At 46.4% G+C, this 72089-nt stretch overlaps 2 protein-coding genes across 3 annotated transcripts; both read left to right on the top strand.

The window, feature by feature from the left end:
- Positions 1-15450: 15450 nt before the first annotated feature.
- On the top strand, positions 15451-25531 carry SFR6 (sensitive to freezing 6). 2 transcript variants are annotated; one of them, XM_048719201.2, is made up of 16 exons: positions 15451-16086; positions 16871-16939; positions 17167-17255; positions 17410-17522; positions 17695-17796; positions 18249-18333; positions 18435-19028; positions 19276-19894; positions 19965-20044; positions 20602-20684; positions 21635-21871; positions 22194-22371; positions 22555-23081; positions 23762-23938; positions 24478-24861; positions 24969-25531. In XM_048719201.2, exons 1-16 carry the CDS (start codon positions 15665-15667, stop codon positions 25107-25109), a joined length of 3900 nt encoding a protein of 1299 aa, XP_048575158.1. In that variant the 5' UTR covers positions 15451-15664; the 3' UTR covers positions 25110-25531. The 2 variants fall into 2 exon arrangements, with proteins under 2 accessions (XP_048575158.1, XP_048575164.1); XM_048719207.2 differs by having other exon boundaries at positions 18438-19028.
- Positions 25532-26075: 544 nt separating this feature from the next.
- Positions 26076-32032, top strand: LOC125556487 (trafficking protein particle complex subunit-like protein). Its single transcript, XM_048719217.2, has 12 exons — positions 26076-26528; positions 26614-26698; positions 27355-27485; positions 27577-27679; positions 27771-27785; positions 28405-28550; positions 28644-28839; positions 28999-29073; positions 30068-30184; positions 30752-30796; positions 31597-31695; positions 31789-32032. The coding sequence occupies exons 1-12, from the start codon at positions 26170-26172 to the stop codon at positions 31807-31809; spliced, it is 1392 nt and encodes a 463-aa protein (XP_048575174.1). The 5' UTR covers positions 26076-26169; the 3' UTR covers positions 31810-32032.
- Positions 32033-72089: the final 40057 nt, after the last annotated feature.

Here is a 72089-nt window from a genome sequence, read left to right on the forward strand (position 1 = left end):
AGGAATATAAACTCGAGCGCCCCTCCAAGAGTTACCCAAGGCGCAGGTTACTACCCCGACTGGAGGAAGAAGCGTATGATACGGCTGATCGGCCACCTCGTGGCCGTGATAGAGAGGCATTCCAGCCAAAAGCTCAGCCTCCACCCCAACGCCATTCAAATAAAAAGGCATGGGGAGATACGCCAGACCTGCGAGACATATTGGACGACAAGGCAAAGCATTCAAGATCAATCTACGGATCACGAGGGTGCACCACTCTGCGAGACGACAAACGTCACGCCGGATACAGTAAAAGCAAATCCGGCCGGGCCGAACACAGCAGGCAAGACCCATTCGAGCTGCGTCGCGATATAGCCCAATACAGAGGCGCCGCACACCCCTTATGCTTCACAGACGAAGTAATGGAACATCAATTCCCAGAAGGTTTCAAAGCTGTAAATATTGAATCATATGATGGCACAACAGACCCCGCAGTATGGATTGAGGATTTCCTCCTCCACATCCACATGGCCCGCGGCGATGACTTACACGCCATCAAATACCTCCCACTAAAGCTCAAAGGACCAGCGCGGCATTGGCTTAATAGCTTGCCAGCGGACTCCATTAGCTGTTGGGAAGATCTGGAAGCCGCATTCCTCGACAACTTTCAGGGCACTTATGTGCGACCACCAGACGCCGATGATTTGAGCCACATAGTTCAGCAGCCAGAAGAGTCGGCCAGGCAATTCTGGACTCAGTTCCTTACAAAGAAAAATCAAATCGTTGATTCTCCGGATGCGGAGGCCTTAGCGGCTTTCAAGCACAACATCTGAGACGAGTGGCTAGCCCGGCACCTTGGTCAGGAAAAGCCGAATCTATGGCAGCTCTCACGATGCTCATGACCCGCTTTTGTGCGGGAGAAGACAGCTGGCTGGCTCGCAGTAATAACATATCAAAGAACCATGGTACCTCAGATACCAAGGACGGCAATAGCAGGTCACGTCGCAACAAGCATAAGCGCCGCATTAACAGCGAAAATACTGAGGATACGGCAGTCAATGCCGGATTCAAAGGCTCTAAACCCAGTCAGCGGAAAAAAGCCATTCAAACAAAGTACGCCGGGTCTGTCCAGCTTGGACCGTATACTCGATCGCTCGTGTCAAATACACGGCACCCCGGACAAGCCAGCCAATCACACCAACAGGGATTGTTGGGTGTTCAAGCAGGCCGGCAAGTTAATTGCCGAAAACAAGGACAAGGGGCCACATAGCGATGACGAGAAGGAGCCCCGATAGCCGCACACTGGAGGACAGAAGAGGTTTCCCCCGCAAGTGCGGACGGTGAACATGATATACGCAACCCACATCCCCAAGAGGGAGCGGAAGCGTGCGCTCAGGGACGTATATGCGTTGGAGCCAGTCGCCCCAAAGTTCAACCCTTGGTCCTCCTGTTCGATCACCTTCGATCGCAGGGACCACCCCACTAGTATCCGTCATGGCGGATTCGCCGCACTGGTCCTAGACCCAATCATCGATGGATTTCACCTCACTCGAGTCCTTATGGACGGCGGCAGCAGCCTGAACCTGCTTTATCAGGACACAGTGCGCAAAATGGGTATAGACCCCTCAAGGATCAAACCCACAAAAACGACCTTTAAGGGCGTCATTCCAGGTGTAGAGGCCCATTGCACGGGCTCAATTACACTGGAAGTGGTCTTCGGATCCCCGGATAACTTCCGAAGCGAAGAGTTAATCTTCGATATAGTCCCGTTCCGCAGTGGTTATCACGCGCTGCTCGGGCGAACCACATTTGCTAGATTCAATGTGGTACCGCATTATGCATACCTCAAGCTCAAGATGCCAGGACCTCGCGGAGTTATTACAGTCAATGGAAACACAGAGCGCTCTCTCCGAACAGAGGAACACACCGCAGCCCTCGCAGCAGAAACGCAAAGCAGCCTCTCAAGCCAATCAACCAGTTCGTCGCTTCACAGCCCGGACACCTTCAAGCGCGCTTGGGGCAATCCGCAAATAGACCACCTGGCGCGATCTGAGCTCGCGTAGCAATACGGCGGCCATCCCAATCCAAGCCCAGTGGCGAAACTCGTGCCGCGCGTACATAATTACGCATTAAAAATACCATGGGCATAGGTGGGGAGGGGGCACAACTGCGGCACGCCCCAAGACGCGGCCTAAACCGCACTAGGGGCTTCCCGTTTGGTTATTGTTTCTTTTTCTTTCAAGACCTTAATCTCTGGAAACACTGTCCGGCAGCACTATTGCCGAACACATGATGCAGCAACCAAGGAGGCAGACAACTACATTATACCACGGAATTCCCAGGTTGATTACAGTAACGAGTGAAATATTCAATTTAATATCATTCCTCAGCTTGCCCTTGGAAGGGACATAGTCCTACACTTTGCTTATCGCACTATCTGTATCACTCTGCTTTAACGCAATTTTTTAATAAACAATGCATGACATTACGACTATTATTGCATTCTTGTTTTATATATATATGTGTGTGTGTGTGTGTGTTCATTAATGACGCCTTGCAACCGTACACTATGGTACGGCTAATACACCAGGGGCTTACGTACCCCACAATGCGGTGTGAAAAGTCCGAATACTTTCACGAGTGCGGCACCCCGAACTTATAGCATTATATGCATCAGCTCCGAATCATGTCTTTGGTCAAATGTTGGGTTTGCCCGGCTCCTATGTTTTGGTACCTTATGTTCCGCTTTATCGGCTAAGGTAGTGCTAGGAGAACTACTGCGATTGTGCCCCTGTTCTGCTGGGTTCAGCACCTCAGTAGAGAAAGCTAAAACTGACTGTCATGATAAGGCGAGAGACTGGTCGCTGTTCGGCGAGGTTTTCAAGTCCCTAAAGACTTATGCCGCTTAGAGTGAGGGGCCGGCCCTGTCCATCTTAAAGGCGTGTATCGCGCCTCGAATTTGGCCTTCCGGATACCAGGGGCTTCGCCGAAATTTAAAATTATAGAATTCTATGGCTAAGTGAGAGTGATAAAGCATCATTAGTCCGGTTGCGTTGTTCGCTGTGCTGAGCACCTCCCTCGAAGGACCCAAACATGGGAACAAGAGTGCTCAGGTTTATCCCGAACACCCTAGCACTCGTGGCATGGGGGCAGAAGCCGAGGACTAGCCATCTCTTAGATTGGATAAACAGCCAAATAGAAGGTAATATTTTAAATTCCAACAAGCGTTGCATAGCGCATATGAAACAAGTTTCATACATACATGATAAAACGAGCAAGTCTCATTCAAATATTACATCTTTTGAACACTCGTCCGCGATGAGACGGGCACCCGGCAGAACACCCTCGTAGTACATCTCGGGGTGGCGGTGCTCCTTGCCCTCTGGCGGCCCCTCCTTGATCAGCTTCACGGCGTCTAGCTTGACCCACTGGAATTTCACACGGGCGAAAACCCGGCGTGCACCTTCAATGCAGACAGATCGCTTGACGACCTCCAGCCATGGGCAGGCATCCACAAGCCGCCTCACCAGGCCGAAGAAGCTGTTCGGAAGGGCGTCGCCAGGCCATAGCCGGACTATAAAGCTCTTCATGGCCTGATCGGCCGCCTTATGTAGCTCGACCATCTGCTTCAGCTGGTCGCTCATTGGCACTGGATGTTCGGTCTCAGCATACTGAGACCAGAACAGCTTCTCCGTCGAGCTTCCGTCCTCGGCCTGGTAAAATTGTGCAGCATCGGACACACTGCGGGGCAAATCTGCGAATGCTCCTGAAGAGCTCCGGATCCGGGTAAGTAATCGGTAATTTACTTTTACATGCTTGCTTTGCATATAGAAAGCCTTACCCGCCGCTATCTTCTTCACCGCATCGATCTCTTGGAGGGCCTTTTGGGCTTCGGCCTTGGCACTTTTTACACTCTCGAGGGCCACGGCAAGCTCAGACTCTCGCGTCTTGGAGTCAAGCTCCAATGCCTCGTGCTTCGCCACAAGAGCCTGGAGCTCTTGCTGCACCTCGCCCACCCGAGCCTCGTGTTTCTCTCGCTCGGTGCGCTCCTTGGCCGCTTTATCTTCGGCCTTGGTTAGCGCTTGCTTCAGGGTCGCCACCTCGGTCATGGCCCCTGGCATACATATGATGATCCTATCATTTTGCAATCACATCCTCTTTTATATATACATAAGACAGGGTATTACTTACCCTTGTTCTCCTCGAGCTGCCTCTTGGCAAGGCTGAGCTCTTTCCTGGACCCCTCGAGGTCCTGCTTTAGTACGGCGACCTCCATAGTTAGTGCGGCGGACGCCAGCAGCGAAGCCTGCATATGCATATTGACACACTTATATTAGACTCCTGCGGTATTATTTGATCCTCTGTTCGGCTTTTCTTTGTGAACACCGAACAAAGCATCAGGGGCTACTGTCTATGCGGTAATATTTCTACTACATTTTAAAACACTTATCTCGAAGCCTGTTAGAAGGCTGGCACAGGCTTCAGTCAATCCGCTCTTGGCGGACTGAACCTTCTAGATCACCGCACTCATGATAGTGCGGCGCTCCTCGTCGATGGAAGCGCTGCGAAGCGCTTCCAGCAGATTGTCCGGCGCCTCTGGATGGATAGAGGTCACCGGCACAGGCGTCTTGCCCCTCTTAGAAGGAGGCCGCCTGCCCGAGCCTGGAACCGCTGGAGGTTCCAGCATGGTGTTCAGCTGAGGGCCGAACTCGGAGCTCTCAGGGGCCCCGTCCCCTCGGCTCCCAGAGTCCGGAAGGTCGCCTTGAGGCGCCTCCGGGACTGTCTCCCCTCGATCCGGTGCCTCTTGAGACAACACCTCGGCGTCGTTGCAGGATGAGGGGAGGTGGCGGTCGGGACTGGATCGCTATCCATATCCGACAAGCCCAAGGAGCCGTCCGATGATACATCGATACTGGCTCGTGGCGGCCTGCATAATTGCGTTCGGCGTTAGGGAAAGTAGTGCGACAAAGGAATCCTATGAGTTACTCTGGTATCCGAATACTTATGATCTCCCCGGGGGCTTTGCCCTAGGCAACCACTCATCTTTGCCTTCATCGGCGGCGATGGGACTGTCCGGAAGGAGAGTCCTTCCCTTCTTGGACCCTCCGGCCTCCCCAGTTGGGGCCTTCCTTTTCTTGTCTCCCCCAGTCGGTGGGGGAGCATCTTCTTCTTCTTCTTCCTCGTCTTCGGGGGAAGAGTGTGCCACAGAGTCATCGGACGGTGAGTCCGACGACGCCTGGCGTCGGGAACTCTTTTGGGTTCCCTTGGCCTTCTTGGTCTTCTCCGGCACCGTATAAGGGGCCGGAGTCAACATCTTCGCCAGAAGAGCATCTGCGGGGCCTTCGGGCAAAGGAGCCGGACAGTCGATCTGTCCGGCCATCTTCTGCCAGTCCTGTCAAAGGTACGGGAGTTTAGATCCCGCATAGAGTCAATCTATATAAAAAATTAAGTATCCTGTGAAAGGTAAAGCAGCTTACCGCACTGGATTGGCGCTTCGCGCTGAATCCGCGATCCTTAGTAATAGGGGGGGACCTCGGCACTTTTGAACAGCACCCTCCAGGCGTCTTCATGAGTCGTGTCGAAGAGCCTGTTCAGAGTTCGGTGCTGCGCCGGATTGAACTCCCACAAGTTGGACTCCCGTTGTTGGCACGGGAGTATCCGGCGGATGAGCATAACTTGGACTATGTTGACAATCTTGAGCTTCTTGTTCACCATGTTTTGAATACATGTTTGGAGTCCGGTCAGCTCTTTTGAATTACCCCGGGACAGGCCCTTCTCTTTCCAGGAGGTGAGCCGTGTGGGGATGCCAGATCGGGACTCGGGGGCCGCTGCCCATGCAGGGTCGCGCGGCTCGGTGATATAGAACCACCCCGATTGCCACCACTTTATGGTTTCCACAAAGTATCCCTCGAGCCATGTTACGTTGGGCATCTTGCCCACCATGGCGCCTCCGCACTCCGCCTGGCGGCCGCCCACCACCTTCGGCTTGACGTTGAAGGTCTTCAGCCATAAGCCGAAGTGGGGCTTGATGCGGAGGAAGGCCTCGCACGCGACGATAAACGCCGAGATGTTGAGGATGAAGTTCGGGGCCAGATCGTGGAAATCTAGGCCGTAATAAAACATGAGCCCCGGACGAAGGGGTGGAGAGGGAATCCCAGTCCGCGGAGGAAATGGGTGAGGAATACTACCCTCTCATGGGGCCTGGGGGTGGGGATGAGCTGCCCCTCATCTGGGAGCCGGTGCGCGATGTCGTCGGGCAGGTATCCGGCTCTCCTCAGTTTCTTGATGTCTCCCTCCGTGACAGAGGAGACCATCCACCTGCCTCCCGCTCTGGACATGGTTGGAGAAGGTTGAGGTGGGAAGTGCGTACTTGGGCGCTAGAGCTCGAGTGTGCGAAAACGGATGAGTAAGGGAGGAAGAAGGCTTGGATAGAAAGGTGAATCCTTATGCCTTTATATGGGCGGACGAAACTAAGCGTCCCCACTTGCTTGGTAAAACTCGCTTATCCCCCAAGCGCCGCAATTGATGGCGCGGTTGGGTTACCCACGCCCGTATTGATGAGAATCCCGTAATAAGGGACACGATCTCTGCTTTGACAAGACGTGTCGAAAAACTGCCACGCGTTATGTGCGGGGCTGGTTAAAAGAAACGGTTTGAATAATCACCGGGCCATGACGTAACATCATGCTGCCAAAACAAGCCAGCAAATTAGATCTGCGAAAATATTATTCTCTCTACGGTGGAATGTGGAACTTATTTTGCAGGGTCGGACACTATCCTCGTATTCAAATTCTTTTGTGATGTATTCGGAGAAGGAACCCGCCTTGCAATGCCGAAGACAATACTGCGCGGCGGACTCATCATCATTGAAGCCTGGTTCAGGGGCTACTGAGGGAGTCCTGGATTAGGGGGTCTCCGGACAGCCGGACTATCTCCATTGGCCGGACTGTTAGACTATGAAGATATAAGATTGAAGACTTCGTCTCGTGTCCGGATGGGACTCTACTTGGCGTGGAAGGCAAGCTAGGCAATACGGATATGGATATCTCCTCCTTTGTAACCGACCTTGTGTAACCCTAACCCTCTCCGGTGTCTATATAAACCGAAGGGTTTTAGTCCGTAGTACAACAACCATAACATACAATCATACCATAGGCTAGCTTCTAGGGTTTAGCCTCTCTGATCTCGTGGTAGATCTACTCTTGTACTACCCATATCATCAATATCAATCAAGCAGGACGTAGGGTTTTACCTCCATCAAGAGGGCCTGAACCTGGGTAAAACATCGTGTCCCCTGCCTCCTGTTACCATCCGGCCTAGACGCACAGTTCGGGACCCCCTACCCGAGATCCGCCGGTTTTGACACCGACAACCCCGTTGCCATGGGAGGGTAGGATAAAAGATGTCATGCAAATTCTTTTCCATAAGCATGTATGACTATATTCGGAATACATGCCTACATTATATTAATGAATTGGAGCTAGTTCTGTGTCACCCTATGTTATAACCGTTGCATGATGAATGCAATCCGACATAATTATCCATCATGGATCCATTGCCTATGAGCTTTTCACATATTGATCTTTGTTAAGTTACTTTTCCGTTTCCACTGTTATGATTGCTACAATACTGCTATTGTTACTTTTGTCACCGTTATCGTTACTTTCATACTACTTTGCTACTAAATATTTTGCTGCAGATATTAAGTCTTTCAGGTGTGGTTGAATTGACAACTCAGCTGCTAATAGATGAGAATATTCTTTAGCTCCCCTTATATCGAATCAATAAATTTGGGTTGAATACTTTACCCTCGAAAACTGTTGCGATCCCCTATACTTGTGGGTTATCAAATAACAGCCCATAATGCAATAAATATCAACATAAAAGCATGATGCAAAATGGACGTATCAGTCACAGTAGTTGCCGCAGTAGTCGATGGCGGTCCCCTTGGACACCAGTAGGAGACGTGGGGAGGCCAGTGGCCATGGGATTGACACGGCGACTGCGACAGGTGTTCGGGTGCGAGCTCACGGGAAGGAGAACCGCACGAGGGGGGATAGCTAGGGTTTGGCCGAGGGGGTTGATGCCGTGAAGTAGGGTGCTAGAGGGCCTGGATGGTCGACATGCGACCAAGGTGTGGCCATGGCACCATGGATCCCCTGCCACGAGCCCCCTGCCTCCTGTAGCGAGGTGGGAGACACGTGGGGGGGGGGCTGGGCCTTCCAGCCCTACTTGGGCCTTTTTCTTCTTCTTCTTCTTCTTCTTCTTTTGTTTTATTTTCTATTCCCTTATTTTCTTCTATGCCTTTCACATAAATTAGGTACTAAATGATTTAAGTTAAATGTGATTGTCAATATTAGGGAACATATTGAAAAGGCCCACAAAGTTTGAGGTCAAATGGATTTGTATAAATATATTCGTTTATTTTAGAATGACCAAATTAAATGTTGTGGGACCACTAAAATAATTACCAGGGATAGTCTGGGCACCCAAATGGAGTTTGTGATATTTTTACACTGCTTGTGGATTTTATGACATATTCTGAATATTTTTGTTTCACTATTTGAAGAAATAATAATTTGACTCACATTTTTACATTTGAATTAGACTTTGATTTTTATAAAGTGGCAATTTGGTTTAGTAAAGCATGATGACATGGCACATTAGCATGTGGTCACTATAGCATGACACTGGGGGTGTTACACCCACGTTCCGCCTCGAGACGATGATGCTTCATCCCGAAAGTCTTCTTCTGATTTTTTAGGGCAAATGACATCATATATGAGAAGATGGGCCTTGGAGGCCTGCCAAGGGCTCCACAGGCTCGGGGGGCGTCCCCAGGCTTGTGGCTACCTGGTGGGTCCCCTTCTGGTAATTATTTTGCCAGTATTTTTTATATATTCTAAAATAATTCTCCTTAAATTTTCAGGTCATTTGGATTTGTGCAGAATAGTTATCTCTGTTGCACCCTTTTCCGGTCTAGAATTCCAGCTGCCGGCAATCTCCATCTTCATGTGAAACTTGGAAAACAAGAGAGAAAAGACATAAGAATACTATCATAAAGTGAAATAACAGTCCAAAATGCAATAAATATCAATAGGAAAGCATGATATAAAATGGACGTATCAGTCAGCACCATCTTGGCCGCAATCGTCTTGCCTTTGGATCTCGTTGGGATCTGTAGTGACCAGACCTCAAACGGTCCAATCTCTATGCTCCAGTGTCATCCCTGGATCAGTAATGCTGACACTACACAGTACTTGAAGGATTTATAACAGAGTAGCAACCACACACTTATTACATCGAGTGTCTCAAAGAGAACTTATTACAATAAATATGGCTTAAGGCCATCTAATAACGATAACAGCGGAAGGCTTGGAAGATAAGTGAGTCTATCAACTCCAACGACATCACTGAGTATAGAACCACGACCTAAAGGCACCTTAATCGTTGTTTGAAAAGTCTGCAACATTAACGTTGCAGCCTGAAACGGGTCAGCACATGGAATATGCTGGCAATGTAATACATAGAGAGTAATGAAAGATATAGGCTATACTATATGCATATTTGGCTGGTCGAAAGCTCTATGGTTACAGTTTTTGCGTAAAGCAAATTTTTCCCTACTGCAAAGGAATAAATTTTATTTAACTATCATGGTAGTTGTTAAACATTGAGAATGGCTGACAGCATTCTCAATCCTAATTAAGCATCATCATCAAACAAAACCCAACAAAATTAATTTTAGAGTAACATGATGAGATTCACATGATAATCCAGGTACTAGATACTCAAGATGTCCATAACCGGGGACACGGCTAACCATGATTAGTTTATACCATTTGCAGAGGTTTGCGCACTTTTCCCCACAAGACTCGATCTCCTCCGTTGGGATTCTTGCACTACATGGTGTTTGAGAAACGGATGACCGAGACATAATCTTTCAGAAGCGCTCACACCTTACGAACGGGTAGACCGTTACACCTACTTTCCCCTACATCTGCTAGTCCACCACTGTAAGAGTTCACACGACTTAGTAAACTATGCTAGAGCCCATAATAGCTTGTGGCTGCACATGGAAGTTTCTAGCATGAATAATCTCATGATCCCTTTGAGTCTGGGTGGCGGTCCAAAAGAAAACAGGCAATCACTGGAATACCCAGGTACCTCAATCCACCCAGATGTGTATTTAAGTTGCCACCTTAGATAAACCTTTAATTTAACAATCTCACATCTGTCATGGATTTCACTCACCCAATCCACGTCTACTAGCATAGCATGGCATAATAAGCAAACGTAGAAGTAACTTCCAAATGTTTGATAACAACAGGTAATAGGTACTACATCAACTACTTCCCAAACCCACAATTTAATTAGATCCTAATCATACAATGTGTGAGGATTGATCTAATGCAATAAAAACTGGGTAGTAGGAGGTATGATCAAAGTGTTACTTGCCTTACTGATGATCCGCGAAACCTAGCGATTCGAAGTAGCAAGCGGCGCACTCCGGGTATTCTATCGCAAACAAACAAGCATACAATAAGTACTCATCTAATACACAGGTAAAACTCAAATAAGAGATCTAACCAGAAAGTTCAACTTAAAACTCCGGTTGGCAAAAAGAATCAAATCGAACGAAGCAACGAAAGACAAACGGCAAAAGAAACAAGCTTCGTTTACTATTCTGGATTTAGGGCAATTTTTACAGTGGCAAAAACTTGTTTTAGTTGGTCAAACGGAAAGAGGGTTTCGAGACGAAACTCCAGGTGCTTGAATCGCCTGATTCCGATAAACGAGCGAAAAGTTATACTAGAACAAAAAACGGATCAGGAATCGCGATCCGAAAAATCGCGGATTTAATCCGAGAAAAAGAAAAACGACGAACAAATTAATGAACGGACGTTCGTTAACTAGATCTAAACGATGAACGTGTTCGTTAAAATGAACGAACGAGCGAACGCTCGCTAACTAAATAAACCAGAAAACCATCTATTTAAAAAACCGAACTAAAAAAACCAAACAAAACTGATGGAAAACCGATCGGTCTTTCGAAAAAAAAACGACGACGGCGAGGTCTACCTCCGGCGACTCCGGTGAACGGCGGCGGCGGCGGCTCCGGCGATCGTCGGCGGCGGCAGCGGGGTGGCGGGTGGCGGCGGCGTGGTGGCGGCGGGGTGCGGGGCGGCGCGGGTGGCGCGGCGGCGGCGGCGCTAGGGTTAGGGTTTGGGGCGGGGCGCGGCTTGGGCTGTCGGGCCTCGGGCGGCGGCTATTTAAAGGCCCGGCCAGGCGGAGTCCTGGCAGGTTACGGCCCAGAGTCGGTTCAGACTTTTTTTTAATAAATAATTACGCTCAGAAAAAAAACAAAAGGAATACTAAACGGACTCCAAAAATCCCAAAATGAAATTTCCCTGGCTTCTAAAATCAAGCCGCACAGGATGAGCATTTATTTGGGGCCTAAATGCAATTTTGAAAAACGCGCATTTTTCCTAAATTCAAATAAAATAGCAAATAAAACCCAAATAAAATCTTATTTGATTTTATTATTAAATCCCCAATATTTATTTATTTTGGGAAAGTCATTTTATTCCCTCTCGCATATTTTTGTAATAGAAATAATTGAAGATAAAATAAATAAAATCAAATGATCCCATTTTCAAAATTTGAGAAAACTTAAATATGAAAATAACGAAATCCCCAACTCTCTCCGAGGGTCCTTGAGTTGCGTAGAATTTCTAGGATCAATCCAAAATGAAATAAAAAATGATGATCTAATGTATAACATTCCAAATTGAAAATTTGGGATGTTACAGGATCGTAGCCTTGGGCTTGGCCCTCGGGGTGGAAGGCCTGGCCACGACCCTCATAGATGACGTTCTCCATGAACGCGTTGTAGTCGGGGTCGTCGGCCGCCGGCGTCGTGTTTGGCGTTTTGTCTAACATGTTGCGGCCTCCGGGAAAGTTTGCCATAGGAATTGATCGCGACTGCTTCCTTTGCATCCTGGCAGTCTACTGGCCAACGCAACTATACCTAGATGTGACGTTGAGGTTGATGCTGGCCGTGGGGCCGGGAGTGGCCGACGCGATCACGCTGCTGTCCGGCGACGTGGAGAACCGGGTCGGAGCATGCTGCCGCGCCGGATGAAAACCGGGCGTCTCCGGTGTCATGGAGGAGCTCGAGGACTGGTACTGCGGAGGACGAACGACCAACGAGCCTGTGCTCGCCGCAACCATGGTGGTGGCGGAGAGAATGGCCAGCACGGGTCGACACAACTCTAGCATGAGGAGGACGTGCATCGTCGTTGCCTGCGTGGCCTTTGCGACGATGGCCTCGTTGTCCTCAGCAGCGGCCTTGTGTTGCGCGGTCACAACCTCGAGGGCGAAATCGGCAACGACCTTCTTCTCCACCTGAACGGACCGTCGGGCCCTTCTCTTGTCCGATTCTATGTCGAATCGCGCGATCTCCGTTGGCATGAGCTCCGACCGCTATTTCTTCTTCTTCTTCATTGCGGGACGGGCGTCGGTGACAACCGGGTCGCCGTCTGCGGGTTTCTTCTAGGCGCCGGCCATGGAGGAGGGACGAGAGGGGTTTTGAAAATAAGGGAGAAAATGGGAGCATTGTGTCGCCGACAGGCGGGCCACGGGAGGACAAGGGCACACGTCCCGCCCATCCGCGTGCTGTCCGTTTCGACACAATTTGGACCAGAAATGGACCAGCGACCAACAGAAAACGGACATTTGTCCGTTTATTACTCATGCACGTTGGGCCGTGATTTGTGTGCGTGGGTTGGCCTAAGGGTTCGAAAAGTCCGCGTTTTCCCTGTAGAACCAGGATCACAGAGCCAAAACCAATATACCAGTCCCCTCCCCCTGCATTCCCTGGGGTATAGTTCTGAAGTGCCGATCAGTTCGGGTGTTTGGGTCGGAAATGGGTACTCCGGTTGGGTCACAATTTTCTGTCCGGGTACCGACGGTATGGGTCGGGCTGTAGATGCTGTGAAGCCAAGTGCGAAGCCCACATAGTGTTTGGTTCGGGGGAATTAGAGATGGGGAATGAGAGTTGAGGGGTAAGGAGATTAAAAGTCCACTTCTTGATTAGAGGGAATGAGAGTTTAAGTGAAAAGGGGACTAGGAGCTGAGGAAGCCAATTCCCATCGATTTCTTCTCAGGGATGCCTGTTAATTCGTGAGCAGAGTTCTATCTCATGCCAATTCCCATCATATGCCAAACAAGGGAATGAAAATAAAAATCCACTTTCATGTCTAATCCTATCATAAACATCCTTGTGCAAACTTCCATTCTCTTAGAGCATCTCCAGCCGTTGGCCCCCCCAGGAGGCATAAAAACCGCCCCCTTGGGGCGAGCCGGCGATAGAATCGGCGCCGGGAGCGATTGGGTGTCCAGTCGTCGCCCCCAGGCGCCGAGATTGGCCCAGTTTTCGCCCCACTTTCGGCGAATAGAAGGCCCCATATGGGCGAAATCGGTCCATATTCGGCGTGGTTCGCCGTGGCTCGGCGTTCAATTATGAACATAAATATTTTTTTATTACATAGCTCATCACAAAAAATCAAATAATTCAACAAAATAGTGCAACAACAAATAGTTTAATACAAATTATATTGTTCAACAAATAAAAACTCATATTTCATCACACGTCGAGCCCGGTGTCGCCCTTGAGCCTCCAAAGGTGCTCCACCAGATCCTGCTGCAGTTGATGATTGACCTGTGGGTCTCGGATCTCCTGACGCATACTGAGGTAGGTAGTCCAGGTTGCCGGTAGCTGGTGATCAACTTCGGCTAGAGGACCCTGCCTGTAGTATGGTTTAGTGTCAAACACTGGCTCTTCCTGCTCGCTCTCAATGATCATGTTGTGCAAGATGACACGACAAAGTCATGATCTCCCACATTTGATCTTTCGATCAGGTCTGAGCAGGGTAGTGGACAACAGCAAATCGAGATTGGAGCACACCAAAAGCCCGCTCGACATCCTTCCTGCAAGCCTCTTGACACTTGGCAAAGTAGGACTTCTTGCCTCCTGGCAAAGCGTTTGAGATAGTCTTCACAAATGTAGACCATCTGGATAGATGCCATCAGCTAGGTAGTACCCCTTGTTGTAGTGCCGCCCATTGACCTCTAAGTTCACCGGAGGAGAATGACCTTCAACAAGCTTGGCAAAGACAGAGGAGCACTGCAGCACGTTGATGTCATTGTGAGTTCCTGGCATACCAAAGAAGGAGTGCCAAATTCAGAGGTCCTGTGTGGCCACCGCCTCAAGTACCACACCGCAACCGCCTTTGGCGCCTTTGTACATTCCCTGCCAAGCAAATGGGCAGTTTTTCCATTTCCAATGCATGCAGTCGATACTTTCAAGCATCCCAGGAAATCCTCTTGATGCATTATGTGCTAGGATCCGAGCAGTGTCTTCCGCATTGGGGGTTCGCAAGTATTGCGGTCCAAACACTGCCACCACTGCCCGACAGAACTTGTAGAAACACTCAATGTTGGTGGACTCGGCCATGCGCCCATAGTCGTCGAGTGAATCACCGGGAGCTCCGTATGCAAGCATCCTCATCGCTGTCGTGCACTTCTGGATCGAGGTGAATCCAAGTTTGCCGGTGCAATCCTTCTTGCACTTGAAGTAGCTGTCGAACTCCCGGATGGCGCCAAAATGTGTTGTCGCCGTGCAGTGGAGCGTCGGCGAAGTAGTCGGAGTAGAGCATGCAGTAGCCTTCGAGATGATGCCGGTTCATTGCTTTCACCCGCCCCGGCGCCGAGCCACCTCGCCGCGGCTTTTCATTTCTCGCTAGCAGCTGGGCGAGGGCGGCGAGCACCATGAGATGCTCTTCCTCCTGGACGTCGGCCTCGACTTCCTCCTCCAGCAGCGCGGCGAGCACTTCCTCGTCATCCGAGTCCATCTCGTCGAGGTAGGCAAATCGCGAACACCTAGCGCGCCGGTGGGCGTGTACCCGCCGCTAAACTACCCCTCCGCGGCCGGAAATAGCGGCTGAAAACGCCTAGCTGTTGGTGGAGGGGCTGCTTCGGCGAACCTCTGCTATTTTTTCGACGGGCATTGGTTATCTAGCGATGAAGGGCGGCGGGCGGCGCCGGGATACAGCTATTGGCAGCCGAGGACGCAAGGGGGGGAGGCGAGTCGGGGAAGAAAGACTTACTTTTCAGCTGACGGGGTGGGCCAGCCGTGCTTTTCTCTTGCGCCAGAGCCCCCGATCGCCCCTAGTGCGCCGGGTTCGGCCTGTGAGCGCCGGGCCCAAAAACAAACAGAACTGGCGTTTTTTGATATCTTAGGGCATGATTGGGTCTTTTTTTTTTAACGCGGACCAAAAAAATGGCATGAGGGAGCATGTTGGGGACCCTCTTACCCGAGTGTTTACCAAACTGCCTGTGCGAGTCAGCGTTTTCCTCGCAGACTCCGCGATCGCAGAGCCAAACCAATATAGCCGTCCCGTCCCCTCCCCCCGCATCTCTCCCTTCCCCCCTCCAGCTCCTCCTCCACCCACCTGAAAGCGACGCCGGCGCACCGAGCACACCGAACTCCCCTCCTCGCCTCGTCCTCTCGCCACCCGGCTTCCCCAGCGACAGCGACGGCCGGTCGCTTCAAATGACCTAAGCACCCCCGCGCTCGCGCCCCCCTTTTTCCTCCCCTTCCCCCGTCCCATCCCTCTCCGTCCTTATGACCTCTTCGTCCCCCGCCCCAAACCCTAACCCCGTCCCCACACCGCCCCCAAACCCCGCAGCCAACGCCGCTCCCGCGAGCGGAAACGCGGTCGCAGCGTCGTCGCCGCCGCACAAGGAGCAGCAGCAGCAGAGCCAGGACGGGGTCGTCGCTGGTGGCGGAGCGGGGGTGGATGGTGGGGCCGGGGGCGGTGGCGAGGCGGTGGAGGCGGGTGTAGCGGGCGACGCGATGGAGGTTGACGGCGGAGCTGGTGGAGGCGGAGGCGGAGCTGGGGATGTGGAGGGCGGAGGTGGCAGTGGAGCGGCCGGAGGAGCGCAGCTGGCCTCGTCACCGGCGACCGTGTTCCGGATCCGCCTCAAGCAGCCCCCTGCAAGCCTCAAGTACAAGATGCGCGTGCCCGAGCTGTGCAGGAACTTCAGGTGTGGCCGCTTGAGTCGCTCACTGCCTCCTTGAACTTGCGTCATTCTCTGATGAACTTAAAAGCTACTACCATTATCTTTGTTTTAATTTCGTGACAAGGGAAAACGTGTAGCTGTGTTCATTGCAGAGACAATAGGTCATGAATTGAGTTGGCTTCCTGTGGCCTCCTAAAATGCTATGATCCCCTTTTGAAAAAGGGCTAAACACTGTTTACAGACTTACAGTTGACAATTTTAGTGAGGTCAATCGCTCTTCCCAAGCCAGAGAAAATTCGGTAAAAATGATGAAAACCATTTCAGGAAATCCACGAATGTATCTGGATGATCCATGAACAGATCTCGTGATATTCTACTGGATGTTCTATAGCTAGTCATCCTGAAATTGCTAGGTGGTGATACCACCACACTATGGTGGAAGTGGAATGCTAAGCTGAATTTGGTAATCTTTTGTGGAGTGTCTTTCTTGTTGGAGTGCACATTTATTCCCATGTCTTGGTAATAACTTCCGTAGACAGTCGGTATGCTAAACCTTTACAATTCTGCACGGTCCTTCATGGTTTCAGGAACAATTGGTGTGATCTTTAATTGGTTTGACCTGAAATGTGGATTAGCATATACCAGCTTTAAGTTTCATATTTTTAAAGCTCTAGTTCCATGCATATTTTCCTTGTTGACATATCTGTCTAAATCTGCTAGGATAGTGCGCCTAGTCCAATTTGCCACACGGTTAACTGAAACTTGTAAATTATATCTTTTCCCTGTCTTGGTGGTCTTTCAATTGCAGCGCTGTTGCTTGGTGTGGGAAACTGAACGCAATTGCATGTGCATCAGAGACTTGTGCGCGGATTCCAAGGTCTGATATTCCTCTATCCGTTCCCTGAAGTTTACTTTGTTCCTCACTTGTTACCGCACTGGAATTTCATTTTCAGACAAAGGAATTTTAGGTGGCAGCATTAATAGCGCCATTTTACTCTAGAGGCACTTCACAAATTATTTAATTATTTCAGTGAATTGTTCATTTGCCTTTTTTTTTGTTAGAGGTATTCTTTCCCACAAAGTAATGTACTGGATTTTTTGCAGCTCTAATTCAAGTCCACCATTTTGGATTCCTATACACATTCTGAATCCAGAGAGACCAACAGAATGTTCTGTTTTCAATGTTAGAGCAGGTAAACATCTATTCATCAGTTACTCAAAATATTCCTGTATCCTCCATACATGCTGTAATTTGATTATTTTTGTTTGTGAAATGCTGTCCTCAACCAAAGAAGACTAGCTTCCTGTCTCATTGTGTTTCACTGTAGTTACATTCTTAATTGGCAGATTCTCCACGAGACTTTGTTCAGTTCATTGAATGGTCTCCTACGTCATGCCCACGTTCATTATTAGTGGCAAATTTTCATGGGAGGATTACTATATGGACACAACCAACTAAGGTATGCAATTCTCTTGATTGAAGTCCAGATCACATAATAATGTTCTTTTCTGGGGAGGGTGTAGTGCTATTTAATTCAACTTTTCCATTGTAAAATAGTCAGGGTTTTGTTTATCTTCATACATTTGATGGCATTTAAATAATTTGATTAGTTTCTTTTTGAAATGGTGAAGGGTCCTGTTAATCTTGTACGTGACTCCAGCTCCTGGCAATGTGAACATGAATGGCGTCAAGATCTCTCTGTGGTTACCAAATGGCTATCTGGAATTTCTCCGGTATGTCGTTAATGTATACCTATATTCTCCCTGCATGATAATGTTGTGTTGTACTGCATTATGATTGAAACAACACTTTATCTACGTAGCATGCTGTTCAAGGACCCGATTTCCTGGTGCAGCTGTAGTCTTGAGACTTCTATGCCTCATTTAACATCCATTTTTTCTTGTGAACCATACGAGATGTGATCCCACCTAGCTCTTGATAATACCTTAGTAAGGATACTACAGGAGTGAATCTGAAACTATTGTAAGATTGTACTAGTAGACATTTAATTCAAAAGTAGTTGCGAGTTGTAATTATAGGTCCAGCTTGCTGATGCACCACATTGTATGTTTCTGTTAGTGTTTTTGTTTTCTTTTGTAATTGTACTGCATATGTGTTTGATTACCTATTTATTCCAGCACAATTACTAGCTGCGGCTAAATTTTTATTTGCCTTGGTTCTACAGTATAGATGGCTTCCTGCAAACTCCAGCACTTCGAACTTAAAAACCTTTGAGGAAAAATTCCTTACGCAGCACCCTCAGAATTCAGGTTGGTGAGCCAAATGTTTAACTGAGCAGATGATACGTTTTTGGGGGAGACTTCCTTCAGACTCGTTTTATTTGATTCTGACATAATCTTGTTTACTGCAGCAGGATGGCCAAATATGCTATGCGTTTGTTCTGTATTTTCATCAGGGTCTGTTCAGCTTCACTGGTCACAGTGGCCTCCTCAAAACTCAGCACAACCTAGATGGTTCTCTACCAGCAAAGGGCTTCTTGGGGCAGGCCCCAGCGGCATAATGGCTGCTGATGCCATTATTACCGAGTCTGGAGCTTTACATGTTGCTGGTGTTCCCCTTGTTAATCCATCTACTGTAGTGGTTTGGGAGGTGATGCCAGGTCTTGGTAATGGCATTCAGGCAACTGCGAAGATAAATGCAACAAGCCCTCTTCCTCCATCTCTGAACCCCCCTTCCTGGTCTGGTTTTGCTCCATTAGCAGCTTATCTCTTTTCTTTGCAAGACTACCTTGTGTCTGAGGCTGCACAAACAAGAAAACAGATAGATAATGAGATCACTGAAGCCGCATCGATCCATTGTTGTCCGGTTTCCAATTTTTCAGCTTATGTCAGTCCTGAAGCTGCTGCCCAGTCAGCAACTACTACAACATGGGGATCTGGGGTTACTTCAGTTGCTTTTGATCCCACTCGAGGAGGAGGAGTAATTACAGTTGTAATAGTTGAAGGTGTGTATACTTCTTAACAGTGGAAATCAATTATTATGAAGCCATGTAGTCACAATGATAGTTGTAACTTGTTCTGTTGCATTGCATGAATCTCATTGTAATCATGTACTCCTGTCCTTCCTAAAATTCTCCATGTCCTCATTTTTCGGTTCAGTTATGATATTTCTAACCTCAAATATTATTAGGTGAATTGGTTGCTCTTAGCTTTTATTTGTTTCTTCTACTGACAACCATTCACTAATTGCAGGGCAGTATATGTCTCCTTATGACCCTGATGAAGGACCTTCCATCACTGGCTGGAGAGTCCAATGCTGGGAATCTTCGCTTCAACCTGTTGTTCTTCACCCAATATTTGGAAGCCCCTCTAGCTTTGGTGGGCAGCCTCCAATGCAAACTGTTTGGTCCACTAGAGTTAACAAGAGCATTGCACCAACAGAGGACCTTAAAAACCCTCAAGCGTATGTTCCAATGCCAACAACTTCAGATGAACGGAGCTCTTCTGAGTGCAGTGTTGACAGGGCAAACAGACTTAGTTTTGACCCTTATGATCTTCCAAATGATGTTAGACAGCTGGCTCAAATAGTTTATTCTGCACATGGTGGTGAAGTTGCTGTTGCTTTCCTGCGCGGAGGGGTGCACATTTTCTCGGGCCCAAATTTTGATCAGGTTGACAGCTATCATGTCAACGTTGGCTCATCAATTGCTCCACCAGCCTTCTCCTCTAGCAGTTGTTGCTTGGCATCAGTATGGCATGACACACTCAAAGATCGAACCATACTAAAGATAATACGAGTGCTTCCTCCTGCAATTCTTAATGTTCAGACAAAGGTCAGCTCAGCTGTTTGGGAACGGGCAATAGCAGATAGGTATGCAACACAGTTAATACAAGCTGATTGAACTGATTTATTTGATCTCACAGTTGCGTTTTGTTGGCAGATTTTGGTGGAGCTTGATGGCTGGTGTGGATTGGTGGGACGCTGTCGGTTGCACACAGAGTGCTGCTGAAGATGGTATTGGTGAGTAGCTAAGTTTGTAGTTTGTCAAGTTCGATTTGTTTGAGTTGCCCTTGCAATTTGATGGGAGGTTGATCCTTTGTGTACTGTACAATTTCCACAACTCGCGTTTCGGGTTCTGCAAGTCTCTTTACTTCATGGGGGGCAAATCATTTTGTTTGGATGTTTAGGGCTTAACTGAATGAAATTTGATGTTTATGATTTGAAAAAGTACCTGGTGACATCGTTCTAAATTTAAACGGCCTATAATGGGATGACGTTCATGCTCCGTCTTAATAACCCACTTCTTATCTGAAATGGGGCAAATGGCTTGGGAGTAACAGCTTGGAACTGCGCACTGTGCATCCGCCTTATCTTGAAATGTGTTTTTGCCTATGTTCCTTTTTCTAGATTCCTTGATGTATTAAAATGATTTTCTGTTGTGACCTGAGACAGAATTTCTTAAGCAAATGGACGTCTCTGTTTTTAGTATATACTACTATTTGCTACAATATGGTTGGCAGCAGATGCAACATTTATGCTCCTCAGCGAAAAACTAAAATCCTTTCTCTTCATTTCAGTCTCACTTAACAGTGTGATAGCTCTGCTGGATACGGACTTCCATTGTCTTCCAACAATGCAACAGAGGCAGCAACACTGTCCTGTGAGTGGTGGTGTTGTAGTTTGCTATGCACAGTTTGTAGCACTGGCCTTCAATTACTCATTATTTATAATCAACTTGCTTACTTATGGAGTATGTAATAGATGTGTCACATTATCTTCTTGCATTCTTTAGATAGTGCATTCATCAATTAGCATGATGGTTCTTCTACCACTTTTTACCCTTGCAATCACGAAGGAGATGCATACACTCCCTTCACTCTTTTTTTATACTAGTCTCGTGACTTGCAAATTTACTGGCACTACTTTGAGTTGTGGTGAGATTACTTGAAACACATGCAAGGCATCCACATCATCAAGCGCACACAACCAATCCACTTTCCACTTTCCACTTTCCACCACATCATCAAGCGTGCATACAACCATTCCATTTTCCACTTCTGCCACATGCAAACTCTCCCCATTATTATTTTCATCTTTTGAACAAGAAATAATTTAACTTGAATGTCACAAGGCAATATAACATGCATTCATCCTCCAATTACCTCTTAAGTTTTCTACCATCATATGGTGAGAATGTTGTGTGGCATTATTTTCATATGTTTCAATTTTATTTTCAATAATGCCGATGCTATAATTTTCCGCAGCAACGTGCGAGGCGTTATCTAGTTACTGAAATAACTGAATATTTCAGTAATAATAATCTTTTTTGTATATCTCCAAATCTCCAGTGCAATATACTCTTAACAGATTCCTTGAGAATAGTCACATGCCAAACACCTGTACTTTGTAGATGTTTGGACGGATAGGTTATTTAGTGATTAGAGGTAATTTATATGCATAAGCATCTGATAGACATCGGTGCATTATCAAGCAGCTATGCTAAAGATAGTACCTTATATGTTGTACATGGCAAGAAAAGTGGTTTCCTTGGCAGTATGGATTAATCTATTACTTTCTAACACCTGCGATTGATTGATTTGCTGCATGCAGAACCTTGATAGGATAAAGTGTAGGTTGTTGGAAGGAACTAATGCTCAAGACGTAAGAGCACTTGTGTTGGACATGCAAGCAAGATTGCTTCTGGATATGCTAGGCAAGGGAATAGAGTCTGCGCTGATAAATCCATCAACCCTGCTACCTGAACCCTGGCAAGCTTCTAGTGAATTGTTGTCTAACATTGAGCCTGACAAAATGACGGTTGACCCGGCTCTACTTCCAAGCATCCAGGTCTACTTTACTTCCTGTGCTTTTCATTTCGTTGTCATAAATATTGATTTATTACCATCCATTGTTTTTATTTTTATTGACATGTGCTTTGGGAGCATTGGTACTTCGGATATTTTTATTAACACTTGTACGTAGGTGGTATTAAATTTCTTTCATCATGAGCATTGCTTTCCCTAGGTTAGGTGAAATCATGCCCAACTCACCAACTGCCGCTTATGCTCCGACTAGATTACGTTATTACACATTCAGCATAAGCTGCACGCGTAGAAACTTACATGTTGTTAATCCGTGGATGTACTTATTTTTTAGCACTGGAATGCAGGGTTATGTTGACGCTGTTCTAGATTTAGCATCACATTTCATCACACGCTTGCGGCGTTATGCAAGCTTCTGCCGGACTTTGGCTAGTCATGCTGTAGGAGCATCTTCTAGTTCAGGCAATTCGAGGAATATGGTTACTAGTCCAACCAACAATTCTCCGTCGCCGTCAAATAATCAAGGTTAATTTTTTATTTCCTTCTATTTTATTAAAATTTCAGCGTTTCTGTAGTTTGTGCAGAACAGAAACACCTTGAAATGTTTGTTTGTCATTTCATGTTCTACAAATGACCGAGTTGCTTTTATATTTTCTGATTTAGCATTGCTTCTTAGCATTTGATACTCCTGTCTCCTGCAATTTACAGGTAATCAAGGTGGAGTAGCATCTGCGACAGGGAGCTCACAAATGCAGGAGTGGGTCCAAGGTGCCATTGCTAAGATTAGTAACAATGCTGATGGCGCTGCCAATGCCGCACCAAATCCAGTTAGTGGGAGGTCATCATTTATTCCTATAAGCATCAACACAGGGACTTTTCCCGGGACACCTGCTGTCAGGCTTATTGGAGACTGCCATTTCCTTCATAGATTATGCCAGTTGCTGCTATTTTGTTTGCTTTTTCGGAGGAGGCAATCACCAAGATTACTCGCAAATGCACAAAAAAATCCTGATTCTGCCATGCAGAAAATACAGCAATTGATGAACAGTAAGATAGAGGACAGTAGTTCTGCTATTTCTGCTGTAAGATCTGGTCTAGGGGCTGCCAAAGTGGAAGATGGTGCAGCTACACGTGGACAGTTGGTTCTTGGAGCAAAGGGTCTTGAAGAAAATCCAATGGGCAAATCTGTTAGAATTGGTTCTGGCAATGCTGGCCAGGGCTACACGTCGGATGAGGTAACAGCAGTAATTTATTGCCATGAGTTTCTTTTGTTAAATCACTGTAGCACGTATTGTTTTAAGAGAAGCACTGAAATTGCGTTGTCCATTAACCATTTTACACTTCTCAGGGACTAACAATATGAACGAAGTAAAAAAGTCACATATGTTGGAGAGAGAGGGGATAATGCCCACATTTCAGCTTACGTCAGCTGTCAAAGTTAAATCACGCACTAAACAGGCTTAAAATTATTATTTTTATCTGATCATATTGACAGATAACAATTATAAGTTACTGAAAATGTTACTGCACCTGCATTTGAACATTCTTCTCTAGTCCCTGTAGTTTCTTGACCAAAGCATCTGTATAAGAGCCATTACATGGTGTATTATATCTGTATGTTATCTGGAAACTGTGAGTCAGCTAGCTTGTTCAGAGCCACTGTAAGACTGATTACTTGGATAGTTTACTTTGTTGTATTAATCTACCCAGTTGATTACTGCAGTTTTACTAACTGTGTATTTCTGCAAGACTGTAAGATTTGATTGGATAGTTTATCGATGATATACTGCAGTTTCACTAGTTACTTGGACTCGGGATTTTCTACATGCTTCTGCTGGAGTTTCACTAATTATTTGAACTCATGAAATGCTTGATTGCATATCTGACAACTACATAATTTGTTGCGTTGTTGCAGGTGAAGGTTCTATTTCTCATATTGGTTGACCTTTGTCGAAGGACATCAGGCTTGCAACACCCATTGCCTGTTTCTCAGGTTGGTACTAGCAACATTATTATAAGGCTGCACTTCATCGACGGCACTTACACTGTGCTCCCTGAGGTAGTGGAAGCATCTCTTGGTCCCCATATGCAGGTACAACATAGTTTCTCAATGAACCTTCGTCTGTTTAAGAATTTATGTATATGTGTGAGTGTCCAACATTTGAATAATAATATGTGACAATAATAATGGTATATTGTCTGGGAGAAAAAGAGATTGTAGTATTCTATCTTCTCTGCTACTTATACTTGCCGAAGTTAATGGTGGATTGAGTCCCTAAAAGAATATTACTATATTCCCTAAAAGAATAATCAGCGACAATTAAAATGGATCGGAGGGAGTACAGCTTTGTACTAAATCAGCGACATTTTATATGGATCGGAGGGAGTACTGTTTTTTAGTGGCTCGGGTGATTCCGGTACTTACAATATACAACCTCAGTAAACAAGTGCCAAAGATAATAAAAACCAAGTGAAACAGTGTTAACATACTATGGGGGTGGGGCAGGAGCATGTGGGTGGTTGTAACTCGTTAGATGTTCAGAGGCTCACAGCTATTATTTATGGGTCTCATTTCCAACTAAGTGTGTGGAGAGGTGTATGCATTGTATTTCATTTTGTATTTTTATGCAGAATATGCCGCGTCCACGGGGAGCTGATGCTGCTGGTCTTTTACTTCGAGAATTGGAACTGCAACCTCCTTCTGAAGAATGGCATAGGCGCAACATGTTTGGAGGACCCTGGTCAGAACCAGATGATCTCGGTCCATTGGATAATATGCCACATCTGAAAATAGGTGGTCATATCAACCCTCACTTGTCTGACACGGAAGAGGAGGGTAAAACTAACTTTGGGATTCAAAGTCTTTGGCCAAGAAAGCGCCGGTTGTCTGAAAGAGATGCAGCATTTGGTCTGAAAACATCTGTAGGTCTTGGAGCTTATCTTGGCGTGATGGGGTCTCGACGAGATGTCATCACAGCCGTGTGGAAAACAGGACTTGATGGTGAATGGTATAAGGTGAGTATGCTTAGATTCGCTTCGCGATCTAGTCTCATTCTTGTTTTTTTTACTAGATTTTATCAGTGTATTCTATCCAGTTTTGTGTCTAATCCTCTCTTCTGCAGTGCATACGATGTTTGCGGCAAACTTGTGCATTTGCACAGCCTGGTGCCCCAAACATGGCAAATGAACGGGAGGCGTGGTGGATCAGCCGGTGGACCCAAGCATGTCCAATGTGTGGTGGGTCATGGGTGAAAGTTGTGTGATCGCTGTCTTCCGTGACTTCTCCAGTGACTGCTTCACCATGCTGATTCGTCTATAGTAGTTGCCGCTTGGCCAAATCTGAACGAGCATTGCTGGATCCCATGTTGGATAATTTTGTACCCAACAATTAGATCATTGGTCTCATGCCCCAGCGCTGTGGTTTACCTCTAGAGATCAAAAGCTTAAAGCAGATACTGAGACTTGGCTCTAACGGCTATGTAAAAGTATAGTAATATTAGGGGAGATGGCAATGTTTGTATTCTGCGTTTCTTATGTGTATAAATGTATCACAATGTTCAAAGGAAGCTGTTAGATACACATATTGCTAGTGCTGGATGTAGCTAAATTGCTAGGGGAGTTCGACTGTTTTGATAAAAAAAAACTGCAATCTTATGTAAATTTATGTGAATGTTATGTTCTGTTAGATGAGACGGAAGCTGCAGTTGTCACTACCCAGTTCCTTGGCATCGTATGTTCTTGGGACAAACTCTTGGGGCTTTGATTTGAAGTAATTTTGAAGTATTGGAAACCTTAGGAATTTTTCATACGCTGGTCGTTTTGATTCGCATGGTTGAATTCTATTAAGAATTTTTTCTAAGCATTCGTTTGTATTACATTCCATATGAATTTTAGCACCCACTCAAACCTCTTAAAAAGAATCATTTGTTTTTCCTATGATGCAGGCAAACCAAGTTAATGTATTGGTATAGGATTCAAAAGAACATGACATTGCAACCTATGTTTTCTTCTTTTTTTTTGTTCTGAAATCCTATGAATCAAAGAGGCCCTTGATTTTACGGTGGTGTTATGCTTTGTTTCCCGATTTCTTTTGCTGATGTGATCGTGCTGTTCGTCCTGTTAGGTTCGAAGTTCACAATTTTCTCAGCTCCAGCGCGATTTCTTTTGAACTAATTTAAAGTACGCTCTTTAAAATAGATAGACGAATTTTAACTGCACTTTTCGTTTCTTCTTAACTAGCTAGTCTGTAGAGTGCCGCGAAACCGCGACGCGACTTCAGAAACGAGATCACATCCATCCAGATCTCTCTGCACATCGCCGGCGATGTCGTCGCCCTACACCGGCGCGCACCAGCCGTCCCCGGCGCCGCACCAGCTGCCGGCGGCGCAGCAGAACCATTCGCTGGCGTTCCGCGTGATGCGGCTGTCCCGCCCTTCGCTGCGGCCCGACCCGGCGGCGCTCCTCCGCTTCGACCCCCGCGACGTCTTCCTCCCCGAGGACGCGCTCACGTCCCCCGACCCCTCCGCCGCCGCCGACTTTCTTCAAGGCCTGCTCCAACCGCCCGACTCCGGCGCAGCAACCACCGTCCCCGGGGACTTCACCTTCCGCGATCGCTTCCTCCTCCACGACACCGCCGACGCCCTCGCGTCCCCCGGCCTCCTCGTCCTCCCACAGGCCTTCGGGTTAGCCTTTTCCATTTCCTTCTAGAATGTTGTGTGCAGCTCTCTAGACGAGAGCCTGCGCTGATGCTTCTGTGTCTGTGGCTAGGGCGATCTATTTGGGGGAGACATTCTGCAGCTACATCAGCATCAACAACAGCTCCGGCTTGGAAGCCAGGGAAGTCATAATCAAGGTGTGTTGATCAACCGCGCTCTTTTTGTTTCACGAAGTGCATTATATCATTTCTAGAGAATTGCACCAGTTTTTGACAGAAACCATTGCATCAATTGGTCGAGTTATTATTGGCTGGTGTGAATTGTGTGTGACACGTTCAGTTAAACTGCTAGGTTAATACTTTTGGAATCTCTGATCAGCGTGATGCTGCATGCTTAGCCTTACTTCTTGTCGGTGTGGTCATGACCAAACTTATTGCTGCAGTCATTACCAAAGATAGCCTTAGTTCTCATTGCTGCATCCATGACCTATCGTTAAGGTCGATTACTGGATCACCTTGCTACTGTCATGAATGTTCAGTTCCTGGATTAGTCAGTTGTAATTTGCACGTTGCAGTTTCAGTATGGTGTTTGATCAAGTCGAACTAGAACTGGTAATATGAGGTATCAGCACATGTGAGACATTATGCACGCAAGTAGTATCATTAGTTTGGATGGTTGGCCTTAGCTCTTGTTATGCATATACGATTGTTCTGTTCATAGATTTGCAGGTTTCTCTGTCTTAAATTTGTGATACTTATGCATTCCCTTTGCGGTGATATGCATTGTGGACATTGCTTTCATACAGTTTCATCTTATTCTGTCACAAAGTTTGACTGAACTTTACTTGCATTAGGCAGAAATACAAACCGAGAGACAGAGGATACTTCTCCTGGATACATCGAAATCGCCTGTTGAATCGATTCGATCAGGGGGTAGATATGATTTTATCGTGGAGCATGATGTCAAAGAACTTGGCGCACATACGTACACTCCTTTCCTTTTTTAACTTCCACAACTGTTGCTTTGGCCATAACAATCTTGATTGTTATTTGATTTGTGCGGTTATTGAATCCAGGCTTGTCTGTACTGCTTTATATAACGATGGTGATGCGGAGCGTAAATATCTTCCTCAGTTCTTCAAGTTCACTGTTTCAAACCCATTGTCTGTTCGAACAAAGGTACTTTACTTCTCCTATTTATATATGTTCGTATCTGATCTATGTTCTGTAGGTCAAATCAATAATTTGGGTTTCACCATTTTTTTTCCAGGTTCGCACCATCAAGGTAGGTTACCTCATGCTTCACAAGTGTAAATGTAACTGTAAGTCCTTTGATTAAATGTAGGGGTCTTCTTTAGGAGTCATCAAATGATATGTTTCCAAAGATCTTTGCACATTTGCCTCAAGATTATTAGTTTCCCTACTTAATCTCGCTCTCTGTGCTTAGATTGTAACCTTGTACCAATAGCAGTTCACATTTTCTTTTCATGCTTGCTAATTTTTTTGCCCTCTTTTTTCCAGTTCAGCTTTCTGCTAGAATCATCTGTAAACTGTTTTTTTACTCCCGCATTCTTATCGCCGAGTTGAATTTCTAGTGGAGAAATCCCAGTGTTCTCCCCTGGGAATAAGACTTCAGGGGACTGTTTATTCCGTTAAACCTATAGTATTGTTTATTCCGTTAAACTGTAGTACTGTTTATTTTTTGACGTTAAACCTATAGTACTGTTATTCTGTTATTTCTGTAACAACCTATTACCTTAAATTGACGGGGTTATTCCCTTTAAATTGTTTAAATTGATGCGGTTAGTCCTTTTAAAACTATAATACTGTATATTGTGTATTCCATTTTTTTATTAATTCACCATGGCAATCTTGAACTCTATATAGTTGATCCATGTTGACAGGATACTACATACCTGGAAGCCTGCATAGAGAATCATACAAAATCTAACCTTTACATGGATCAAGTAGATTTTGAACCTGCCCAACAGTGGAGCGCTACAATACTGGAAGCTGATGAACACCCCTCAGTGGTGAAGTCTACAATACGGTAAGTCAGTGCTGAAAACAAGCTCGTCTATTTCAGCATGTTGACTGTCATGTCAATAAATGAATGGCTAGTCCGAGTTGTATTTTTATACAGGGACCTCTGCAAACAACCAATTCTGATTAGAGCGGCAGGAGGAATATACAATTACCTATATCAGCTCAGACCATCGTCCGATGAGCCTGGTCAAATCAAGACAGAGGGTAGCAGCATACTTGGTAAATTTCAGATTACATGGCGGACAAATCTTGGTGAACCAGGCCGCCTGCAAACTCAGAACATTCATAGCACTGTCAGTAACTTCCTGTCCTCTCTTTTGATATTTATGTCACGTGTTGACTACAATGATATCTAGTTGGTTGCCCTATTAAAATTGAGAATGAAAATGATGTGCAACCTCTTTAGTTTAACTCATTACTGGTTTTTTTCACACCTCTTTTCTTTTTGTCAGCCTACTCCAAGCAAAGATGTTGACCTTCGTGCCGTGAAAATTCCACCTGTTATATTTCTAGAAAGACCATTTATGGTAAGTGATTTATTGGTTAACATTTCATCCAAAATCTTGCAGCCTAAACTACTGTGGCCCAAATAGTCAGCTAATACAGTTAAAGCATGATGGGATTTCCTTTCACAATTTCTGTGGAACGGCAAAATCTTAGGTCTTGTTCTGTGAAGTTTAACAAAACTTACTTCTTCAGAGTACTAGATGGAGGTTAATAATGATTGAATTTATTTCTGCTTTTCCTTCTAACAATACAGCTAAGAATCTGTTAGCTTATCCTGCTTCTGGGTATCAAATTGAGTTAGTCTTGCAATTTTTCTGCTGGGTCGTGTGGATGTGGATCCTCTATATAGTCCATCTATATTTTATTTTATTTTATATATTAATATATGTTCACTAGGGTTCTTACCTGATATTCCCATACAAAAATGGGCCAGTCTGAATCCACTTCGTCAAGTATTTGTTCGTTCACGTCCCAGGTGAGATATTGTCTTTTCCTAGCTGGCTTGTGTAATTGCAGCATCCGGTGCTAGCACATGTCACAGTGGATCTTAGCTTGCTTTCCACCTTAAACAACACATCTGCCTCATGACATCCTTGACTGACCGACTCTCTGGCTTTTAGTCTTCCCGAGCTCCTGTTTTTGTCTGAATCTTCTTTGCTTGGATGATAACTCATTTCCATCTGCATCTCAAGCCTTTCCTTGGTTAAATCTGTCACCTGGGAACTCGTATTACATCTGCTAAAGTGCCTTCTACACTTGAGCCTTCAGGCAAAAACTTCTGCTGATCTTAGTAACATTATCTGACAATTTTATATTTGCTGAACTAGGATATTCATCTGACAGTTTATATTTGCTGAACTAGGATAATAACCACATGTTTTATGTACAGTATGGTTTGAAGGCTTGAATCAGTCACATTTCTTTTTACTCTTCTCATTTTTATGATTGGTGATCCATTATTATGTATCAGCGCACAAATTGCTACAGTTTTTCAATGTACATTATTTTCTCCAGGTCAATCTATGCCTTACAAATCAAACAGAGAAAACAGTTGGCCCTTTTGAAGTATTTCTAGCTCCAAGCGTATCTGGTGAACAAAAAACTGTTCTGGTCAATGGATTACAGAAGTTGGTTAGTTGCTATACTTATATGTTATTTAATCTTTATGATGATAGGTTGATCTGGTTTTAGCCTTTCATTAGAGCATATTTTTGGTTGCGGTGTTCGACAGCTTCTTAAATATTTGTCATGTGAAAATTATGATTGGTATTCTGTTTAATTTGCACATCAATATAATCAACGATCCCGTGGTTTAGGTATGCTAATGTAGTGTGTAGACATGTGTCAACGCATGTGGTTCTTTGTATTTTTGGTTTCATGCTAATGGCCTTCAGGTCAATAATAATTTTACATCCTGTTATTTGTAAGTATTTCTGATGTATGTGATCTACTACCTCCATTCCTAAATATGAGAAGTTGGGGCAGTTTAAATTAAACTGCCCCAACGTCTTATATTTAGGGATGGAGGTAGTAGTAGATAGCAAATTTAGATCATCAAACTTGTTACTTCTCTAGCTTTTAATTTATAGTTAAAAACAATGAAATTCTCAATGTTGAGTAATCTAGGTTGCAGCTAATATCGATGAATATAATGCTGTGTCAGTATGCGTTTGACTTCTCACTGTCGGTTGTGCACAGGTTTTGCCATTAGTGGAGGCTTTTGAGTCCATCAACTTTGACCTGGTGAGGACACTATGAATAGATAACTTGTGCATATATATATCTTGCTTGTCGTTAAACATAAAATATATGTCTTTTTGGCGTCGCATATAGTTTGAAAAGTGATAGTATTGATAACCTGTGCTCTTGTCTTTATCGATTTTCCTCATTTCAATCACTGTACAACTGCACTTTTGCATAGGTGTAAGACATAGGAATTGAAACGAGTTAGAGTCTGCATGTCATGGTGGCCGTTAGGAAAACCGAGATAGCGATAAGAGTTAGTTTTAAGTTCAGTTAGGAAAACCGAGATAGCGATAAGAGTTAGTTTCCTTCGAATGAAATATTATCTCCTTTAAGTTAGTGATTAGTTTCTTGGGCTACCAAGTCAAGTATTTTATTCCCTATAAAATGGACACAATGTACTCATTTGTAGTTAAGCAATGAATCAGTCAGATGACACAAAACTGTAAGCCTCCGAACCTCTCTGATCACGCTAGCGATTAAGCCCCGCCGGTGGCTAGACAGAGTGTCATATCCCTGCCCCCCGGAACTTTACCAAGTTATTGCACATCATGGATGACATCGTTACCGGATCTTTAGCTTGCATTTCATACAAGCGTCCTTCAAGTGGAAGCATCCATTTGATCATCAAAGTCAGTAGGATGTTCGTTTTTTATTTTGTTACTACTGTGTGCAATTGTGTCTTGCCACAGAAGTCCGGTAAGTCGGATGCAAGATTGTGATGCATTTATAGTTATTATTTTCTGGCGCCTTGTTTGAATGTGAAGTGTAGTAACTATATCTGGGATAACCTTGTGCAGAGCATGGTAGCTACCCAACTTGGCGTGCAAAAGATCTCTGGAATTACATTGTATGCTGTGCAGGAAAGGAAGCACTACGAACCTTTGCCAGACATAGAGGTAAAATGTAGCAACTTCGGTGTCAAGTTCGTCTCTTCATTTGCCGAAGTGAATGGCAGCATTTTAGTTTGTTGAACGTTGATCGCTTTGCAGATTTTTGTCGACGCGGAATAGAACACCGCATCCACACCGGGAGACCCGTTGGACGTGCTAGATTAGACCTTCAGGGTGAACCATATTCTCGTTGATGTACTTCTGTTTATTGTACTACTGATATCATCATGTTGTAATTAACCACACCTTTTATATCAAAAGTAATGCATCCGTGCATGTTCGTTGTGTAATTGTAGCATGAACTGGTTGAGTCAGGCAAGAAAGGATTTTTTTTGCTCTGTTACCTTCTGCATTTTGTTAGTGTGTTTTGGGTCGGGCTGGGCCAAGCTCGGGCTTGAGATTTTGAGTTCCAGCTTTACCAAGCCCGGCTCAGACCCAATATGCCACGGAGAATGTTCGGGTTTAGTGTTTGGGTGGACAAATGGGGGAGTAGTCCATTACCATGGTATCCAAAGGGTGCCCCCATTTGTACAAAATCTTCTTTTTTCTCTCTTAGTTTGTACTTCTACTTCTATTTGTTCTCCATTATAGTCTATCAAAACAATGATAAATAGTACTAGCCTTTCACAAACTATTATTAAACAGTTGAAGTAGCCCGGTGCTACCCAAAAATTCGAATCTGAGCCCGAGCTCATCTGCATCTGTGCTCACGAAAAAAATCAAAATAAATACTAGAAAATTTTAAAAAATTCTAAAAAAAATTAGGGTGGTAGACAATTTGATGCGTGAGGTACGCTCCAATTTTCAAAACATTTGGACTTCTGTGCAGCTCTCAGCAAAAAAGACAAATTGGAGGTCTATAAAAATGTGTACTGTTCATATACTGTTCTGGTCTGATTTGTCTTTTTTGCTGAGAGCTGCACAGAAGTCCAAATGTTTTGAAAATTGGAGCGTACCTCACGCATCAAATTGTCTACCACCCTAATTTTTTTGGAATTTTTGGAATTTTTCTAAATTTTTTATGATTTTTTTTGACCGGGTGCAGATGCACCCGGGCACCGAAACGCCGCTCTCGGTGCTACCCCTCTTTAGTTTCAAGTAATCATCATAGCCTTTCACATCCTCCACAATGTGCAAGAACAAATGTCGGTGCATCTGAAAGTGATGGTGAAAGTAGTGAGGATGAAAAGGTCGGCTCGGCTGCAAAGTAGTTCCTGTAGAGCAGGACATGCCCATCTGCCCTATGTTAATTGAGGACCAGATGCTCCGGTATAAGATATGATTGGCCTTTTATTGGTGATGAGCTCGTATGAGGTGTTTTTTAAAGGAATTTGTGAAGATAAGCTCTGTTGACAATGTGGCATGCACTGTTGACAACATCAACCCAAAACTGAGTTGGGGTTTTGAATTCAATGAGCATGGTGCGTAACATTTCCATGAGAGTCATATTCTTGCATTCCAGAACTCCATTTTGATACAGAGTGTAGGTGACAGATAATTCATGCGCGGTGCCATACTCATCGAGGAAATTTCCATATTGGTATTCTTGAATTCCATGCTATTTTTACTCCTCACATGTTTCATGATCACCTTATAGCCATTTTGTGCTCTTTGTGTGAATCTTTTGAAGCATTGTTGGGTCTTGTCTTTATCTTCAAGAAAATAAGCCCAAGTGACTCGAAAAACTCATCAACAATTAAGAGACCATAGTGATTGCCACTGAAGCTTATGTAGCTTTGTGGTTCGAATAAGTCCATATGAAGAAGTTCAAGTGGACAAGTCGTGGACATGATTGTCTTCATAGAATGCTTTGACATCACTTGCTTGCTATCTTTGAAAGCACTACAGTATTGTGTCTTGTTGAAGTTGACATCATCAATTCCTTCGAAGTGCTTGTGCTTCACCAACTTCTACAAATTTCTCGTACCTGCATGACCAAGTCTTTGGTGCCATAGCCAACCCTCTATTTTTTAAGCAAACAAGTGGCAACTGATGGACCTTTTGATAAATCTACAAGATACATGTCACCTCTTCTAACACCTTCGAAGACATCTGAATAATTTTTTCCCATGATGACTTGGCAACCATACTTAGTGAATAACACAAGCATATATAGGTCGGTTGGTTTAGCAACAAACATAAGATTGTATCCGGGAACCAACAAGCATAACTTTGTCAACATGTTTGTCCCTGCTGATGGCAACCTTACCCAACCCGATTACCTTTCCTTTATTGTTGTCCGCAAACTTGATGTTCTTTTGTGAGGAAGAACTAATAGTGGAATCAACAAACATGCTTTTGTCTCCTGTCATATGGTTGGTGCATCCACTATCCATCACCCATTTAGTGCCTTCGGTGACATGGTCCCACAGAAGAATCGGTTCTTCTTAACAATCCACATCTTGATGGGTGCCTTAGAAGCATTTGTATTGCACTGAACATTTGAAGACATAACATATGAAGCATTTGAGTTTTGTTTCAAAGCAGGGTTATAGTGATCAAATGAGTATGCATAGAAGTTCTTCAAAGATTTGTGCACATAGTGGTTCGAAGAACAGTGTACATATTCATGAGATGCAGAATTAGCATTGCCCTTAGAGGACATCCCTATTGCTTGTAAGTTAATGAACGATAGTTTCATTCTTCATGTGTTGGTTATTGACTCGTCATTCTAACATTGATCGTGCTACTTAGTCCATATTTTTGGGTGCACTTTTTGATTAATGATTAATTGTGGGTGTCCTCCTCGAGCATACATCATTATATCATTTAGTCTGACCTTTACCTTATGACCATGTCGATGCTATCCTGAAGCATGATTGTGGTATTTCGAATATCAACAAGAACATTGGTAGTGCAATGCTAAATGTTTCTTGATCGATTACCCAAATACCGTTGTATGGGTAAACATCATAATTTTCCTCGCCCTTTACCTAAATGGTTGTCTACTTGCTATCCTATCGTGGATATCATGCTATCACTACAAAGAAAATACACTTCCGTGATGATGTGTGTTTGCCACAGTAGGTCACGTTTTCTGTCATGCATGTACATCCATGACGATTTTATGACAGAATCAAGATAGTCATACATGTGCTGTCATAGAAGTGTTTCATGACAATATCAAAACTATCATCACAGAAGTGTCCACTTCCATGACGCTAAATGGCGTGTCATGGAAGTGCTTTCGTCAAGGGTAACCGATACATGGCATCCACCGTAACGGGTCGCCGTTAAGCTATCGGGTTTCATTTTGGATCTGGTAACCCGTTAATAGCCCGGACCAATGGAGATTTTCCACGTGTAAAATTCTCATTCGCTGGAGGATCCACGTGTCGGCTCAGCGTTGGGACAGATGTCACCAGTACAATGGAGGGAACGCGGCTATGATACCTCGACACCATGGCATGGCCTAACAGTAGCCCATTGAAGATAAAAAGGTCGGCCCATCCAAGGGCCCACAAGATTTTGTCATACTCTACTGGTGTCGGTGTCAAAACCGGCGGATCTCGGGTAGGGGGTCCCGAACTGTGCGTCTAGGCGGATGGTAACAGGAGGCAGGGGACACGATGTTTTACCCAGGTTTGGGCCCTCTTGATGGAGGTAAAACCCTACGTCCTGCTTGATTAATATTGATGATATGGGTAGTACAAGAGTAGATCTACCACGAGATCGAGGAGGCTAAACCCTAGAAGCTAGCCTATGGTATGATTGTTGTTCGTCCTACGGACTAAAACCCTCCGGTTTATATAGACACCGGAGAGGGCTAGGGTTACACAGAGTCGGTTACAATGGTAGGAGATCTACATATCCGTATTGCCAAGCTTGCCTTCCACGCCAAGGAAAGTCCCTTCCGGACACGGGATGAAGTCTTCAATCTTGTATCTTCATAGTCCAGGAGTCCGGCCGAAGGTATAGTCCGGCTATCGGGACACCCCCTAATCCAGGACTCCCTCAGTAGCCCCTGAACCAGGCTTCAATGACGACGAGTCCGGCGCGCAGATTGTCTTCGACATTGCAAGGCGGGTTCCTCCTCTAAGTACTTCATAGAAGATTTTGAACACAAAGGTAGTGTCCGGCTCTGCAAAATAAGTTTCCACATATTGCCATAGAGAGAATAATATTTACACAAATCTAATCTGCTGACGTATTCCGTAGCATGACATCACACCACAGCCAAGTCTTTATTCGAATCGTTTTACTGTCCCACCTCAGCGCATTTAGCGAGGCGGTTTCCTTGGCACGTCTTGTCAAAGCAGAGATCATATCCCCTTATTCCGGGATTCTCATCAATACGGGCGTGGGTAACCCAACCGTACCCGTTGGTATGTTTTCTCGATCAAAGGCGAGTCCCAAACGGTCACGGGGAGGGCCCTTGGTATTCAACCTCTTATAAAGAGACCAAGGCCTTACTCCTTTCTTTCAATCTCAAACGAGTTCGCCCTTCGCCTCGAGTTCCAACACCCAAGGCTCCAAATTTCAGGCGCTTCGAACCTTCGACAATGTCCGGTTCCGACCTTCGAGGCCGATGGATGCCCTCCTCCGTCATGGAGGAGGACGTGCTGAAGTTGAGAGAGGCCAGGTTCTTGACCGGCAAAATCTCGCATAGGCTGCCTGCTCAAGGGCAGGTCATTCCCACTCCCAAGCCTGGCGAGAGTGTGGTGTTCATGTCTCACTTCCTTCGGGGGCTAGGCTTCCCGACGGATCCCTTCGTGAGGGGGCTCATGTTTTATTATGGGCTGGAATTTCACGACTTAGCTCCGGAGTCCATCCTCCATATTTCCTCATTCATCGTCGTGTGTGAAGCCTTCCTCCGTATTACTCCTCACTTCGGACTATGGCTCAAGACCTTCAAAGTAGAGCCGAAGATGATCGAGGGATGGCACGCGGAGTGCGGAGGTGCTTTTATAAGCAAGAATGCTGGTGCTCCATGGCCTGAGGGATCTTTTCAAGGGGAGTCCAGCTTATGGCAATGAGAGTGGTTTTATATCATAGCTCCCAGGAGCACCAAGTGGGTGGCGCTGCCTGCTTTCCGCTCGGGTCCCCCGCCACGACTGCGTCATGGGTCAATAAGGGGCTGGACTGGGGGTCGGCAAAGGACGTGCCCCTGTTGCAGGGCCGCATCCGAGATCTCCTAGAAAGAGACATCAGTCTGGTCGTGGTGACGTAGGTTATGTTAATTCGCCGAGTTCTGCCCTGCAAACGTCGCCCCCTCCACCTGTGGGAGTTCAACCCGGAGGGACCACGAGTTCTCCAACATTTTCTTGGCATGACACCCGTGGAGATGTACAAATTGTTCTTCGGACCACAAGTAGTGTGTCCGGATTCTACGGAGGACACAGGTCTGAGCTGCAATCGTCCGGATACTCAAGTAAGTAGCCTTGTGCCCGGACTCGCTATCCGTATATTTATCATAAAATTGCCCCTAAAAGAGCTGTCCTTTAAACAGGAGTGGATAGCGGAAGCAAAGCTAATCAGGTGTCCGGCCCCCCTCACGGAGACCACGCCGGGTCTCGTGCTAGTCAGGATGTTGGAGGTTGTGCCTTCAAAGGAAAGCGAGGGAGGGGACAAGGAAGCTACAGCCTCCTTGAAGGAGGTTGTCCGGAAGGGAGGAATCGAAAATTCCTCTCCTTAGGGGAAGAAGAGGACCGCCTCTGAAGACCCGGAGACCATGGCCTCAAAGCGGGGGAAGAAATCTTCGCCAGAGGGTCCTGTGCTGGGGGATACTTCGGCCGAATTATGCCCTCAAGGGGATCAGCAATCCACCGAGCCGTAAGTAGAGAGGAGTTTTCTTTTTAAGAAACGAGAGAAATCCTTTCTTTATATCTGAGAAAAGTAATCGAAAATTTACCTTGTAGCTCGGACCTTAGCCCTTCTCAGCAGAGCTCGTCTTCGGGGGATCTTCTTCCGGAGATGATGGAGAGCGGAACGCCTCCCCCTGTCATACCGCCTTGCGAGGCGGGCGACCCTGAGGTATCGTCGCGGAGGGTTTCTCCGAATCCGACAGGGCCAAAGGTAGTCATATGGCCCCCCAAAGCCCTCCGCGTCCGGCCTTCGAAAAGGGCCATCGGACGAGTCCGGCGCCTCTGGTGCGCGGTTGGAGGAGCTGAAGGATCTGCTAGGGCGAGCATCTATCTCAGAGGAGCACCGTGCATTGATGGGTACGGTGATTGAGAGGATTTCATCCGCAGAGAGCGTATTGCATGAGGCCGTCAGGAGTTTACTGACATGTTTTGAGGTACGCGAAATAATGTACCCTTTTTGGACAGTTGCGCATAAATAAGATGCGCCCTGTGTAGATAGTAGCCCCCGAGACTCTGTGCGTTGTCGAAAGTGACGGCGCGCAGAGGATCATAATCCCAGGTCTAATATGCCGCCTTCATACGTAGGTGGCGAAGTGTCCAGTGGCAAGCCGGACTGATGAATTTGCCGAGCTAAAGCGGTAACTTGACGTGGCAGATGCCGACATCGCGCTTGTCAACAACTGGCTTGACGAGGCACAAGGTATGTAATTCCTCCGGCGGCACCTGGTAAGAGGAGCTTTATGCCAGTATCTTACAATGTGTGCGCTTGATACAGATGGTGCTGCTGCCATGGAGAATCTTCGGGCGGAACTTGCCCGAGCCAAGGAGCAAGCCAGGAAAAGTGATGCAGCTGCCGGAAAGGCAATTGAAGAGCTGAAAGCCGAACAGGCTGCTCACTGCCGAAGCAAGAAGGAAATGGCCGAGATGGCCGTGAAGCTGAAGAATGCCGCTGACCGTTGCAAGCTTCTTGAAAAAGAAGATCGGGCGGAACAGACGGACCTGGAGAAGGCCGTTTCCGATGCCAAGGATGCTCGCTCTGCAATGAGAGCTATGAAGGAGGAGCTGCGTCAGGCCGGAGAGATCGCGGCTGGAAAGCCCTTTATGCCGCGGAGGAAGTTATGTGATCCTAAACATGCTCCGTTAGACCGGATGTGGAGTACGGCGGACACCTATCTGGATTTGGCAGTGAGTGCCGCAGATGTGGCCGAACACTTCCGAGATCAAGAAGATTGCGAAGTGGAAAAGCTCTTTTGGTCGCAGTTCCACAATCCGGAGCGTCCACTGTCATTAGCCGATCGTTTGGCCGAATGGCCCGAGCTAAATAGGTTGTCCGGACTCGCCATGAAGTATGTCATGAGTCATCTGTGGCCAGAGAGGCCAGAGCCGAAAAGTTATTTCAACTTGGTGCAGCAGTTCCTTGGTGCGGCGCCGCATATCAATGCGATGAAGAGGTCAGCGTGCATAGAGGGTGCGCGGATGGCTCTTGCCCGTGTGAAGACATACTGGGCGGAAATGGAGGCCACCGCTGTTGCATCCCCAGACTCGGATGGAAGCCGAGTACCTGCCGAGCACTATTTTCAGGAATTTCTGCAAGGCGCTCGTTTAATAGAGACGCAGTGCTCGAAGGATACTATATTCGAATAGCATATATTATTGTAAAACAATATTTTGATAAATTGTAGAAGCTTTTTATACTTGTGCCTGCAAGTATTATAATACCTCCTGTGTGGCCGTTTAACATATGTGTATATATAATCTGAAAGATGGTAGTCGTCGGCTTCAGCCCCCACGCACATAATGCGGGGGTGTTCGCAGAAGGCGCATTTTCACACTTGATCCAACGTCTTGGTCCTACAAAGGAGGTGATAGCGCAGCGAACTAGGCAATCGGACTATGATGCTTTATCACTTTCACTTAGCCATAGGAGTTTGACAGTGAGGCTACTTATATAGCCCCTGGTGGCGCCTACGCTCGCCCGAACTCGGGGCGCGTATGTGCCTGGCCGGGAAGCGGCCCTTCATTAATGCGAAGGAATCCTAAAGATTCCGGTAAGTCATTGAGTGGTTGACCAGTCTCACGCTATATCATGATAGTCAGTTTTCGGCTTTCTCTACTGAGGTGCTCGCCTGGCCGAACCGGGGCACGATCACGGTAGTTCTCCTGGTGCCGCCTTAGCCGATAGAGCGGAACATAAGGTAGCAAAACACAGGAGCCGGGCAAACCCAACATTTGACCAAAGACATGATTTGGAGCTGATGCATATAAGGCCAAACTCGCGACGCCGAACACTCCCTAAGGTATTCGGTCTTTATGAGGGCGGGCGGGATAACGCCCTTAGTAATAAGCCCCTAGTGTCCAGGTACGCGCAAAACTCTGACGTGGCCACATGCCAAAACGCCAGCCTCCTCCTTGGTTATACCAAGAAACCAGGGGATGTGTATCAACAAGAGACAGTAAAAAAGGTTTACGCAGGGTCTTAATCTGAAAAGAATCCTTGGAACGGGTCCCTGCTGCACGTCTGCGCCTGTGTCTCCATTGTGCCGTATCCTGGACGGTCGTAGCACGGTGTTCATCTGTAAAAGAGAGGAACTTAGTTTAGGAAAGATCGTGCCGAACATGAGTTATACTAAATAAACGAAGTATAAATCGAAATGGGTAAAATTGAGCTTTATTGTCTCTTGTTTTATATGCGCGGAGCCCCTAGCACAGGGGCATACGGCTATTAAGCCTTTATCAATTGTATGTTTATGCCAGACTCGTCTAGCCGTGTTCGTGGTCTTGACGACCTGTTTAGGTGCTTTGACTGGTGAAGCCGCTTTATTGTGGGGCTGTCAAGGCAGCCGCACTGTCTTCCACGCGAGAGGAACACTCAATGTTTTCCCTTTAATGAGATGATGCCTCGTGGACCGGGCATCTTAAGCGTAAGAGATGCATAATGCGGTATTGCATTAAAGCGGGTGAAAGCTTCGCGCCCCAGCAGTGCTTGATAGCTACTTGAGAATGGGGCGATGTGGAAAGTTAGCTGTTCGCGACGGAAGTTATCGGGGGAGCCGAACATAACTTCTAGCCGGAGAGAACCCATGCAACAGGCATCCGGGCCTGGCGTTACCCCTTGAAAGGAGGTTTTGCTATGGCGAATTTTTTTGGGTCTATCCCCATGTTGCGGATTGTGTCCTGGTATAACAGGTTTAGACCACTGCCGCCATCCATCAGGACATTTGTAAAGTGGAGTCCGCCGATTATTGGATCTAATACCAAGGCAGTCCAGCTTGCGTTCCGGATACTTCTAGAGTAATCCTGATGGTCGAAGGTGATCGGTTTTAACAACCATTGGCGAGACTCCTTTGGGATAGGCCGTATGGCGCGTATCTCTGTTGGCGCCATTCTGTTCGTCATGTGAAGTAAGTTTACTGTTTTGACTTCTTGTGGGAAATCCTTTTGTTTCCCGGTGCTCTGCTTGTGGGGTTCGTCGTCGTCCTCACTTGGTGTGTCGAGCCCCTTGTGTTCGGCGTTGAGTTTGCCGGATTGCTTGAAAACCCAACAATCTCTGTGGGTATGGTTCGCAGGCTTCCCGGGAGTACTGTGTATTTGACATATCTTGTCCAAGATTTTGTTTAAGTTGGATAGCTCATCCCTGTTATCCTTGAGGGGCGGCTTTTTCTGATTCTGCCGCGAGCTTTTGAATCCGGCGTTGACCGCCGTGCTCTTTGGGATGTTTCTCTTATTCCGGCGCTGGTCCTTGCTGCGTCGGGGTTTTCCGTTTCCATCCCTAATTTCAGATGTACTTGGGTCGCTGGTGCTACATCTTGCCAACCAGCTGTCCTCTCCTGTGCAAAAGCGGGTCATGAGGCTTGTTAATGCGGCCATTGTTCTTGGCTTTTCTTGGCCGAGGTGTCTAGCGAGCCATTCATCTCAAACGTTATGCTTAAAAGCTGCTAGGGCTTCGGCGTCCGGACAGTCGACTATCTGATTCTTTTTAGTAAGAAATCTGTTCCAGAATTTCCGGGCTGACTCTCCGGGCTGTTGAGTTATATGACTGAGATCGTCTACATCCGGAGGGCGGACATAGGTCCCTTGAAAATTTGCTCGGAAAGCATCCTCAAGCTCTTCCCAACTTCCAATGGTGTTTTCCGGAAGGCTTTTGAGCCAATGCCGGGCTGGCCCTTTAAGCTTGAGGGGTAAGTATTTTATGGCGTGGAGGTCATCTCCTCTGGCCATGTGTATGTGGAGGATATAATCCTCAATCCAGACCCCAGGGTCTGTTGTTCCGTCGTACGCCTCTATGTTTACGGGCTTGAATCCTGCTGGAAATTCATGGTCCAGCACCTCATCGGTGAAACATAGGGGGTGTGCGGCACCCCTGTATTTGGGTGCGCCGTGATGTTCGGATATTTGTTGTGTTGTATTGCTTACTAGTGCTTGCTTTCTTGGCCTGTAGATAGATCTGGCTAGGCCATCTTTTTGATGCGGATCCTTTGCTGGATCGCGTGTCGGCTTGTGTGCGGCGCCGCTTGCCGCTCCATGCTGGCCATGCGATCGTCTATCCGACCGGGTGGTTTTCCTATTTTTTGACTGCGGGGGCTCTAAGGCCTCCTTGTCAAATTCAGGCAGTAGCTTTCGCTTTGGATAGCTTTTTGTGCGGCGACTACCGCCATATTTGTCTGCGGTGTTGTGTACTTTGCTCCATCTGATTCTGAGTGCATCTTCCGTAGTTTTGAGCTTCCACTTCTGCTTTTTCAGGCTACGTGTAGTGGCGACGAGCCTTTTGTGGAGGTTCTTCTGCTCCATGAGCCTATCCGGCGTAAGGTCGTCCGGACTGTTGTTTTCGCCGGGGACGGGGTGTTTGGTTTGTTTATCCAAGTTGCCCTGTTCGGACGGTTGTTCGAAGGCATGTTCGTCGTCTGCCGGCTCGTCCTGCTCTATGGCTGGGTCTGTATGGCTGCTGTCTATGTCGAGGCGGGGCTTGGAGCGGCACTTACATCGCCGCTTTGATTGCTTTTCGAGTGAATAATCCCTCGTTGCATCCCTGAGTTCCTCGTCGTCGCTTCCTTTGGGTGTGTCCACCATGTGTATATCATGAGATGAGGTGGCTGTCTAGTGCCTTGTAGGCATTGGTTCATGTTCATCTCCTACATTGTCGTCCATACCGTCGATGTCTTCGGAGTCGAAGTTGAGCACGTCGTTTAAATTATCGACAGTGGCTACGAAGTGGGTGGTGGGTGGGCATCGAATTTCTTTGTCATCCACATCCCAATCCTGCCGGTCATAGTCCGGCCAGGACTCTCCTGACAAAGAGAGAGACCTGAGTGAATTCAGAATGTCGCCGAAGGGCGAGTGCTGAAAGACGTCTGCGGTGATGAACTCCATGATCGGCGCCCAATCGGATTCGATCGGTAGGGGCGCGGAGGGCTCGGAGTCCGGAGGGGAGTCCGGCATCTTGGAGTCACGGGCTTCGCAGAGAATAGGGCTGGTGTTCGGCTCGATCATCATAGAGATTGCAGCCCCCGAGGCGGTGTCCAATCACCCATCCTCGATTGGCGCAGTTGGCTCCGAATTAAGGGTCGGAGCTGATGCGGGTGCGGCCTCCAGGGCACTGTTCGGCGGCAGAGCTAGATCATGCCCATCATGACAGTGCGGCGCGCTCGGCCGCGGCTCGAATCCGTCGAAGATCAAATCTCCGCGGAGGTCGGCCGTGTAGTTCAAACTTCCAAATCTGACCTGATGGCCAGGGGCGTAGCTTTCGATCTGCTCCAGATGACCAAGCGAATTGGCCCGCAATGCAAAGCTGCCAAATACGAAGATCTGTCCGGGGAGAAAAGTCTCACCCTGGATCGCATCATCGTTGATGATCGGAGGAGCCATCGGGCCTAAAAGTGACGACACAGAGGAACTCTCAATGAAAGCACCAATGTCGGTGTCAAAACCGGCGGATCTCGGGTAGGGGGTCCCGAACTGTGCGTCTAGGCGGATGGTAACAGGAGGCAGGGGACACGATGTTTTACCCAGGTTCGGGCCCTCTTGATGGAGGTAAAACCCTACGTCCTGCTTGATTAATATTGATGATATGGGTAGTACAAGAGTAGATCTACCACGAGATCGAGGAGGCTAAACCCTAGAAGCTAGCCTATGGTATGATTGTTGTTCGTCCTACGGACTAAAACCCTCTGGTTTATATAGACACCGGAGAGGGCTAGGGTTACACAGAGTCGGTTACAATGGTAGGAGATCTACATATCCGTATCGCCAAGCTTGCCTTCCACGCCAAGGAAAGTCCCTTCCGGACATGGGACGAAGTCTTCAATCTTGTATCTTCATAGTCCAGGAGTCCGACCGAAGGTATAGTCCGGCTATCCGGACACCCCCTAATCCAGGACTCCCTCAACTGGGCCGGCCCGTTAACATCCTGCCACGGTTTGGGCCAAATTATGGCCCACATAAGATCCAACCTGTTAGATGTCTGTGACGTTTAGGGCCAAATGATAGACCACATCAGATCTGGCCCGTCAACAGTCTGCCATGTTTTGGGCCAAATGACGACCCATATCGGATCTGGCCTGTTAACTGCCTGACATATTTTGGGCCAAATTATGGCCCATGTATGATCTGACCTGTTAACATGCACGGTGCTTTCGGCCCCATTGGGGCCCATTTGAACTATGGTCTCTTAAAGGCCCATGTAATAGTTCAGCCCAATATTACTTTCGGCTTGCCCATTGGTAGGTATGGGCCGTTGTAGGCCTAGTTTCAGTTTCGGCCATTTAACGACCTATGTTGAATGTGGGCCTATTTCTAGGCCGAAGTGACTTTCGGCCTCTTAAAGGCCCGTAGTCTCTGTGGATGCATTTTAGCCCAACCTGACTATTGGCCAATTAAAGGCCCGTAGTCTCCGTGGATACATTATGGCCCAACCTAACTATTGGCCCATTAAAGGCCCATGAGATAACTGGGCCTAATGATGGCCCGCTTTACAATCGGCCTGCTTACGACCCATAATGTTATTGGGCCAACTATGGCCTGACACATATTTTGGCCTATTAAGGGCCCGTTTTGTGGTTGGGCCAATCATGGGCCTCCGACACTGTTCAGGCCCAATCTACTTTTCAGACTGTTAAAAGCCCATTCTATTTTCCAGCCCAACTTAGGCAACTGATTTACTCGGCCTGTTATAGGCCCGAAACTAATAGTTGGTGAGTTTACGTCCAGGCCTGCTATTGGCCGGACATGATTGTAGGCCCACGTTTCGGCCCATTTACAGTGAATTGGCGGGCCGGGTAGTTTTAGTACCATAATTGTTTTATATAATAAACCGAACGTTTAGGCCCACTGCGCTCCGTCAAAGCTTACGACCTTTTCAGAGAGCGACGCCAGCATATACAGAAATTAATTTATAGCATCATGACGGAGAATATACCTAGACTATACAACAAAGAAATTAATGGGCATCAAAGGTCGCCACCAGTGCAAATAAACACGCCACCTAAAATAATATACAGAACCGACAGCACTTCAACACAATTCAAGAAAGGTTAGCCCTGCCTGGGAGCTACAACGCAAGTAGCTGAGCACACTGATGACTGCACTTGTTTGACGCTTATATCCAACTCTAGCTACATAGCATCAATGGCAGTTCTTGGCGTCAGTGATATCACCCTGAAAGTGAAAAAGACAAACAAATAACATGCTTTGCACATATAAGCAACAATGCTGTCGATTCATCCCATTTCTTAGTGGCAAATAAAGAGACCTGGATTAAAATAAAATAATTTTTTTCACAGTTAAGACATGGCAGGAAATGGCATTGTGCGGGAGTGGTCAACTTCACCACACCATTGGATTACAGATGAAGAACAAAAGCATACATGAAGTGCTAAATAATGTATAAGTATCGATGGTGAGTGTACTGTCAATTTATCCCATTTCAGATTGGTAAATAAAGAGACACGATTTAAATAACATGAACATAATATGCATTGTTCATAGTTAAGACATAGCAGGATATGACATTGTCCTGCAGTTGGTAGTTTGACCATGATGCGGCTTGAAACTACGTCGGTATTTCCCCAAAGAGGAAGGGATGATGCAGTACAGCTACGGTAGGTATTTCCCTCAGTTATGAAACCAAGGTATCAATCCAGTAGGAGAACCAAGCAACACTATATAAACGGTACCTGCACACAAAGAACAAATCCTCGCAACCCAACGCATAAGAGGGGTTGTCAATCCCTCCTCGGTAAAAAGATAGATCGGTTTGTATGTGTTTGGATAAATAGATCCGAATAAAACACGAAATAAAAGATGCAAATAAAAAGTGCATCAAAGTATTTTTGGGATTTTGGAATAATATATCTGAAAACAAATGTGATGAAAAATAGATCTGAAAGCAATATGATAAAAGATAGACCCGGGGGCCGTAGATTTCACTAGTGGCTTCTCTCGAGAAAATAGCATACGGTGGGTAAACAAATTACTGTTGGGCAATTGATAGAAGATCAAATAATTATGACGATATCCAAGGCAATGATCAATATATAGGCATCACATCCAAGATTAGTAGACCGACTCCTGCCTACATCTACTACTATTACTCCACACATCGACCGCTATCCAACATGCATCTAGTGTATTAAGTTCATGGAGAAATGGAGTAATGCAATAAGAACGATGACATGATGTAGACAAGATCTATTCATGTAGGAATAGACCCCATCTTGTTATCCTTAATAGCAACGATACATACGTGCCTCGCTACCCCTTCTGTCACTGGGTGAGGACACTGTAAGACCGAACCCATCACAAAGCACCTCTTCCCATGGCAAGAAAAATCGATCTAGTTGGCCTAACTAAACCAAAGATTCAAAGAAGAAATACAAGGCTATAAATAATCATGCATATAAGAGATCAAAGAAGACTCAAATAATATACATGGCTATAGATCTGATCATAAACTCAAAGTTCATCGGATCCCAACAAACACACCGCAAAAAGTCATTACATCAAATAGATCTCCAAGAGACCATTGTATTGAGAATCAAAAAGAGAGAAGAAGCCATCTAGCTACTGCCTATGGACCCATAGGTCTATGGTGGACTACTCACGCATCATTAGAGAGGCACCAATGAGGATGATGAACCCCTCCGTGATGGTGTTAGATTGGATCTCATGGTTCTGGAACTTGCGATGACTGGAATCGTATTTCGTATGCTCCCTTAGGGTTTCTGGAATATTTGGCAATTTATAGGGTGAAGAAGCGGTGCAGGAGACCCCCATGGGCCCCACAACCTACCAGGGTTCGCCTGGGCTCCTAGGCGTGCCCTGGTGTCTTGTGGTCCCCATGAGCCTCCCCTCTGGTCCTTTCTTGACCCCAAGTTGTCTTCTAGTCCAAAAAAATCTCCAAAAAGTTTCGCTGTGTTTGGACTCCGTTTGATAGGGATATTCTGCGAAGTAACAAACAAGCAAAAACAACAACTGGCACTGGGCACTATGTCAATATTTTAGTCCTAAAAATGTTATAAAGTTGTTATAAAATGATTGTAAAACATGCAAGAATGATAATATAACAGCATGGAACAATAAAAAAATATAGATACGTTGGAGACGTATCAGACCACACCACTAGATTACAGATTAACAACACAAGCATACATGCAGTGCTAAGGAAGATCACTTGCTATGTTTAGTTTAATTTAGATGGTATGAATAAGGAACTAGGTTGTACAACTAAAAACTGAAATTGAGAAGGAGAAACTTATGTTTATGAACTTCTTCATAATAAACTTTAAACATGCAATTTGATGCAAACGACAAAAATAAACAGCAGTTGCAGTCATTACTATCCAAATATACACAACAACGTTTGAAGGCTCGAGAATGACAAACTTACGTTAGTAATGAATACCGGCTCTTTAAAGCCCTTTTCCATGTTGATGGGGGGGGGCAATTCAAGAAGTTTACCACAGAGTCTTCTTCATAAGCATTGAATTTATTCTATGTTTTGTTAAGAGTAAATATAGAAGTGATAATATAGGAACAAATGGAGATTCTTTAAGCTAAGATGCAGAGTGATGCTACATAATCAACTAGCTATAAATGTAGGTACAACATACTGCCAAAAGGTAGTGACAAGAGTAATGCAGAGCTAACCATCTTCAGTAGCATTGGTTTTATTCAACATTTTGGTAAGATTAAACATAGATCTGATGTGTACGAAATGGATGCTAAGGGAAAATAAGCTGCAAAGTGATGGTACATGAACAACTAGCTGACAGTATAAGTACGTTGATAAAGGACAACAGATACTTACAAGAACAATGTAGAGTTAAACTTCTTCATAAGCATTGGGTTTATTCTACATTAATGTAAGCATTAATATAAATATGATAATTAGGAGAGAATAGTGGATATGCATGTTATCATGAACACTGATGTCACATAATCAACCAGGTATGAGTGTAAGTACAACGATACAAGACAACATGTACTAACAAGAGCAAAGCAGCGAGCAGCATAGTTGCGATATCCTAGGTTTTGTGGCACTGGTTCTATCACCAACATAAGTGGGGTGCTGTCTGATTTCTGCGGTACCACCACCTTTTTCAAGGACTTTGCTACTACTCCTTCAGGTTCTGCAATCACTCTCTTCCTTTTGGATGTTTGATACACAAGAACATGGAAACATGGAATGATGACAAATGGAATGCCTATTGATAATGGGTGGGCATGACAACTTCACATATATGATGAGTAAACTAAGTAGATGGTGGTGCAAAGAAGCAGAAGAAACGCAAGACAGCTTATGCAAGTTACGTGAAACCAATGAAACATTGCCAAATTAGAACAGACACCTTGTAGGGTGAACAGAATAGGCCATCTGCCTTTGACTCCTGGAACTCAGAATAGTCATTAGGATCATATTCTGAACACAAATCTACAGGTGCGGAGCGTGTGGGCTTCATTCCATCCAGAATGGAATTGCACTGTTCCGCGATACTCTTCTGATGTGCGCATTCTCATATTCATTAGGATTTTGTTCAATATCTGAGAAGCATGACAACATAAATAGTAGTGATATTATCTTTGTAATGCAGAGGATATTCTAATATAATAGGGGCTCCTTGTAAACCCTTGTGTGCTATCACTGGATTTGGATGAGAGAGCCCTTGTGTGCTGTAATTTGGTGCATATAATAACATAATCTGGCAGACTACACAAAAAATAGGCTCCCTGCTGGGAGCTCCAGAAGTAAGGATAGTTGGCAGATGATAGGTTCATAATATACTGTATTGAAAGTTTATTGCGAGACCATGACAATGAGAGTGCACAGAGAAATAGTATTCAACATGTCTCTATATGTGGCACACATGCATTTCAAAACTCACGTAGTAACATTAGCTGACCAATTAAATGTAAGCTTTGGAAATTGGAAATATGAGTGGCATGTAGTTTTGCTTGAAGGATGGAGTACTGCTATTACGACACAAAGCCACTACACAGATTGTAGTGTCGATAAAAGGGGGACACTATAAGCATCAAAATAAATCGGCAAAGCGGAACTGGCTGAAAAATATGGGTTTGTATTGCCGCTACTAATCGAAAGCCTATCAATCACCTACATGCCAGCTCTATTCACCTGAAGGCGCACTATTGTTACTATCAGTCTAGTCTCTCAAAGGCCGCACAACTCCCAACATTTCCTGGATATTATGGCAGACCAACTCGGATGGCTGAAATCAACTTGTAGAAGCGGCCAAATAGATCTGTCGACTGCAGATGTCCCTGCTTGCCTTCTTGACGAGGAACATATTGTACTTATTAAAGAAGAATAGAAGAGGAACATGTTAAAAAATAGAAGAGGAAACACATTATGGAGATTCTGTTTCTTTCTATACAATGTTAGTTGCCCACCCATGATGAATCAGAGCATCCAAAGAAATGCAATTCCATGTTGTCTCTCTCTATGTGGCCACATGCATTTGGAAGATCAAGTGGGAGCATTGGCTGACCAATTAAATGTATGTCTGTTAACTAATATGAATATCATGTCACATTCATATTGGAACAACTAAGCTTTGGAATTATGATTGGTGTGTTATTTAGCTTTAAAGGGTGGGCTACTGCTAGTAGGACACAAAGCATCTACACAGATCATAGTGTAGATATAATGAGAAAACCCTAAGCATCACGAGAAAAATCAGGAAAGTGGAACTTGCTGGAAAATATGTGCCAATATTGCCGGTACGACTAGAAAGGCTTCAGAAAGTAGCTCTCTACAACTGAAGGCGCAATACTGTTACTACCAGTCTAACTCTCAAAGGCGACACATATGACCAAATACGAAGAGTTCAAAGTGTCCATGACAAGCGACATGAAGACCAACATGAAGAGTTGATAGCGTCCATGACAAGCGACCGAATAGACCTATACACTGCAAATGTCCATGCTCCTCTTCACTACAAGGAACATATTGTACTACTATTATACTCCCTCTGTTCCTAAATACAAGTCTTTGTAGAGATTCCACTATGGATCACATACATATGTATATAGATACATTTTAGAGTGTAGATTCACTCATTTTGCTCTGTATGTAGTCCATGGAGGAATATCTACAAAGACTTACATTTAGGAATGGAGAGAGTATTTATTAAAGAAGAACAGAAGAGGAGCATGCTAAAGAAGAGCAAGCAGGTTTTGGATAATGAAATGTTTGTTGCCCACACATGATGAACCAGAGTGCATAAAGAATGCAACTTCCCGCCGTCCCTCGATATGTGGCGCACGTGTTTTTCAAAAGTAAAATAGGAACATTAGTTGACCAATTAAACATTCGTTGTTTTAGTACATGTCATCATCATATCAGATTCATGTTTGAGAAACTAAGTTTGGAATTGTGAGTGGCATGTTGTTTAGCTTGATGGGTTGAGGAGCACTGCTTGCACGTCTCGAAGCACCTACGATGATGGTACTGAATATATGGGAACGTCTACATGCAAGTCACCTGACTTTCGTCATTTGGCTCAGTCGACCATTTCACGTGGTTGGATGAAGATCCTACATCTCCTAACCCATTTTCCTTGCTTCTTATTCTTCCCCTACAAACCACCGCACGGGCCATCGGCCCCGCCCTCCCCTGAACCACCCACCACCTACGGTCTTCTGGCGCCCCCGGCCATCCCTCTAGCCAAACCCACCCACCCCACCCGCGTCGAGTTTTGCCTCCGGCGAGGCCCTGCCATAGCCCGACGACCGCCCCCACAACCACTGTCCGCACACAAAACCCTAAGTAGATAATGGGGCAGCCCTCCGGCGAGCCCCTTCCTTCCCTCCGGCGAACTTCCAAAAATGGACTGACCCCAAATTGAAATTCAGTCGACTGTCATTTAACCTAACGCGGAATATAAAAGGGAAAAACCATAAGCATTGCGAGTATAGTGGTGAGCGTGTCATGACGGATCTGAAGGTGCAAACTAGGCAAAGGCAATTTCACAACCGATGTTTGTTTCAACTAACAAGCAAGATTCTAAGTGATGGACAAGAAATCATAGTAAAGCAGTGCATGGCAATCTATTTTCTTGCTGAGATAAGTAGCTTGAGTAGATACGAAAGAGTACCGCTTCTAGTGTGGCACAATGTAAGCATCTGCTGAGGTGTTGAGGGTGCTGCGGTGGCAATGGCTGTCGGCGGCGTGGAAGCAGATCTAGGAGGGCAGACCATGGCGACGAGGGAAATATCCTGAAGTGGTGGACGAGATGGTCGTACGAGCGGCCTCGGCAAGGTGGACGACGACGCGGATGAAGCGAGAGGACACGATGCAAGGATCCTGGTCCGAAGTCGTGGATGAGAGAGGTCAATCTCTTGTAATGGACGACGACATCGGGGTATTAGCTCCGGCATGGTGGAGGAGGACGGCGGTGGATGGGGTGGCGGACGGAGGAGACTGGGGTGGAGAGGGTGTTTTGGCGCCCACGGAGTACGAATGGGGGAATGGAGGAAGAGAGGTAGGGGAACCATGTCTTCAGGACGCGCTTGTCTCAAATGCGAGGAAATTTCCAAACTTAGCCCCCATTTAAAATTTCCTACATCACAACAATATTGGTCGGTTGGGGATAGGACGGTAATCTCGCATACTCCAAATATTTGCCGATGGAGATTTTGGTCGAGGAGAGTTTGTTTTGGCGCCCACCCTGTATGAATCCGGGGAGGTGAGAGGCGATTTCGGCCGATGAGAAACGGTGTTTTGGCGCCCACCGTGTATGAATCCGGGTGAGAGGTGGTTATGTCACGTTTGAGTGAAATTACAAGCGTACCCCTATCAAAACCTACAGAAATCGAGCCGACAGGCTTTGCGTGTTAGGGATAGACAATAATTTCCATCTCGCAGATTTTGGTTTCGGGAGGTTACTGCAAGTTTCCCTACTTCGTTCAAATTTTTGCAGAAAAAGATTGCATGTTTACCATGCCAACTCAATTCAAATCCATTTTGTATTCTTTCTTTTCGGGAAAGATCCATTTTGTGTCCGGATACAAATCTATATACATCATTTTTTATATATACTTTCAAAGCACAACAAAGAATTATGCTCCTTTATATACAAAATATGATTTACAAATGCAATGATCTCAAAATCATAAGGTTGAATTAAATTATTGGAAACCAAATTATGTTGAACTTTGAATTCAAATTTTTGAAACCAAATTATGTTCAGCTCAAATGTATGGATTGGTAATATCAATATATTAAATAACATACACGCGCGCAAATTCAAATCAGTATGCATGTTTGATAGATCAATTTTGGTTCGAGTATGAATTACATGTACTAGCATCTGGAATCGAATATTTTAATCCATTTTATGTTGACATCTTCTATACACACAACTAAATATTTGAATCTCGTTTCACGCCCATCTCTCTCTAGGTCTCTCTCGCATGCTCCTTCATGTAGCTATCACTCTCTTTTCTCCATCTCACTCGCACGCTCACCACATGCTCCTCCCTTTTATGCAAACATGGTCTCTCGCCGTCTCCCTCGAGAAGTGTCACACTCTCTATCTTTATAGATTACACAATTTTCATTATCTCTCACATCTCTATCATTCTCTGGTATCACTATAGCTACCTAAGCTTTCTTTTTCACCGCCACACACACACTCTCACTCGTCTTTCACTTGGCCTTTCTCTCCAGGGTTCCCTCACGCATCCTATATCTTTCTAGATATGACTCCTACCACTAAAATTACTCTCTCCCACAGACACACCGTTTGTTGGGGTCTCCTTTTCGTCTTCATCTCCATTCCAAAACTGACAGTATTCATTTGTTTACCGATTAGACAAACTCTCTCTCCCCTCTCCCTCTCTCTCACTCACACACACAACTCCCGCTTTGCATCCCCCTACCGACTATCGTCTCTCTCTCACATAAAACTCTCACTTTCTCACCCCTGACTCGCATCTCTCTCACAAACATTGATCGACTAGCCTCTAGATAGGTTTATCCATCCGCGCACTTTCGCTCCTTGTATATATGTATATTTTTCATCCCTTCTTGAGACACGCCCTCTCGATCGTGGACACGCACACTACCGCCCCATTTTATGGTAATACCTCTTGCACACACACTCTTCGTGTCTTTTTCACACACGTACTCGGTCCTCCTCCTCTCTCCTTCTCTCCCTCTCACACACACATGGGATTTTTGCAACAATATCACACTTCTCGAATCTTGAAACGAACCACAATCCTCCCTTATCTCATTAAAAAAGCCAAAGGAATATATTTTGAGTGAAACATAAGATATTTTTAGTGATATATGTATATCAAAACTAGACTGTTTTCTATCAAATTGGTGAATATGTATTACTCTACTTTGAATGTGTTGCAACGCATTGGCACATTGCCTTACTGTATTTTTTTGGACACCAGACAAACGCTGGAGTACATATACAAAGAGAATAGGCACAACCACACAGTCGATCTCTCGCTGTCTCACACACACGTGAGAGTTACGTAAGGCACGGTAAACAAATAAAACCCATAGGTGCATGATTGCTGCATGCGCGGGTACCGGCTACATGGTGCAGCGCATCTTTGTAGGAATAGTCAGCTCGCGTGATAATTTGATCCGTAGGAGTTGATGGTCGGGGACCACAGGTGAACGACATGGAGGCGATGGCTTGCCAATCGCCACTGATCGAGTTGCCACATTTAAAATATCATTTTTTAGCTAGGTAAGAGTTTTGATTTTCAATGGCGCGTTATACTATTTTTAGAACGATTGGTATGGAGAGAAAATGGAATTCATCACTACTACCTCCATCCTGGTTTACTAGTCCCCATCGTATTTTGGGTCAAAGTTTGTCCATGAATTTTACTTGTAAAATGCGAACACAAAATGATATTTTCTTATACCCAAACAAAAAGGGCCGGAGGGGGTGATTTCTCACACACGGACGCGACCTCTCACTGACGAAGGCATTGAACCGGCGCGCCGGCCAAGAGGGCCCTAATCATTGCACGCCAGGCTGAACATGCCTCCTCGCCGCATTCAACCGGCTTCAGATTGCCCTACCTACCTCCACTGAATCCACGCGTGTGCTGGCAACACGCCCTTTCGTGAGCCGGCCGGCATTTTAGAACACAACGCCAGTTGGCTCCTATTTAAACGAGGCGAGACGCCTGGCAAGAACCATGCCACACCGTCGCTCCCCATATCCTCCTTGCACCATTTTCTCCACAATCTCCATAGCATCCAGTGAGCAGGAAGATGAGTTCTATGGCATAAAAGCTGGTTGGGTGCCCCGACGAGCCAGGCAACTTGCTGCCCCACCTCCCTCCCTACACTAGGCCGTCAGTACCATGGGCGAGGCCGCAGGCGGGCAAGTGGAGGAGCAAGCCGCCGCTCCAAGCTGGCCCCTGGTGCATCAACTCGATGTTCCAAGCCTGCTCGCAGAGGAGTAGCCAGTTGCTGCATGCCGGCACATGGGGGACCACGACATCTAGTGCATCGTGGTTGGCCGCGCCATCCGACGCAAACATTGGCGGAACCGCGGCATGCCAACGGAGGTGGCTGACACATCTGTGGCCACCGCCAACACCGAGGAATATTAGACCATGGGAGCCGCCGCCGCTCCGAACCCATGAAGGCTACGACCACCGCGTCGCTGGCATAGAAACCCAGTGTGTTGCCTGGTTTGGCTCAAAACATGGTGGACCCCAGTCGCTGCCGACATTAGAAGTTATACCTGCTTCCAGAGGTTACTCACATTTAGTTAAAAATGTCCAAAATATAATTAATTTCGTATGGTCTTGTTTTCTCGTGCTCGCACTGGTATTAAGAACTAGAGATTTTTCTTTATTTATAACTGTCCTCACATTTTTTTGCTTTGAAGTGAATCATGATTGTGGACATTATCTATGAATGTGAACATATCTATGAACATGAGTTTGCTCTGGAAGTTGAACTTGGAATGTTGGGCTTGCGTGTGAACTATACCATGTCCAATGATTCGCCTGTTAGTGTTCGGAAAGTAATGGCTGTTATTACATGACCCGGAAAATATATATTTTATGCCACATCTCGGTAGATGCACAGACATCATAACATGCATGTTGACTGGATAAACATTTGAACCTAGCTATTATGAATGAAAATTTGTATTGACAACAATTTTAGATAGCAGGAGACACCTAGCCCGCTCTGCCTCTGCTAGCTTCTTTGTGGCTTCTTCCATCTCTTCTTTGGCTTGGGTGAAGAGAGCATCTGATTGCTCTTTTCACTTTGTCAGGAACTCAGCTACATTCTCAAGGGCTCCTGCACGCTTTCTTTCAGCCTTACTAGAGCAACGAGGACACGAACAGTTGACGACTCCACCTGGCTTGTGAGTAATTAATCCAGCATCATCTGGGAATTTGCACCTTGTGTCTAATCCAGCATAATTAGGGAAATGACACCTTGTGTGTAATCCAACCTCATTTTGGAAACATGGTCTCAAGGTTGACCATACTTCCCTCCTCGCTGGAACTACTTCTTGACATGAAGAAGTTACTTCTTTTTTAGATCAATAGTCAGAGCTCCCCAAATCCATTAAGTAGAAGCCCGATAAACATGACTAGGATAAGTGAATTCAAAAGGACAAGTATAAAAACAGTCTGCAAGGTCAGAACACCCACTTCCAACATCAAACTAAAAAGGAAAGCATTAGGATGGTTAAGAATGTGCTTATTACATATCAAGCAAAGCCAACCTATAGAAACGACAACATATACATCGAAGAACACAAAGGCTAAGAGAAATAGAAAAATTAGCAGAGGGGTGCACTAAGCCAAGGGTTTCTGCACCAAAACAACCGGCAACCAGATGATCTCCAGGGTGTCTATAGGCGCATTTGACTGACTAGCTTCAACACTAAATTACAAAAGATTCATCCTATGGCATGGTGGGTGTCGGTGTCAAAACCGACGGATCTCGGGTAGGGGGTCCCGAACTATGCGTCTAGGCCGGATGGTAACAGGAGGCAGGGGACACGATGTTTTACCCAGGCTCGGGCCCTCTTGATGGAGGTAAAACCCTACGTCCTGCTTGATTAATATGATGATATGGGTAGTACAATAGTAGATCTACCACGAGATCAAAGAGGCTAAACCCTAGAAGCTAGCCTATGGTATGATTGTATGTTGTGATTGTTGTCCTATGGACTAAAACCCTTCGGTTTATATAGACACTGGAGAGGGTTAGGGTTACACAAGGTCGGTTACAAAGGAGGAAATATCCATATATGTATTGCCTAGCTTGCCTTCCACGCCAAGTAGAGTCCCATTCGGACACGAGACGAAGTCTTCAATCTTGTATCTTCATAGTCTAACAGTCCGGCCAATGGAGATAGTCCGGCTGCCCGGAGACCCCCTAATCCAGGACTCCCTCAGTAGCCCCTGAACCAGGCTTCAATGATGATGAGTCCGGCGCGCAGTATTGTCTTCTGCATTGCAAGGCGGGTTCCTTCTCCGAATATATCACAGAAGAATTTGAATACGAGGATAGTGTCCGACCCTGCAAAATAAGTTCCACATTCCACCGCAGAGAGAATAATATTTTCGCAGATCTAATTTGCTGGCTTGTTTTAGTAGCATGACGTTATGTCATGGCCCGGTGATTATTTGAACTGTTCCTTTTAACCAGCTCCGCACATAACGCGAGGCAGTTTTTTGACACGTCTTGTCAAAGCAGAGATCGTGTCCCCTTATTACGGGATTCTCATCAATACGGGCATGGGTAACCCAACCGCGCCATCAATTGCGGCGCTTGGGGGATAAGCGAGTTTTACCAGGCAAGTGGGGACGCTTAGTTTCGTCCGCCCATATAAAGGGATAAGGATTCGCCTTTCTATCCATGCCTTCTTCCTCCTTTGCTCATCCGTTTTCGCACACTCGAGCTCTAGCGCCCAAGCCCACACTTCCGCCTCAACCTTCTCCAACCATCTCCGGAGCGGGAGGCAAGTGGATGGTCTCCTCCGTCACGGAGGGAGACATCAAGAAGCCGAGGAGAGCCGGATACCTGCCCGACGACATCGCGCACCGGCTCCTCGATGAGGGGCAGCTCATCCCCACCCCCAGGCCCCATGAGAGGGTAGTATTCCTCACCCATTTCCTCCGCGGACTGGGGTTCCCTCTCCATCCCTTCATCCGGAGGCTCATGTTTTATTACGGCCTGGATTTCCACGATCTGGTCCCGAACTTCATCCTCAACATCTCGGCGTTCATCGTTGTATGCGAGGCCTTCCTCCGCATCAAGCCCCACTTCGGCTTATGGCTGAAGATCTTCAATGTCAAGCCGAATGTGGTGGGTGGCCGCCAGGCGGAGTGCGGAGGCGCCATGGTGGGCAAGATGCCCAACGTAACATGGCTCGAGGGCTCCTTTGTGGAAACCATAACAGGGTGGCAATCGGGGTGGTTCTATATCACCGAGCCGCGCGACCCTGCATGGGCAGCGGCCCCCGAGTTCCGATCTGGCATCCCCACGCGGCTCACCTCCTGGAAAAAGAAGGGCCTATCCTGGGGTAATTCGAAAGAGCTGACCGGACTCCAAACATGTATTCAAAACATGGTGGACAAGAAGCTCAAGCTTGTCAACATAGTCCAAGTCATGCTCATCCGCCGGATACTCCCGTGCCAACAACGGGAGTTCAACTTGTGGGAGTTCAATCTGGCGCAACACCGAACTTTGAACAGGCTCTTCGACACGACTCATGAAGATGCCTGGAGGGTGCTGTTCAAAAGTGCCGAGGTCCCCCCCTATTATGGAGGATCGCGGATTCAGCGCGAAGCGCCAAGCCAGTGCGGTAAGCTGCTCTACCTTTCACAGGATACTTATTTTTTCATATAGATTGACTCTATGCGGGATCTAAACTCCCGTACCTTTGACAGGACTGGCAGAAGATGGCTGGACAGATCGACTGTCCGGCTCCTTTGCCCGAAGGCCCCGCAGACGCTCTTCTGGCGAAGATGTTGACTCCGGCCCTTTATAAGGTACCGGAGAAGACCAAGAAGGCCAAGGGAACTCGAAAGAGTTCCCGACGCCAGGCATCGTCGGACTCACCGTCCGATGACTCTGCGGCGCACTCTTCCCCCGAAGACGAGGAGGAAGAAGAAGAAGATGCTCCCCCGCCGACTGGGGGAGACAAGAAAAGGAAGGCCGCCCCAACTGGGGAGGCCGGAGGGTCCAAGAAGGGAAGGACTCTCCTTCCGGACAGCTCCACCGCCGCCGACGAAGGCGAAGACGAGTGGTTGCCCAGGGCCAAGCCCCCGGGGAGATCGTAAGTATTCAGATACCAAAGTAACCCATAGGATTCCTTTGTCGCACTATTTTCCCTAACACCGAACACAATTATGTAGGCCGCCCCGAGCCAGTATCGATGTATCGTCGGACGGCTCGTTGGGCTTGTCGGACATGGATAATGATCCAGTCCCGACCGCCACCTCCCCTCATCCTGCCGACGACGCCGAGGTGTTGTCTCAAGAGGCACCGGATCGAGGGGAGACAGTCCCAGAGGCGCCTCAAGGCGACCTTCCGGACTCTGGGAGCCGAGGGGACGGGGCCCTCGAGAGTTCCGAGTTCGGCCCTCAGCCGAACACCGCGCAGGACCCTCCAGTGGTTCCGGGCTTGGGTAGGCGGCCTCCTTCTAAGAGGGGTAAGACGCCTGTGCCGGTGACCTTTGTCCATCCAGAGGCGCCGGACAATCTGCTGGAAGCGCTTCGCAGCGCCTCCATCTACGAGGAGCACCGCACTATCATGAGTGCGGTGATCCAGAAGGTTCAGTCCGCCAAGAGCGGATTGACTGAAGCTTGTGCCAGCCTTCTAACAGGCTTTGAGGTAAGTGTTTTAAAATGTAGTAGAAATATTACCGCATAGACAGTAGCCCCTGATGCTTTGTTCGGTGTTCACAAAGAAAAGCCGAACAAAGGATCAAATAATATCGCAGGAGTCTAATATAGGTGTGTCAATATGCGTATGCAGGCTTCGCTGCTGGCGTCTGCCGCACTGACTGCGGAGGTCGCCGTACTGAAGCAGGACCTCGAGGGGTCCAGGAAAGAGCTCGGCCTTGCCAAGAGGCAGGTCGAGGAGAACAAGGGTAAGTAATACCCCGTCTATAGATATGTAAAAAAGGACGTGATTGCAAAATGACAGGATCATCGTATGTTTGTCAGGGGCCACGACCGAGGTGGCGACCCTGAAGCAAGCGCTAACCAAGGCCGAAGATACAGCGGCCAAGGAGCGCATCGAACGAGAGAAGCACGAGGCTCGGGTGGGCGAGGTGCAGCAAGAGCTCCAGGCTCTCATGACAAAGCACGAGGCGTTGGAGCTTGACTCGAAGACGTGAGAGTCTGAGCTTGCCGCGGCCCTTGAGAGTGCAAAGAGTGCCAAGGCCGAGGCCCAGAAGGCCCTCCAGGAGATCGACACAATGAAGAAGATAGCGGCGGGTAAGGCTTTCTATATGCAAAGCAAGCATGTAAAAGTAAATTACCGATTACTTACCTGGATCCGGAGCTCTTTAGGAGCATTCGCAGATTTGCCCCGTAGTGTATCCGATGCCGCACAATTTTACCAGGCCAAGGATGGAAGCTCGACGGATAAGTTGTTCTGGTCTTAGTATGCTGAGGCCGAACATCCGGTGCCGATGAGCGACCAGCTGAAGCAGATGGTCGAGCTACATAAGGCGGCCGATCAGGCCATGAAGGGCTTTATAGTCCAGCTGTGGCCTGGCGACGCCCTTCCGAGCAGCTTCTTCGGCCTGGTGAGGTGGCTTGTGGATGCCTGCCCACGGCTGGAGGTCGTCAAGCGATCCGTCTGCATTGAAGGTGCACGCCGGGCTTTCGCCCGTGTGAAATTGCAGTGGGTCAAGCTAGACGCCGTGAAGCTGATCAAGGAGGGGCCGCCGGAGGGCAAGGAGCACCGCCACCCCGAGATGTACTACAAGGGTGTTCTGCCGGGTGCCCGTCTTATCGCGGATGAGTGTTCGAAAGATGTAATATTTGAGTAAACTCGCTCGTTTTATCCTGTATTTATGAAAACATGTTTCATATGCGCTATGCAACGCTTGTTTGAATTTAAAATATTACCTTCTGTTTGGCTGTTTATCCAATCTGAGAGATGGCTAGTCCTCGGCTTCTGCCCCCATGCCATGAGTGCTGGGGTGTTCGGGATAAACCTGAGCACTCTTGGTCCCATATTTGGGTCCTTTGAGGGAGGTGCTCAGCACAACGAACAAGGCAACCGGACTAATAATGCTTTATCACTCTCACTTAGCCATAGAATTCTAGAATTTTAAATTTTGGCGAATCCCCTGGTATTCGAAAGGCCGAATTCGGGGCGCGATACACGCCTGTAAGCCGGACAGGGCTGGCCCCTCGCCCTAAGCGGCATAAGTCTTTAGGGACTCGAAAAACCTCGCCGAACAGCGACCAGTCTCTCGCCTTATCATGACAGTCAGTTTTAGCTTTCTCTACTGAGGTGCTAAGCCCGACAGAACCGGGGCACAATCGCAGTAGTTCTCCTAGTGCTACCTTAGCCGATAGAGCGGAACGTAAGGTACCAAAACATAGGAGCCGGGCAAACCCAACATTTGACCAAAGACATGATTCGGAGCTGATGCATATAATGCTATAAGTTCGGGGGTGCCGCACTTGTGAAAGTGTTCGGACTTTTCACACCGCATTGTGGGGTACGTAAGCCCCTGGTGTATTGGCTGTACCAGAGTGTACGGTTGCAAGGCGTCATTAATGAACACACACACACATATATATAACAAGAATGCAATAATAGTCGTAATGTCATGCATTGTTTATTAAAAAATTGCGTTAAAGCAGAGTGATACAGATAGTGTGATAAGCAAAGAGTAGGACTGTGTCCCTTCCAAGGGCAAGCTGAGGAATGATATTAAATTGAATATTTCACTCGTTACTGTAATCAACCTGGGAATTCCGTGGTATAACATAGCTGTCTGCCTCCTTGGTTGCTGCATCATGTGTTCGACAACAGTGCTGCCGGATAGTGTTTCCAGAGATTAAGGTCCTAAAAGAAAAAGAAAAATAACCAAACGGGAAGCCCCTAGTGCGGTTTAGGCCGCGTTTTGGGGCGTGCCGCAGTTGTGCCCCCCTCCCCACCTGTGCCCATGGTATTTTTAATGCGTAATTATGCACGCGCGACATGAGTTTCGCTGCTGGTCTGGGATTGGGGTGGCCGCCGTATTGCTACGCGAGCTCAGATCGCGCCAGGCGGTCTATTTGCCGATTGCCCCGAGCGTGCTTGAAGGTGTCCGGGCTTTGAAGCGCCGAACTGGTTGATTGCCTTGAGAGGTTGCTTTGCACTTCTGCTACGAGGGCCGCGGTGTGCTCCTCTGTTCGGAGAGAGCGCTTTATGTTTCCATTGACTGTAATAACTCCGCGAGGTCCTGGCATCTTGAGCTTGAGGTATGTATAATGCGGTACCGCATTGAATCTAGAGAATGCGGTTCGCCCGAGCAGCGCGTGATAACCACTACGGAACGAGACTAGATCGAAGATTAACTCTTCGCTTCGGAAATTATCCGGGGATCCGAAGACCACTTCCAGTGTAACTGAGCCTGTGCAATGGGCCTCTACACCTGGAATGACGCCCTTAAAGGTCGTTTTGGTGGGTTTGATCCTTGAGGGGTCTATACCCATTTTGCGCACCGTGTCCTGATAAAGTAGGTTTAGGCTGCTGCCGCCATCCATAAGGACTTGAGTGAGGTGAAATCCGTCGATGATTGGGTCTAGGACTAGTGCGGCGAATCCGCCGTGACGGATACTAGTGGGGTGGTCCCTGCAATCGAAGGTGATCGGGCAGGAGGACCAAGGGTTGAACTTTGGGGCGACTGGCTCCAACGCATATACGTCCCTGAGCGCACGCTTCCTCTCCCTCTTGGGGATGTGGGTTGCGTATATCATGTTCACCGTCCGCACTTGCGGGGGAACCTCTTCTGTCCTCCAGTGTGCGGCTGCCGGGGCTCCTCCTCATCATCGCTATGCGGCCCCTTGTCCTTGTTTTCGGCAATTAACTTGCCGGCCTGCTTGAACACCCAACATTCCCTGTTGGTGTGATTGGCTGGCTTGTCTGGGGTGCTGTGTATTTGACACGAGCGATCGAGTATACGGTCCAAGCTGGACGGACCCGTTGTACTTTGTTTGAATGGCTTTTTCCGTTGACTGGGTTTAGAGACTTTCAATCCGGCATTGACTGCCGTATCCTCAGTATTTTCACTGTTAATGCGACGCTTATGCTTGTCGCGACGTGACCTACTATTGCCGTCCTTGGTATCTGAGGTACCATGGTTCTTTGATATGTTGTTACTGCGAGCCAGCCAGCTGTCTTCTCCCGCACAAAAGCGGGTCATGAGCATCGTGAGAGCTTCCATACATTTCGGCTTTTCCTGACCAAGGTGCCAGGCTAGCCACTCGTCTCGGATGTTGTGCTTGAAAGCCGCTAAGGCCTCCGCATCCAGACAGTCGACGATTTGATTTTTCTTTGTAAGGAACCGAGTCCAGAATTGCCTGGCCGATTCTTCTGGCTGCTGAATTATGTGACTCAAATCATCGGCCTCTGGTGGTCGCACATAAGTGCCCTGAAAGTTGTCGAGGAATGCGGCTTCCAGATCTTCCCAACAGCTAATGGAGTCTGCTGGCAAGCTGTTAAGCCAATGCCGCACTGGTCCTTTGAGCTTTAGTGGGAGGTATTTGATAGCGTGTAAGTCATCGCCGCGGGCCATGTGGATGTGGAGGAGGAAATCCTCAATCCATACTGCGGGATCTGTTGTGCCGTCATATGATTCAATATTTATAGGTTTGAAACCTTCTGGGAATTGATGTTCCATTACTTCGTCTGTGAAGCATAAGGGGTGTGCGGCGCCTCTGTATTGGGCTATATCGCGACGCAGCTCGAATGGGTCTTGCCCGCTGTGTTCGGCCCGGCCGGATTTGCTTCTGTATCCGGCATGACGTTTGTCGTCTCGCAGAGTGGTGCGCCCTCGTGATTCGTAGATCGATCTTGAATGCTTTGCCTTTTCCTCCAATATGTCTCGCGGGTCTGGCGTATCTCCCCATGCCTTTTTATTTGAATGGCGTTGGGGTGGAGGCTGAGCTTTTGGCTGGAATGCCTCTCTGTCGCGGCCATGAGGTGGCCGATCAGCCGTATCATACGCTTCTTCCTCCAGTCGGGGTAGTAACCTGCGCCTTGGGTAACTCTTGGAGGGGCGCTCGAGTTTATATTCCTCGGCCGCGAGGACTTCAGTCCATTTGTCGGCTTGCAGATCTTGATCAGCTTGAAGCTGCTGCTGCTTTTTCTTTAGGCTATTTTCCGTGGCCATAAGCCGGCGCTTGAAGCAATCTTGTTCGACGGGATCCTCTGGGACGGCGAACTCATTGTCGCTGAGGCTTGCCTCGTCTTCGGAGGGGGGATGTAATTTTCATCCTCCTCCTCTCCGTCTGCCGCTCTCTCAGGAGAGCCGGCTCCTCCATCCTCCTGCTCTAAATCTTGCTGGAGGGGTTTCTTGTTTTCTTCGGCACTATCCGGAGTGTTGTTATCTCCTGTGCTGGTATCACCACTTTTGCTTTGGCGGGACTTAGAGCAGCACCGCTGACATCGGCGTTTGGGTTGCTTGTTGGAGGGGTCATCCTCCGCTATCCCGTCGCCATTGCCTTCTTTGGGTGTATCCACCATGTATATGTCATATGACGAGGTGGCTTTCCAGTGCCCTATAGGTGCTGGTTCATGTTCGTCTCTTACATCGTCGTCCATACCGTCGATGTCTTCGGAGTCGAAGTCGAGCATGTCGGTTAAATCATCGACAGTGGCTACGAAGTGGGTGGTGGGTGGGCGTCGAATTTCTTCGTCGTCCGCATCCCAATCCTGTTGGCCATAATCCGGCCAGGGCTCTCCTGACAAAGAGAGAGACCTTAGTGAATTCAGAGTGTCGCCGAAGGGCAAGTGCTGAAAGATATCCGTGGCGGTGAATTCCATGATCGGCGCCCAATCGGATTCGATTGGCAGGGGTGCGGGCGGTTCGGAGTCAGAAAAAGAGTCTGGCACCTTGGAGTCACGGGCTGCGCAGAGGATTATGCTGGTGTTCGGCTCGATCACCGTTGAGACTGCAGCCCCTGAGGCGGTGTCTAACCACCCGTCCTCGATTGGCGCAGTTGGCTCCGAACTAGGGGTCGGAGCTGATGCGGGCACAGCCTCTGGGATACTGTTCGGCGGCAGAGCTAGGTCATACCTATCGCGACAGTGCGGCGCGCCCGGCTGTGGCTCGAATCCGTCGAAGATCAAGTCTCCGCGGATGTCGGCCGTGTAGTTCAAACTTTCAAATCTGACCTGATGGCCAGGGGCGTAGCTTTCAATCTGCTCCAGATGGCCAAGCGAATTAGCCCGCAGTGCAAAGCCGCTGAATACGAAGATCTGTCTGGGAAGAAAAGTCTCACCCTGGACCGCATCGCTATCGATGATAGTAGGAGCCATCAAGCCTAACGGCGACGACACAGAGGAACTCTCAATGAAAGCACCAATGTCGGTGTCAAAACCGGCGGATCTCGGGTAGGGGGTCCCGAACTGTGCGTCTAGGCCGGATGGTAACAGGAGGCAGGGGACACGATGTTTTACCCAGGTTCTGGCCCTCTTGATGGAGGTAAAACCCTACGTCCTGCTTGATTAATATTGATGATATGGGTATTACAAGAGTAGATCTACCACAAGATCAGAGAGGCTAAACCCTAGAAGCTAGCCTATGGTATGATTGTATGTTGTGATTGTTGTCCTACGGACTAAAATCCTTCGGTCTATATAGACACCGGAGAGGGTTAGGGTTACACAAGGTCGGTTACAAAGGAGGAAATATCCATATACGTATTGCCTAGCTTGCCTTCCACGCCAAGTAGAGTCCCATCCGGACACGAGACGAAGTCTTCAATCTTGTATATTCATAGTCTAACAGTCCGGCCAATGGAGATAGTCCGGCTATCCGGAGACCCCCTAATCCAGGACTTCCTCAGTGGGTCCACGGAGTAAATTGAGATTCTACAAATGATTGAGAGCCTAATCAAGTGTATAGGTGTTGGGGAACGTAGCATGCAATTTCAAAAAAATTCCTACGCTCACGCAAGATCTATCTAGGAGATGCATAACAATGAGAGGGGAGAGTGTGTTCACGTACCTGATACGTCTCCAACGTATCTACAATTTATGAAGTATTCATACCATGTTTACAACAATTTTATATGGTTTTGGTATGATTTGCACGGAACTAACCTGGACTGACGTTGTTTTCAGCAGAACTACCGTGGTGTTGTTTTTTGTGCAGAAATGAAAGTTCACCAAATGAGCTGAAACTTTTGGACGATTTTTTTGGAACAAAAGAGACCCCCGAAGCTTCATGGGAGGGCCAGAAGAGCCATGAGGAGGGCACAACCCACCAGGGCACGCCTGGTGGGCCTGGCTTGCCCCAGTGGGTTGTGCTAACCTCGAGGCCCATCTTAGCGTGAAACCAATGCCAAAAAATCCTATAAATAGAGAAACCATCATGTGTTAACCTAGATCAGAAGTTCCGCCGCTGTAAGGCTCTGTAGCCACCAAAAACCAATCTAGACCCTTTTCGGCACCCTGCCGGAGGGGGGAATCATCTCCGGTGGCCATCTTCATCATCCCGGCGGCCACCACGATGAGGAGGGAGTAGTCCACCTTCGGGGCTGAGGGTTTGTACCAGTAGCTATGTGTAATCTCTCTCTCTCTCTCGTGCTCTTGAGATGTCACGATCTTGATGTATCGCGGGCTTTGTTAATATAGTCAGATCATATGGTGTTTTCCCCTCTCTATCTTGTTGTGATGAATTGAGTTTTTCCCTTTGAGATTTTGTTGTTATCATATTGAATACTTTTATTGATTTGAGAGCACTTGATATATGTCTTGCAATTGAATACTCGTGGTGACAATGGGGTATCGTATTGATTCCCTTGATATATGTTTTGGCACTCAACTCGCGGATTCCTGAGGTGACATTGGGGTAATCTATGCATAGGGGTTGATGCACGTTCTTGTCTTTGTTTCTCCGGTAGAAATCTTGGGGCACTCTTTGAAGTTCTTTGTGTTGGATTGAGTATTATGAATATGAATTTGCTTTGGTGTTATTTTAGTACAAACTCTAGGATAGATCAAACAGAAAGAATAGCTTTGTGTTATTTTAGTACGAACTCTTGAATAGATCGAACGGAAAGAATAACTTTGAGGTGGTTTCGTACCCTACAAAAAATTTATTCTTATGTTCTCCGCTAGATAGGAACTTTGGAGTGATTCTTCATCGCACTTTGAGGGATGGTTATATGATCCAATTATATTAGCACTGTTGAACTGCACTAGCGAAAGTACGGACCCTAGGCCTCATTTTCAAGCATTGCAATACCGTTTTTGTGCCCGTTTACTATTTGCTACCTTGCTATTTTTATTTATTCAGATTATAAAAATATATTTCTACCATCCATATTACACTTTTATCACCATCTCTTCACCGAACTAGTGCACCTATACAATTTGCCATTGTATTGGGTGTGTTGGGGGACACAAGAGATTTCTTGTATTTGGTTCGAAGGTCGTTTGAGAGAGACCATCTTCATCCTATACCTCTCACACGGATTGATAAACCTTAGGTCATCCACTTGAGGGAAAATTGCTACTGTCCTACAAAACTCTGTGCTTGGAGGCCCAACACGTGTCTACAAGAATGAAGTTGCCTAGTAGACATCAGTACCCTCGTAGACCAAAATTGGAAGCGTTTGTTAACATGGTTGATGTAGTCGAACTTCTTCTCGTTCCGACCGATCAAGCACCGAACGTACGGCACCTCTGAGTTCTGCACACCTTCAGCTCAACAACGCCCCTCGAACTCGTGATCCAGCAAAGTGTCGAGGGAGAGTTCTGTCAGCACGATGACATGGTGACGGTGATGGTGACGTGATCCGCGTAGGGCTTCGCCTAAGCACTACGTGAATATGACCGAGGGCGTAAACTATGGAGGGGGGCGCCGCACACGGCGAGGAACAATTGATGTGTGCTGTAGGCACCCCCCACATATATAAAGGAGGGAGGGGGAGGAGGCCGGCCCTAGGCGCACCCAAGTAGGAGGAATCCTACTTGGGCTCCTAGTAGGATTCGGCCCCCATTTCCTTTTACCGGAGGGGGGAAAGGGGGAAGGAGAGATGGGGGAGAAGGAAAGGGGGCGCTGCCCCCTCTCCTAGTCCTATTCGGCCTCCTTCCCTGTGGGGGGCGCGCCACCCCTTTGCGGGCTGGTGTGCCTCCCTCCTATGGCCCATATCTTCCCCCAGGGGGTTCCAGCAACCCCCTCGGTACTCCGATATGTACCCGATACATTCCGGAACACTTCTGGTGCCCGAATACTATCATACAATATATCAATCTTTACCTCTCGACAATTATGAGACTCCTCGTCATGTCCGTGATCTCATCCGGGACTCTGAACAACATTCGGTCACCAAATCACATAACTCATATAATACAAATCGTCATCGAACGTTAAGCGTGCGGACCCTACGGGTTCGAGAACTATGTAGACATGACCGAGACTCTTCTTCGGTCAATAACCAATAGCGGAACCTGGATGCTCATATTGGTTCCCACATATTCTACGAAGATCTTTATCGGTCAAATTGTAATGACAATATACGTTATTCCCTTTGTCATCAGTATGTTACTTACCCGAGATTCGATCATCGGTATCTCCATACCTAGTTCAATATTGTTACTGACAAGTCTCTTTACTCGTTCGGTAATGCATCATCCCGTAAGTAACTCATTAGTCACATTTCTTGCAAGGCTTATCATGATGTGCATTACCGAGAGGGCCTAGAGATACCTCTCCGATACTCAGAGTGACAAATCCTAATCTCGATCTTTGCCAACCCAACAAACACCTTCGGAGATACTTGTAGAGCATCTTTAAAATCACCCAGTTACGTTGTGACGTTTGATAGCACACAAGGTATTCCTCCGGTATTCGGGAGTTGCATAATCTCATAGTCAAAGGAATATGTATAAGTCATGAAGAAAGCAATAGAAATAAAACTTAACGATCATTATGCTAAGCTAATGGATGGTTCTTGTCCATCACATCATTATCCTAATGATGTGATCCTGTTAATCAAATGACAACACATGTCTATGGTCAGGAAACTTAACCATGTTTGATCAACGAGCTAGTCTAGTAGAGGCTTACTAGGGACACAGTGTTTTGTCTATGTATCCACACACGTATCAAGTTTCCGATTTAATACAATTCTAGCATGAATAATAAACATTTATCATGATATAAGGAAATATAAATAACAAATTTATTATTGCCTCTATGTCATATTTCCTTCAGTCTCCCACTTGCACTAGAGTCAATAATATAGATTACATTGTAATGATTCTAACACCCATGGAGTCTTGGTGTTGATCATGTTTTTCCTCATGGAAGAGGCTTAGTCAATGGAGTTACAGCGTCTCTTTATGTGCTTGGTTCTTTTGTGAAATCTGGATTCCTTCGCCAAGGCAATTGCTCCAGTATTGTCACAAAAGATTTTCATTGGACCCGATGCACTAGGTATTACACCTAGATCGGATATGAACTCCTTCATCCAGTCTCCTTCATTTGCTGCTTCCGAAGGAGCTATGTATTCTGCTTCACACGTAGATCCCGCCACGATGCTTTGCTTGGAACCGCACCAACTGACAGATCCACCATTCAATATAAATACATATCCGGTTTGTGACTTAGAGTCATCCGGATTAGTGTGAAAACTAGCATCGACGTAACCACTTACGACGAGCTCTTTGTCACCTCCATAAACGAGAAACATATCCTTGGTCCTTTTTAGGTACTTCAGGATGTTCTTGACCGCTGTCCAGTGATCCACTCCTGGATTACTTTGGTACCTCCCTGCTAAATTTATAGCAAGACACACATCAAGTCTGGTACACAACATTGCATACATGAAAGAACCTATGGCGGGGGCATAGGGAATGACTTTCATTTTCTCTCTATCTTCTGCAGTGGTCGGGCATTGAGTCTGACTCAACTTCACACCTTGTAACACATGCAAGAACCCTTTCTTTGACCGATCCATTTTGAACTTCTTCAAAACTTTATCAAGGTATGTGCTTTGTGAAAGTCCAATTAAGCGCCTTGATCTATCTCTATAGATCTTGATGCCCAATATATAAGCAGCTTCACCGAGGTCTTTCATTAAAAACTCTTATTCAAGTATCCTTTTATGCTATCCAGAAATTCTATATCATTTCCAATCAATAATATGTCATCCACATATAATATTAGAAATGCTACAGAGCTCCCACTCACTTTCTTGTAAATACAGGCTTCTCCGAAAGTATGTATAAAACCATATGCTTTGATACACTATCAAAGTGTACATTCCAACTCCGAGATGCTTGCACCAGTCCATAAATGGATCGCTGGAGTTTGCACACTTTGTTAGCACCTTTAGGATGGACAAAAACTTCTGGTTGCATCATATACAACTCTTCTTTAAGAAATCCACTAAGGAATGCAATTTTCACGTCCATTTGCCAGATTTCATAATCATAAAATGCGGCAATTGCTAACATGATTCGGACAGACTTAAGCATCACTATGGGTGAGAAAGTCTCATCATAGTCAACTCCTTGAACTTGTCGAAAAACTTTCGCGAGAAGTCGAGCTTTGTAGATAGAAACATTACCAGCATCGTCAGTCTTCTTCTTAAAGATCCATTTATTCTCTATGGCTTGCCGATCATCAAGCAAGTCAACCAAAGTCCATACTTTGTTCTCATACATGGATCCCATCTCAGATTTCATGGCCTCAAGCCATTTCGCGGAATCTGGGATCATCATCCCTTCCTCATAGTTCGTAGGTCCGTCATGGTCTAGTAACATGACTTCCAGAACATGATTACCATACCACTCTGGTGCAGAACATACTCTGGTTGACCTACGAGGTTCGGTAGTAACTTGATCCAAAGTTTCATGATCATCATCATTAGCTTCCTCACTAGTTGGTGTAGGCATCACGGGAATGGTTTTCTGTGATGAGCTACCTTCCAATTCAAGTGAAGGTACAATTACCTCATCAAGTTCTACTTTCCTCCCACCCACTTATTTCAAGAGAAACTCCTTCTCTAGAAAGGATCCGTTCTTAGCAACAAAGATCTTGCCTTCGAATCTGTGATAGAAGGTGTACCCAACAGTTTCTTTTAGGTATCCTATGAAGACGCACTTCTTCGATTTGGGTTCGAGCTTATCAGGCTGAAGCTTCTTCACACAAGCATCGCAACCCCAAACTTTAAGAAATGACAGCTTAGGTCTCTTGCCAAACCACAGTTCATACGGTGTCGTCTCAACGGATTTAGATGGTGCCCTATTTAACGTGAATGCAGCTATCTCTAATGCATAACCCCAAAATGATAGTGGTAAATCGGTAAGAGACATCATAGATCGCACCATATCTAATAAAGTACAATTACGACGTTTGGACACACCATTACGCTGTGGTATTCTAGGTGGCGTGAGTTGTGAAACTATTCCACATTGTTTCAAATGAAGACCAAACTCATAACTCAAATATTCACCTCCAGGATCAGATCATAGAAACTTAATTTTCTTGTTATGATGATTTTCCACTTCACTATGAAATTCTTTGAACTTTTCAAATGTTTCAGACTTATGTTTCATTAAGTAGATATACCCATATCTGCTCAAATCATCTGTGAAGGTCAGAAAATAAAAATACCCGCCGCGGGCCTCAACACTCATCGGACCGCACACATCGGTATGTATTATTACCAATAAGTCAGTGGCTCGCTCCATTGTTCCGGAGAACGGAGTCTTAGTCATCTTGCCCATGAGGCATGGTTCACGAGCATCAGATGATTCATAATCAAGTGGTTCCAAAAGTCCATCCACATGGAGTATCTTCATGTGTTTTACACCAATATGACCTAAACGGCAGTGCCACAAATATGTTGCACTATCATTATCAACTTTGCATCTTTTGGCATCAATATTATGAATATGTGTATCACCACGATCGAGATTCAACAAAAATAGACTACTCTTCAAGGGTGCATGACCATAAAAGATATTACTCATATCAATAGAACAACCATTATTCTCTGATTTAAATGAATAACCGTCTCGCATCAAACAAGATCCAGATATAATGTTCATGCTCAACGCTGGCACCAAGTAACAATTATTCAGGTCTAGCACTAATCCCGAAGGTAGATGTAGAGGTAGCGTGCCGACGGCGATCACATCGACCTTGGAACCATTCCTGACACGCATTGTCACTTCGTCCTTAGCCAATCTTCATTTAATCTGTAGCCCCTGTTTCGAGTTGCAAATATGAGCAACATAACCAGTATCAAATACCCAGGCTCTACTACAAGCATTAGTAAGGTACACATCAGTAACATGTATATCAAATATACCTTTGTTCACTTTGCCATCCTTCTTATCCGCCAAATACTTGGGGCAGTTCCGCTTCCAGTGACTAGTCCCTTTGTAGTAGAAGCACTCAGTCTCAGGCTTGGGTCCAGACTGGGGCTTCTTCCCGGGAGTGACAACTTGCTTGCCATTCTTCTTGAAGTTCCCCTTCTTTCCCTTGCCCTTTTTCTTGAAACTAGTGGTCTTGTTAACCATCAACACTTGATGCTCTTTCTTGATTTCTACCTCCACAGCTTTGAGCACAGCGAAGAGCTCGAGAATTGTCTTATCCATCCCTTGCATATTATAGTTCTTCACGAAGCCTTGGTAGCTTGGTGGCAGTGATTGAAGAACTCTGTCAATAACACTATCATCTGGAAGATTAACTCCTAGCCGAGTCAAGTGGTTATGAGACACAGACATTCTGAGTATGTGTTCACTGACAGAACTATTCTCCTCCATCTTGCAGCTATAGAACTTGTTGGAGACTTCATATCTCTCAACTCGGGCATTTGCTTGAAATATTAACTTCAACTCCTGGAACATCTCATATGGTCCATGACGTTCAA

This window comes from Triticum urartu, chromosome 1A (genome assembly GCF_056163025.1).
Source record: "Triticum urartu cultivar PI428250 chromosome 1A, HENAU_Tu73, whole genome shotgun sequence".
NCBI classification, from domain to species: Eukaryota; Viridiplantae; Streptophyta; class Magnoliopsida; order Poales; family Poaceae; genus Triticum; species Triticum urartu.

Excerpts from the sequence above, each read along its gene's own strand:
- SFR6 (XM_048719201.2), top strand. The coding sequence starts at position 15,665 with ATGACCTCTTCGTCCCCCGCCCCAAACCCTAACCCCGTCCCCACACCG. Across the intron at positions 19,029-19,275 it reads TACAGTTGTAATAGTTGAAG|GGCAGTATATGTCTCCTTAT; the intron begins GTGTGTATACTT and ends CACTAATTGCAG. Across the intron at positions 24,862-24,968 it reads TTGATGGTGAATGGTATAAG|TGCATACGATGTTTGCGGCA; the intron begins GTGAGTATGCTT and ends TCTCTTCTGCAG.
- LOC125556487 (XM_048719217.2), top strand. The coding sequence starts at position 26,170 with ATGTCGTCGCCCTACACCGGCGCGCACCAGCCGTCCCCGGCGCCGCAC. Across the intron at positions 26,529-26,613 it reads GTCCTCCCACAGGCCTTCGG|GGCGATCTATTTGGGGGAGA; the intron begins GTTAGCCTTTTC and ends GTCTGTGGCTAG. Across the intron at positions 27,486-27,576 it reads AAAGAACTTGGCGCACATAC|GCTTGTCTGTACTGCTTTAT; the intron begins GTACACTCCTTT and ends TATTGAATCCAG.